General features: G+C 40.1%; 2 protein-coding genes across 2 annotated transcripts; one reads left to right on the top strand and one right to left on the bottom strand.

The window, feature by feature from the left end:
* The first annotated feature begins 7,499 nt into the window (after positions 1-7,499).
* On the top strand, positions 7,500-57,386 carry LOC115782887 (adenylate cyclase type 6). Its single transcript, XM_030733387.1, has 24 exons — positions 7,500-7,705; positions 12,039-12,289; positions 12,416-13,355; positions 37,188-37,337; positions 39,504-39,625; positions 40,265-40,376; positions 40,664-40,791; positions 40,912-41,070; positions 41,578-41,719; positions 48,030-48,158; positions 48,256-48,284; positions 48,370-48,517; positions 48,628-48,725; positions 49,829-49,916; positions 50,012-50,128; positions 50,233-50,391; positions 50,508-50,683; positions 51,081-51,107; positions 52,641-52,670; positions 52,837-52,969; positions 53,167-53,430; positions 53,517-53,721; positions 53,821-53,945; positions 55,970-57,386. Exons 2-24 carry the CDS (start codon positions 12,276-12,278, stop codon positions 56,096-56,098), a joined length of 3,624 nt encoding a protein of 1,207 aa, XP_030589247.1. The 5' UTR covers positions 7,500-7,705; positions 12,039-12,275; the 3' UTR covers positions 56,099-57,386.
* Positions 57,387-60,173: 2,787 nt separating this feature from the next.
* spmip11 (sperm microtubule inner protein 11) lies at positions 60,174-63,920 on the bottom strand. The gene is made up of 4 exons (XM_030734643.1): positions 63,758-63,920; positions 61,002-61,178; positions 60,784-60,907; positions 60,174-60,702 (listed from the first exon to the last, which is right to left on the bottom strand). Exons 1-4 carry the CDS (start codon positions 63,846-63,848, stop codon positions 60,654-60,656), a joined length of 441 nt encoding a protein of 146 aa, XP_030590503.1. The 5' UTR covers positions 63,849-63,920; the 3' UTR covers positions 60,174-60,653.
* Between the last annotated feature and the right edge of the window lie 271 nt (positions 63,921-64,191).

Here is a 64,191-nt window from a genome sequence, read left to right as displayed (position 1 = left end):
CTTTGTGGTGACTTGCAGCTTTTCACCTTTGGCATTCTTTGTCTTTAGCCCTTCATCCCCAGTAAGCCAACTCCTGTTAGTCTGCTTTGGTCTGAATACCTCCATGAATGTTGTAGTATGTAGTAGGGATGTGCTGACCCGATATTCAGTATCGGTATTGATCCAGTCCTGACCTAAATTGGGAAGGAATGAAAAATGCAATCTGATCCATTAAATATCACAAAAATGCTTGATGAAATTTGTAACATGCCATAAGCCAGTGCATCACCTTCTCACATACTGTAGGAGCACCAGGCAACAGGTGATAGATCAATCGTTGTGTGAGAGACTGTTGACTTATATAAAATGCATCCAGGCATTTAAAAACAATTGTTTTAAAAAAAGATCACATTTGTATTTGTATCAGGAGATATCCAAATGTAAACTATCAGTATCAGTATCAGACATAAAAAAGTGGTATGGTGCCATCCCTAGTATGTAGTAGACTCAACAAGTTCTGGGTTTGTGGTGACAGTGTTTGACATTAAACCATATTGTGTATGCTCTATAATATGCCACACTCACATGTACTGTAGCCACACACTTTTACATGACATTACTTGAAAGAGTTTCATGTGAGCATGCAAATTTTAGAAGCAACACCGATCGTCCATCTGGTGCTGTGTAACTGTGCCCATGTGAGAACACAACAGATAATTGTCCAGGGAATTCAGAGCAAGCAAGTGGACCTCTTGTCCTACCCAAAGACTGTAGATAAAGTTGTAGTCAGAAGTTTACATACAGTCATGTATGTGAGTTTTTCCACATTCGGTCAGTCTGCTGTCATTACAAAATCAAAACAAACGTTACTACAGTAACTCAAAGAAACTCCGTGACACGGCTTCTAGCTTTAACCACCTTACTTTGGGGTGGTATAAGAGGAAATGTGTAATGATTTTGTCAGTAAGACTGACATGATTCATGATTCAAACCTCCGGCTTGGATAAACAACCACTTTCATAACACAATCCATTCTTCATGACTTCCTTTCTATTCTTCACAGTGCTCCCTGGAGCAAATTCAGTGAAAAGTCCAAAAACCATGCACACGCTCCTTATCTGCACCAGAAAGCCATCCTGTGGGCTGGATTGGACCTTTTTGGTGGCTTGTTCTAGTCTGTGAGCTGAATGTTTGATACCCCTGGGTTAAAGTTTTTATTTCTCTAGAGTTAAAAGTGTGTTAATATTAACTAATCAGATGACCAGTGACATGACTCCAAAGGAAGATTGTGTTGCACCATGTGTTGTGTAAGTTATGCTTGCAATCGTCTGCCAATTTTTAAGGCCATAATATTTCAAGATTTGGGTAGTTTTGCTGTTATCCTTTCACCTTTTGGATATTAAAACACAAAGACTGTAAGCTGTAAACAGCCCATTACAGCTCTTTGGCTAGCTGATTTAGAAGTCTTTTTTTAACCTTTGGTAAAAGTTTAATAGTCAGAAATGCCATCACAGTTAACAGTGAAGGAAGTGACACACCCATGGTGTTTTTATTTTAGATCTAGTCACATTTTATTCAAATTATTTATCATCCTGTATCGGATTTGTCTTTTCCTGTTGGCTTTTTAAAATTTCTATGCTGGATCCAATTTGCCTTCCTGTTATTTACTGTGGACCTAAATATGAACAAGGCCTTTCTTATTCCAAGAAATGCCCCGTAGTTGTAGCAGAGGTAATCCATTTACCATGACCTACAGACACAGAGTTTATCCTGTAGGAGGTAAGATGTTTAGTTAGCCACACTTAGTAACATTCAGCTGTCTGTTTGTCCTGTGACATCACAGGATCCCTTGCTGAGAGTATTCATGCATACCCCCGGTACTTTCCAGCACCTTGACTGTTTGCTTCAGTTTCCACCCAAAACCTGTTCTCTGTTGACTCCAGTTGTCTGTTTTCCATCAGTGTGGTTGTGGTACCAGTGATGGTGCCCAGTCTAGAACTGGTCATTTCTGCCAAAACAAGACTGGTACCAGTGCCAAAAACTAACATGAGATGGGCTGCAGAAAAAATAAATATATCACCAATCACTGATTTTTAAAATGTTGTCAAATCTTTTGATTTCTACACCCAAACTCACTACAAGCATCCTGGCTGATTGATGGCCATCCTCACAGTGTACCAAATTATGATGGCATGTGTTTGATCTTGTCACACCTTAATCCTAACTATGCATTTTTCTTTTCTTTTTTTTTTTTTTAATAGAAGAAATAGCCACATGAAATCTGAACATCCTTAATAATTTGCAAGCCAGAGAGCTGTGCTAAGGCTTCACATTAGGCCCCCTGCAACTTCCCTTCCTCTGCTGGCTACCTCACTAAAACCTGTGGTATATTTATTTCTTAATATCCCTGTAATTATAAATAATGGGCAGTTTCATCAATGTGTTGTCAATTTTACCACACTAGGAATGAGCTACTTGTTTGTTAGCCAGGTGTGAAGAAGTGGAACAGGGCTCTATTAAGAATTCCAGATTCCACATTCAAGATAATATCATTAATTATTTATTATATTTAGTTTAGTTTTACCAGTTATTTAAAAAAAAAAAATCAGACAGCTGACAGCTTGAAAACCAAAGCCCCTGAAGCTAAATCTACACAATAAGAGGACTGTAATAACACCAAGCTCTGACTTAAATTATTAAACCTAGCTTTGAATGGCTTTTATTGGTCAGATTGAGATATTAGAGGCCAAGATGATTACTGCTTCCTCTATGCTGACATAACAACTCTGTGAGTATACTTGTGTCATTTTGGTTAAAACAGTGCAAATATGTTCCATGCAAGCACAATTTAAAGTGAAATATTAAGTATAATAAATTCTGACACTGACACTGGAAAGTAGATTGGGTCACATGATCAGTTGCTTATGCTGACCTACCTTGTTTATAATAGTGTAGTGCATCAAAGGCTCAAATAATGTTGTAAGTAATCAATTCCACAAAAGAAAACAGAAAACAACCAAAATGTATTGATCGTTGAGAATTTGGGGGATGTTGTTCCAAATTTGCTTTAGTTTTGTAATCCAGCGTATTTCATTTTATCCATTGTCTCATGAGTACAGCAGAATATTAGATCTACTATGAATATACATTTCTATTATATTATAGTTAATGGCATAAGTTACTTGCACATGACATAAAGTGCATCTATTTTTTGAATAATCACCTTCAAGTTTACAGCTTTAATACCACTTGTTAATTTAAGCTTGTCCACTGCAACCTGCTAATTTCTGTTTGTTTAATGCTCAGTTTTATGACCTGCCAGCCTTTGTAAACACTACTGTAGTGTTCTGTCTGGTTTAGTTTACGCACTGACGATAAATCATGAGGTACTGCTTAGAAACCAAACCCTGTTCATCTCCAAGAAGTGACTGTGATTATATAGTTTACTGGAGCTTTTGTTTTTAAAGTAAATCAGAAACAAGTGGAAAAAATATACAGAACAAACATGGCTCCAAAGAGTTTTTACTACTTCTTTTTGATTTTTACACTGAAAGCTGTGTGAGCACCAACAAGCAATTTACTTTCTTCCTTATTCTGAGCAAAAGGAAGGACTGCAGACTCTGAAATTTGTACCAAAAATCTGCCACAAAGGGGTTAGGTTAGTTGGTGATTCTAAATTGCCCATAGGTGTGAATGTGAGTGTGAATGGTTGTCTGGCTTTCTGTGTTAGCCCTACGACAGGCTGGCAAGCTATACAAGGTGTACCCTGCCTCTCGCCCTATGACAGCTGGGATAGGCTCCAGCCCCACGTCACCCCACCCCCACCCCCAACACCTGCAACCCTGAACAGGATGAGTGGAAGAGAATGGATGGATGGATGAATGGAAATCTGCCACAAAATCCTCTGCACATTTTTCACTTTAAGTATTAAAAGGTTTTTACCTTTATTTAACCTATATACTGTATATTTATCAGGGTGTATTCTCCAGAGAAGGTATTAACCCTTTGAGTTCTAACTTGTCCTCAGGGACCACCCCCTGACTTTTATGGTCTTAGGCCTAGATTTAGGATTACAGTTACCACCAATGGGAACTTAGACCTCAGAGGACCCAGAAAACATGGTGCACAAACACATCCACAGAAGCCAAAAACTTTACAAAAAAAAAAATCATACTTTATAAAAACAAGAATTTGATAAGACATAACATACATTACAAGAATTATAGCTTAAATGAACTAAAATATAGATAGATAGTGTTTATTTGTCACATGCACAGTTATACACAGTACAATGCACAGTGAAATGTATTTTGTACCTGCAACCATATATACACACACATATAAATAAGAAGAATAAAAATAAAAAAAAGTAATTCACACTATACACTATACTCTATATACTATACACTATACACACTTTTATAAATTATAATATTTACATTGTGCAATAATGGTCCAGTTAGGGCTCAGAGTTGAGCAGACGGATGGCTTGTGGGTAAAAACTCTTCTTCAACCTTTCAGTCTTAGTCCTCAGGCAGCGGTAACGCCGGCCTGATGGGAGCAGGGAGAAGAGAGAGTGTCCGGGGTGGCTGGGCTGTTTTAGGATCTTCATGGCCCTCAGCCTGCACTGCTTGGTGTAAATGTCCTGCAGGTTGGGGAGGGTGGTTCTGATGGTCCGTTCAGCTGAACGAACCACCCTTTTTAGGGCCATGAAGTCCTGCTTGGTGCAGTTTCCCATCCAGGTGGTGATGCTCATCATCCAGGTGGTGATGTTTGAACAACAACAAAAAAATTACAATATTAGGTAATTGTCTGAGTTACAACAGAAGTTATACCAAAAAAAAATCAATGCGCACCTGTAGTTATAGTCAGTCTTTTTTACATGATGTTCCAGAACAAAATGAAAAATTTTCCATGTTTATTTAAGGCTACATCAGTATAATAAGTAATAATCAGTACAACAAATGCAAGAGGAAAGTAATTATTTATCAAAACGTGTTTTGACACTTTTGGTTATTTATCAATGTGATGTGTCCGAACTGCCTTCCAGAATACTTTTTAAAATTTTTTTATAAAGGACTGATGATTTGAGTCCACATAGGCTCGACATCAAACTTCCACAGCTGATAAGGGATATCTGCTGTACGTCTGCTTTCATAAATCCAATGAAAGAATAAATAAAATGGTTATAAAACGTCTGTGTGCCAGATACCTTGAGACCCCCCCCCCCCATGGGTCCTGTTGGAGATCACAGCTGGAGGTGTTTGACCGTCCGGCCTCGCTGCAGACGCGACTTCACCTCTAGAGGGAGTGCCGAGTGAAAGTGGGAACGAGAGAGTGGTGTGAGCAGCAGCGGCGCGCCTGGGCTGAGCGGAGCTGCGTCAAAGCAGCCAAAGTTAGACAGCATAACCCCGGAAATTTGGAGGATTTCTATGTCAAAATAAAAGCCCAGTGAGTTTCACTGGGCTGACAGCACAAACAAGCAGTGCACAAGCTGACGCAGTCCTTGAGATAAAAAAAAAAGATCGACATGGAGACCAAACCTCCATACCCATTTTAGCCTTTAAAAAAAAAAAAATCAGGTATCAAGGCGTTTTTCTGAAAAACAATCATTTTACAGGGTAACAGCATTACTGTGTCACTACATTATTCATGTCTATGAACGCCCAGATAAGACACTGTGCACTAACTAGCTCTCTAGATAAATTTAGATGAAACAAAAAGATCCAAAGCCTTAAAAAAAAAAATAAACTCGGTGTATTTTATTCTAGCAGTTTTCATGTAAAAGTATCAGTCATTATAAAAAGAGGTGCTTGAAAAATATTGTTTAACTTGCTGCCATGATTGTTTTTTTTTGTTGTTGTTTTTTTTTAAAGAAGCCCTGTTGACCTCACCCAGTGTGAAATCCCTGCACAGAAGAAATTTAACACTAAATGGATGTGATCAGGTTCTACTTCTGAAACTACAGTGTCCATCCATTCATCCATCCATCCATCCATCCTAATTCAAACAGTAGAACTCTCCTCTTATTGATAAGTGGTAATCCATATCCATGCAACTCTTTATTTTTACATAAAAGAGTTTAAAAATCTTTTTGTCCATTCAAGATGCACAACAAACCAAGCACTTCATGATTTACAATAATCAGTTATTCAGACAGACTTCATGTTAGCTCCCAAACCTTTTCAGATGTTTTTTTTTTTTTTTTGCCTTTCCTTACTTTATTGACATCTTTTGACATTGCGTTTGTCTTATCCGATGCTTATTAATTTATGGCATGTTTTCTCTCAAAACAGTGCTATCAGTTTTTTCACATTTAAAAGATTCAAGTTTATTGTGAGTTATATTATAACGGTGTCCTTGTGAAGACAAACCAAATAGAAACAGCTTTAAAATAATCTTCTCAAATGTCACTCTGACCTCTTTCCAAAATGTTTTTATCTTTCTACAAACCCAAACACAGGGAAACTGTGTACCTTTACCCTTTATGCATTTAGTACATACAGTAAGTCTAGTGTGTTTGCATTATAATGATTTAACTTGGCAGGAGTCACATACAGTATGTTCACATTAACCAAATATAGCAGTGGGTTTCAAACATTTTCTAGCATGCCCCACTTTGGAAACCAAAAAAGGTTCAGGCACATACAAAACTCCCAATCAGTCATTATTAATAAAAAAATGGATGCAAGTGAATTTTTAGGTAAATAAAGGACTGATTTAAAGCATCAGCATCACTACTATTTGTTTATTAACCATTAAAGATCATATTCAAACAACTTCGACTGATCATCCAGGTCCACTCTCCAGCCTGCCCCACACATTGCTAACTACTGAATTATAATGTGTTTATCAGAGGCATGTACTCACCGTGTAAACATGAGTGATGACACAGGCTGATTTCCAATCCTCTTGTGTGATCATATATCATATTTTTACTTTTACTTCAGGGGTTTTTATTAATAATGATAACTTTTAAAAATTCAGCCATTAGCAGTTTTTTTGAAAATGACAACCACAAAAAAAAAAAAAAAAATGCCCATAAAAATAAATAATGGACAACAAACAACTGAATAATGGAAAGAACACAAAAATTATTGATCAAAAATGTGTGGATCATCACACCTACTCTTTTCACGTAGAGTTTATTCTAAATGGCAACATTTTTATAACAAGGTTTCACAACAAAAGACTGAAGAAAAGCAAAAATAAAGCTTTCTGAACAGTCTTAATTCCTCATAGCAAACCACTCCACAAGTTTACTCCCTTTTTGACAGATATAAACATTTGTCCTGACCCCTGTTTCTTTAAAACTTGTCTCTTTCTCTCTGAATTCAAGCAACCTGGGAATACAGCCAGCAGATTATTTTGTGCTACATTATCAGTTCATTATCGTTTGTCTCTTCCTAATAACAAGTGCACATAAAATTCTTCTGTAGCAGCAGTAATAATTTGAAAACCTTAAACGGAAGTGTGATGTTTGCATTAACCTTGACTTGACAGTGGTGCTGGGAGCCAAGAGGGTCAGGGGGAGGAGAGGCAAGGGAGTGGAGCGAGAAGACGACAGGAGGAGATCCACCACAGGGTGACCAATTTAACCGGACCATCCTTGGACCGCTAGGCTACAAATGGTCCTCCACCCTGGCCGCCCCCACCGACAACCATCGCGGCGAATCGGATTGTGTGCTGCGCTCCTGTCGGCGGATAGAAATAGAAGATGATTTCGGTGAGTCCGTCCTTTTTTTTTTTTTTTTTTAAACTGCTGCTGCTGCACACTGCAGGCCGACATATATAATATATGTTCTCCTGTCACACGAACGTCTCAGACGCTGTTGCGCTGCGCCGCAGACGCCTGTGCCACTTCTCCGTTAATACTCCATTTGTGCCGAAGTGAATGACATAGCTGGCGACAGTTGCTGTGAGGCCTCCGCTTCACATTGGTGGTGGTAGTGGTGGTGGCAGAGGATACGCGGCCAGTACATGTTTTCCACTGGCGGCCAATAACAACATATTTGTGTAGCGGGGGGAAAGGATGAGCTGCATCACTGTGCGCTTGTGTTTCTTAGCACAGCTGACAGTCCTGACGGGTGTTTACAGGTTGCAATCGCAGGCTTGCACCTTGCATTGGGCGCTCATAATGATTCGGATATTTTGAATGACATAACTTTAAACTCAAACGCCTCTTTTTATGCGCTAATTGCCCCTCAGATGCGACGGATTTTAAGCTATTGCTCGCCTCCCTTCCACTGACTGATGCTCAGGAATGTGCAGCAGCAATAATATAAATATTATGTTGTTAATCTGTTTATTTACCCAAGACTCGTGTTTGTCAATGCACTAATCCTGTGAGCTATTGCTTTGCTGCAGACTGAAGGACAGAGGAGGGGGGAAAAGAGAATAAATCGCTGACAGAGGCGTGTTGTGTCCTAACTTGAGCTACAGGACGCAGCGGAATGGTTTTATGGTCCCCGCTATGGTTGTCACATAGGCCATGGTGTTATGTAACAAGAAGCCTACGCTGTTTGAATGCGGGCCCTCACACACGGCCTGCCTGTGCATGGCATTTAGGCACAGGATCGCAAGCACATCATCCGCACATGAGCTAAACAGGGCCGCAGTAAATGCGTAAATTGCCCTTTGAAAAGGCGCAGTATACCTTTGATTTCCCCTCTAACTCCTTGATGTGGTTCTTTTTTTTTTTTTTTTTTTTTTGCATCTGTATCCTCTGGATGACAATTCAACCATGGGGAGAGAAGCCTGCATGCGCACCCTCGGACATGTCTAGCCCCATAATGAGTGACTTGAATGCTCGCTGTTTCTGGCCAGTTGTCAGGTTTAAAATGCCCCTTAGGAATAGTCGGTCACCTCTTCTCGCCCCCCCCAGCCCCAGCCCCCGCTTCCCCACCCCTCTCCTAACGCCAGTGTGGAGGAGGAAGGGGAGGCGGAGAGTACAGCCAGGCACCATGCAAACACAAGCGGCTGGCAGCTCCGCGGCGTTTGCAAATAGGCATGAGCTGGTCGACCTTGTGCAGGAGAGCGAGGAGGGACGCAGCCGGGGAGGTGGAGGTGGGAGGGAGGGAAGGGGGGGGTGTGAGGGAAGAGAAAGACAAAAAGAGACGGGTGGTGGTGGTGGAGGTGGTGGTGGTAGTGGAGGTTCTTGAATGTTGTCGATACGCTACCAGGGAGGAGGGATAGGCTACGGCTCGGACAGATACGTGCCAGAGAAGGCGCATGCCGGCAGCAGGATATAGAGAGGAAAATCTATTTTTGCTTTAACACCACATCGTGCCTCTCTCCGGTGAAAATACCGGCCGAGGAGGAGGCGGCGGCCGCGGCAGCAGCAACAGAAGCAGCTGCGTTGCCTGCGTTATGCGTTTAGCTCTGCACTATTGAGCTCAGGGTATCTGGCAGACAGACGTTTTATAATTCAATCAGGGACTTTAGCAGTACTTAGAGTGAATGATTAGAACACCAAACTGTTATTATACGTATTTTCCATGACAAAAGTGCTCTAGGGATCTTATAGTGATATCACAACAGATATAAACAAAATGTGACCTGGTCAGTATAAATTCGCAATTTAATATCACAGACATGCCCATTTAAAAAGGGCACTGTTCTGCGCACTTCCGGCTCAATATCCCTTTGCATGATTCAAATTTCAAAATAATCCTGGATCTTATACTGGGCTAGACAAGGCCCAGTATAAAACACAGGGCCACCTTTTGTTTAAGCTAACTTTCTTATATAAAATTTTGTATTTTTGTCGTTTTTTGGTGATATAAATGAGTTATTATCTTATATACAGTGTAGTAAAATTGATGTTTTTGCTACTTAATGCATTTGAATTTGAGATTAAAAAAAGAAAAACAGTAGACGAATTTGAACTTTTGTTCAATTTGAAAGGAAAGTTGGTGTGCCCATTTCAAGTGTCATAATATTACACCTGAACTCTGCTAGAGTTTGCATAATTCAAAACAGTTTGAAAATAATCCTCACTCGTCTCCTTGGCCTTTGTGCAGTGTCTCAGTTCATTCTCTGTTTGAAAGGAGTTGTTATAGCTCCTTTCTCCTGATTGGCTGGGCCTTCTGTACTTACAACTAAATCTGTGTTGTACCCGTTGGTCTGTATTAGGAATATTTGATTTTGTTGACATCATATAGAGCCAAGAATTGAAAAAGAAACTGTCTCAAGCTTGAGCTTTTGCCTCCCAGGGATTACTCATACAAATGCTGACCTCATTATTTGAAACTTGCACTGTCAGCCCATCTCGGGTTAAAGTAAGGATTAAGTTTTGGTTAAAGTCCATTATTTGCTCATAATAGCAGTAAATAATCATAGCAATAAAACAACTGAGGTCTTCAGTGACTTACAGTAAGTGGAGCTTATTGGGCCTTTTACCAAAATGTATTTTGGTCTTAGCTTACTTCACTGCTGATCGTAAATCATTAACAGCCCAGTGAGAGGAAAACAAAACCAAAAATGCACCTCTAATGTTTTCCCTGCAAGAGTATCATTTTGAACTTACCAAAGACTCATGAATCGCTCATCATTCAAGACCTCCCACAATATTTTTGTTGATGTTAAAATACTGACTGCTGATATTTCATTGCTGGCATGGAAAGTGTTAAAGACACCAAAACAATGACCCCGATTATTTGGAGATTTCACTTTAAAATTTCTCACTTCCAAACTTCCTGTTCCTGTTGTGAATTTTGATTGTTCAGAACAAATTTAAATACATTTCCAAAACAATTTACATTTAAAAATAATTTAGCACACTGGCTTCATTTTGTGGATTTGTGCGCCAGAGTTTTTTTTTTTTTTTAAGAAACCAGCTCTCAGGTGTGCTCGAACTGTTGACCAGTACTGTATATATGATAGAAAATATGGAAATATATAATAGGTTCCCTTTAAATCCACAGATACAATAAAGAGAGTGGCTGGATTGGAATCTTTCTCTTCTTATACCTCAACTTAAGTATCTGTCGTCTCTTCTTCATTTAAATGTTGTATCCTGTGCTCCGTGGAGCTGACTGGGGTCATTCTCGTGTAAGATTACATGAAGGCAGACATTAGAGTGCCATATGCTCTGCTGTCTGTTACCTACCAGATGCAATGGATGATAAAAAATATAACTAAATGTAATCTTATTAAATTTGAAGACAAAAAAACTTTCTGCACAGCATTAAGAGATAAGTAATAGTCGGGTCTCTGAAGCCACATACAGTAAACATGCATAGAACACTCTTTAAAGGTTTCACTTTAGAGGTCACAGATGATCCCTATTTTAATTACATGTATGCATGCACATACATACACATACTCCTTTACACATACTCCTTTAAGTGTGCATATGTGTTATGCACACTTAAAGGAGAAATGTTGGTGAACAACTTTTGATTTAATCCTGTCGTGCCCCAGATCCTGTCATGCTGTATATGTTACTGCTGTCTTGACAGTGTCCTGTTGTCCAGCTGCATTTATCTCCATTTTTCACTTGTCTGTTTATCGTTAATTGTGATTATCAGCAGAGCTTGAAGGAGCCTTTCTGTGTCTTCAAGCCCAGCTGACTCCAAATTGCTGTTGTGTTTATACCAGAGGGTGTTTTTTGTTTTTTTTGCATGGGGGTCAAACTGAGCAAGTTCTGGTTCACCTTAAAAAACCCAGACCTATTTTCTATTTTGGGTACCCCCCCTCCCCCCCAGCTCTGATCCTGTGAATCTGTTTTCAGCCTATCTCAAGTGCGTCTGGTTTTCCAGGAAATTAGATTTATGTGCATTTTGCTCACAGTATGATGGATTTTATTTCCTTTTGTTCATGGAGAAGCTTTTTTTTTTCTAACACGCTATTAAAAGAGCTAAATGTGTGTCAGAAGAGTTTATTATGACTATTAGCATTGATGACAGGTTGCAAATGGCAGCTCCATTACTGTCACTATCTCATGTCTCTCACATGATCAAACTGATACTGGTTAAAAAAGTTTGTTTTTTTTTGCCTCACCTGTTCCTGTTTGTCATCCTACAGTCTTCAGTATGTATGTTTGATTTTTCCTTTAGACCCAGCAGGAGCTGCGGAGATAGGCCTGGCAGCACAGACTGGTCATCTTATTAATCTTGGTCTCTGATCACTGGCTCTGGCACAAACATCTGGAGCTTTGTGCGCCATTTAACCCCCATCCATTCACTCCCACCCTGCGGCCCTGCAGTGTGGCTCCTAAAAACACTCCTCGCTCCTTCATAATTTTGTCCACGGGGATAAATGAGTGAACCGGCTGCAAAGGAAAGGGCTGGGACATGTACCAGAACAGGTAAATGAACAACTCCTACAAGTGGGCTGATGAATAAATAGTGTTTGGTCCCCTGAAATGATATCAGTGCTGTAGCTGTTATCTGACCTGTTCCTGTACTGAACGTCCTTCTCTCTCCTCACACAGAATGTCCTGGTTCAGTGGTTTCCTAGTTGCCAGAGTGGATGATCGCAAGACTGCGTGGGGGGAGCGCAATGGCAAGAAGTCCAAACGGAAGGGAGGCTCATCTCTCTGCAACCCGCGTTACATGAGCTGTCTGCGGGACCCTGATGCTATGGAGCCCCCTTCCGGAGCCCCCCTCCATCAGCACCACCGCGGAGGGGGGGCAGGGGCTATGGGAGGTGGGGGCAACTTTGGCGTCCGTTGCGGATGGCAGGAGGACCACTATGGCAAAAGGGTAGTGGCTCCTGGAGAAGGGGTGGGGCTGAAATCGGTCGACCTGGGCTTTGAGGACGGGGAGTTAAAAGGGAGGAAAGGTGGGTGTAATGGAGGAAGTGGCGACATGGGCGACGAAGGTCCCAACGGTGCAGCAGGAGTGGTAACGGCTGCAGACTGCTGGCTCAGGGTTGTGCGAGTATTCCAGTCGAAAAAATTCCAGTCCCGCAAACTGGAGCGCCTATACCAGCGTTACTTCTTTAGGCTGAACCAGAGCTCCTTAACCATGCTCATGGGGGTACTTGTGATTGTGTGTGGCATCATGCTGACCTTCCACTGTGTCCACGCCGCCCCTCACGTGGCCTATTCATCAGCCCTCTCAGTGGCGATGGCGCTGTTTATGGCTCTAATGGTCGTGTGCAACCGCAATGGCTTTCACCAGGACTATATGTGGATGGTCAGTTACCTGGTGATCGGAGTCTTGGTGTCTGTACAGGTTTTTGGGGTGCTCATGGTGGCACCTAGGAGTGCTTCGGAAGGCATCTGGTGGTCCGTGTTCTTCATCTACATCATCTACACTTTGCTGCCTGTGAGGATGAGGGCGGCAGTTCTGAGTGGAGCAGTTCTGTCCATCATACACGTGGTCACCACCTGGCAGATCAACCAGGAAGACAAGTTCCTTTGGAAACAGGTAAGAAAGGCTTGATATCTTATTGCTTTTTATCTGAAGTGACACAGATGGTGAACAGGGCAAAAACTATTTTGACATTGGTTTTCCCATTCTGTCATTGTGGCGCCATACGGATCTGTTTGGCAAGCGAAAGGTTGCTGGTTCAATTCCAGCCGGAAACACAGAACCCTATTGGGGCTGCAGCAGGAAGGACATCCGGTGAAAAAAATGTGCCAAGTCAAACATGCGGCACTACCTGCTGTGGTGATCCCTCGTGAAAGTAGCTTCTTCTTCTTTTTCTTTTCCCATTCTGTGGTTAAGAGAGTGTACTGATATGTTGTCCTGCTGTTTTTCAGATTAATTAAGTTCATGTTCAAATTCATGTTCAAGTCTTGTGTCATCTTAAAACACATAGACCCTGGGGTGGTTCAGTCATTATATATATATATATATATATATATATATATATATATATATATATATATAAATATATATATTAAAGGCCAGACCCATTTTAAGTAGAAACTCACTGTCAGTGATTTGGCTGATGTTAATAGCCAGTATTGGCATCTTACAGATATACAGTATGGGTTCTGTTGTCTTATATGCACATGTTGTCATAGATGCACTGATATGAAAACAGTTCTAAAGAACATATTGCAGAAAAAAGATGCTTGGAGTCATTTAGAAATGGTAACAAAGCGGCTCCCTCTCTGCTCTTTACGACGGTCAGCTCTGTCTGCAGAACATGCAGCACAGTACTCTGCTTGCAACTGAGCAGACGGGGATGCAGAATCCGGCGCTGTCTTCACATTCAGTTGTTGTACATACTGCTGTAAAGGTAACTAACAATGACACCATCCTTTCCCCCTTTCAGTATAACTCAAACAACCAGCATATTGATTTTGGACTCTGCATTTTAGGCCTCATCAACATGTTAGTTTTCTGATGCCAGAAGTTACCATCTTGGATGAGATGGTGGAGTGCTGGGCTATCAGCTATCAGCTTAGCAGGTTTGGTTAACAAGCTGCATAAGCTGTGCAAGTGAAATGCACCGACACCCACCTCTGCCACTAACATATCAGGTTAGCATTAAGTAACGAAATAATAAAATGTAACACAAACTTCTTTGATGGCACGCCATATTATTTTCAGATAATTCCATTAAAATGCTTCTAAAAGCACAAACACGATTGAGAGGTCCAGTTCAGTGACTTCAGTTATAGGAGGTGGGGCCCTAGTAGACAGCTGCTGGCTATAGATGCCTATGTCAGCACATCTCTCAGTCAAAGTGGCCACACCACTCCTGGATCCAGATAGTATTTTCTTACTTTTCTTATTCCTATTGACTCTAAGGGCACATTTTTAACTCACCATGTCCTGTATGCTACTTTCACTGTGAGAGTCCAGTAAACAAAGTGTTAATTCAAGCTTTTATCCAAGTGTTTGTTCTTCTTTAGTAAAAAGCAGAATAAATGTAAGGGGTTCATGAGGCGTAGCACTAAGGTTTCACCATTATGCAAGAGAAGAGTAAGAGCTGACAGATTGATTTAGGGGATATTTAGGTTAAAAGTACATTCTGGTAGAACATCTGTGCACGCTTTGAAGGTTCAAATGCTTTAATGTCCTAAATGTGATTCCTGTTTAAACATCCAGGAGACAAGAAGCAAATTTAAGAATTTATTTGGAGTGTCTTTTCTGATCATTTGATGATCTAGTTTTCACTTTCCTTTTAGTAATGTGGACAAAAATAGGATCCTTAATGTAAATATTCTGCATGAATTTCTGTTAAATCAGATCTAACAGGCAGGTTAAAAAAAAAAAGTTGTTTATTGTATTCTTGTTGAAGTGGCATAAAAAGAACAGAAATAATTTAGTCATTTAGTCAAATTTTACTGGCAACTTCTTTTGATAGTCACTCAGTTGTTTGATAATCACTCACTCACCCATAAGAGCCCACAACCATTTCTCTTTGAAGGAAAATTTATTCAGAATTTCAAAAATCTTTTTAATTAAAACTCGTTCAGAAAAAATTTCCAGAACACATGAAAATGTGACACCCGTGTCATAGTGGGTTCTCATCTTAAATAACATTCCTGAGTTTAAACTTGTCAATTATGAGGGTTTGTGGCTTTGTTAGACAAAACTAAACACATTTGAAGATGTTACGTTTGGCCTTAGTACACTGGGATAGGAATCATATATTTACTTGACACTTCGTTGACAAAATGATGAACATTAATGATGATGAACAACAATTACTTGCAGGTTCAAACTGTTTTGATTAAAAAAAAAAAAAAGGAAACACTGAGCTTTTGAATATATAAGGATATTTAGATTTGCAATGTAAAGTGTTGAGCTGTCAACTGTAGACTGCCTGAACTTGACTCAGTCATGTCCCTGGCTGCATTGAAAACACTGACATCACACAGTTGATGGGGTGGTTAGCGTGTGAACTGTAAAAGGCTCCGCTGGGCTTTGTCACCGTGTTGTATGTGCGTATTTACATGTACTTTGGGGCTTATGGGTCTTGCTGTACAGTGTGTTGTTTGTGCGTCATGCCAAGGACCTAGGGGCTCACTGAAGGTCAGTGGGCTGAATGGACCGCCCCAGCTGGACAGCTGTATGTGTGTGTGTGTGTGTGTGTGTGTGTGTGTGTGTGTGTGTGTGTGTGTGTGTGTGTGTGTGTGTGGTGTTGTATGACAGTGGGAGAATACCATGATATAAAGCAGTATCACTCATGTCTCTGTACTCTCACACAAGGGACGCTTTGTACTTTTCTTTAAGGGTGGGGTGATGGGGGTGAGGCCAAAAGGGGGTGGGGGGGCTGTTTGGCCTCTGTAGTGTTTTAGCTGTTTTACAACTGTCTTCTCCTCTGGGAAAAGTTATGCAAAACAAAATAGGAAGACCATTACTAAGAAACAATAGGGGGGTATTGGGCTTAATCATCACTGATTGTCACTGTAATGCATTTAATAAGACATCCTTTTAGCCGTTTTCCCAATTATATGAACTATATTCTCAGAAAATGACCCAAATTAGTCAATTACACACCAACTACTGTGTTATAATGTTGTGATTGTTTATTATAAATTAATTACTGTAGCACAGGAAGAGATTAGGGATTCGTGGGAACTTGGTAATTACAGTGTGCTGTGTCACATCAGACATGATATATCATAGTGTAATCCATCACATGTGCTAACATTGTTTGCCATTGTTACGTGAATGAAAGTCATGAGATCACTGCAGCCCAGCTATGCCGTTTATTCCTAAGGTCGCCTGTGTACTATGTGGCCAGCTAATTCAGTGTCATCAATCACTGCTTCACGCTTGCCTGCAAGTATTTCCTCTTTCTCCCATAACTCATTAACCAGGTTTCTGTTTGGGTGGATGAGTACAAGTGATTGGTGAAGGTGGAATCATGTAAATGCAGATACTCTTTTTTGGGGGGGGTCGAGAGTTTGTTAGACTCTGGATGTCTTATTTCACTTCCCTCACTTCTGTCAGAGTGAAGCTTATTAATCTGCATCCATGTGCAGCAGAGTGTCGGTTTTGTTTTATAATAGATGAGGGTTGCTGGATTATGGCAAAAATTATATTTATTTTAGTCAACATTGAGACCACCATTATTTAGCACAGTTACTTCAGACTTTGCAAGCATGGTTGATATGTTAAAATAAAAAGAGAAGAAACTTTTTTTTCAGTTGAGTGGATTTCCTTGAATTTTACTTATAGCTCAGCGGAAAAAAATAAAGAAATAAATCGGTGTGATCTGAAGTTATCCTGCCAAAGTCTGGTAGCTAAATTTCCTTATTATTCATGCACAGATTGGTATTTATAAAAATCAGCCCTCAGATATTTTACATGGTATCTCAGACAAGTGCATTTTTCTTTAAAAATGTTTACCTTTTACTGCATTTAAACCTAGCATCAACACTATTTTTGTCTTTTTGGAGCTCTGAGATAGAGACTGTTAGAACCACTGCTGACCCTGTTTTAGTTAGAAAACCTTTAGGGTTGTGTTTTAGTCTGGACAGGCAACCATTTATCCAGACTTGGAACCAGCGCTGGGAGCACAGGAGCTTGTGACCCCCTGAGGTTGGATTTGTGTCTCTTCCTTTTTCCCTAGCGACAGGTGGTTTTCAGGGTGTCACTGATTGGTCTGTAGACCTGTGTGACTTTAGCCATCATTTTCCCACTGACTGCCATCACCCACTTGCAACCAGTTGGGGAATGCACACTTTCCCCTCACGACAGGTGGTTGTCAGGTGATTGTGGACCAGTCTCTAAGTCTCTAAACTTGTGTGACTGAGGCCTTATTCACTTGATTCATATTGTCACCATGATTGTCACACAAAATGACAGACAAGTTACCGTCATCTGGTTTGTAGTAATGTGTCTGCAAAACCTCAATAGCAAGCATCTAACCAAAAACTCACAAAGAACAACCTGTGGACTTCAGGATGATTTAACCAGAAGTGCAAAAATGCTAAATAATTTTTGGGCTCATCTCTGCAGCAGCTTACTAGCTCAAAGACTCAATCGGTTAAATCCTATTCCATGAAGAGTGAAGTCACACACATTCATGATTGTACCACTATGATTACTTTTGTAAACTGACATTTTGACCGCTGTGTTTGAGGTGAAATTAAAATTACCTTGTCAGGCTTTTATAGTGTATATACAATTGTAACTCAGAGGATGTTTTGCTGAAAAAAACAAGACAGTCCTTTACTGCTTAAAAGATAGTATTATCATGACTTGTTAAGCAGAATATATCATCATCATCATCAGAAGAAGCTACTTTTGGCTGCTCCCTTATTCATAAGGGGTCACCACAGCGGGTAGTTCCGCATTTTTGATTTGGCAGCATTTTTACACTGGATGCCCTTCCTGACACAACCCCAAAGGGATCTGTGTCTCTGCTCAGAAACAAACTGGAGATCTTTTGCTTGTTAGGTGAATGTGTAATCCACTACACCGTGAAGCCACTAGAATATGTCATCATATAAGTACAGAAATTTAAAATAAAAGAAACTTTAAATAGGTTACAATATATTTCCACATGAAAATGAGTATTAGTGTTGCTTTTTTTGTACAGTTAACAGACGTGTTCAGACCAGCTGAGGCTCTTGGAGACATCTCGTAAGTGTCTGGTTGCTATATGTGGAGTACTTCTTGTTCAACCCATGAAATTTCTGGTCCTCAAACCTTTCAAAACACATGCGGACCATGCGGTCGTTCCCTATTGCTCTTGGCATCGATGGTAGGTGTGTTTTTACAGCTGTAGAATCGAGGATCAGTTCTTGATTCACTGCAAGTGTCTTTCTGCACAGCCTGACACTATAAACTACAATATGTAGCAGTTTGATTGGCTGTGTTGTATAAGGCTTATGAAACAAACACTAGCAGTTCAAACATGGTTTGTGTTCATCCTGTTACATGAGTTGCCTGAGCTTCACTCTGCTGTTTTCGTGTTCCGATGTCTGTGATCCTCAAACTTCCTCAGCTGAAATCAATTAGCCGCAACTGTACAGTATGTACACATGTCCCCCGTCCACAAACACATGGACACACACACACACACACACACACACACACACACACACACACACACACACACACACACACACACACACACACGCTTTGTTATGGTTTACGCCTTCCCTTCTCGTCTCTATTGAATGTTGTCAGAATTGCTGTTCTTTGTTTTTCTTTGGAAAATAACATCTCAAAACAATGGTCCTGCCTGCCTGCCTGTGTGGGTGTCCATTTCTGTGTCCATACCGACATATACTTTACCATCTTCATGCTTGGCATTAATTTAGAAACATCCAGCACGCACTTTATTTCGCACGCTGGATCTTCTTTTGTCACAGAATTTTCTCACGCTCGCACCTTTCACGCAGCAGTTATTCGCTTTACGGCCACTAACAATGGCCAACATTGTTGTGGGTATGTTGTTGACACAAGTGCCGTAAGAGGTCAAAGACTGGTTCCTAAAAATACCTGGCCTTTGACGTTTCTACTAACTGTTGCATCACATGGAACGGTCTTATCAGAGCCTGCGTCAGAGCTACGGGCAGGTCACTCTATCCCCCTTTTCTGTGGATACACATGGGCCTGCTCTTTCACGTGCCCTGAAACACACGCTCACAAAGGTAGAAAAGAAAAGAAGAAGAAAGAGCTTTATTTGTCACATACATATACATGCAGTGAAATTCATTCTCTGCATTTAACCCATCACACACATGGAGTATGTAGTACACACAGCACAGCATGGAGCAGGGGGCAGCCAAAGGGCGCCCGGGGACCAAAGGGCGCCCGGGGAGAGGCTGTTAACGCTATTTAGTCGCAGATAGTCTAACCATTCCTTTATCTTGTACTGTTGTGTGTAAATGAATGGGTATTTGAGCTTTAACCACAGAAGAAATGGTGGGTTAAGAACGAACACAGAGGTCAAATCAGGCCTCCTTGTGGAATACACGGACCCCAAGTCAGGGGACAGTGAGTATGTTAAACTGGTCTCCTTTTCTAGCTCTTATTTAATTAGTATTTTGTATTAGTTAGATAAGATTAGTATACGCAAACCCGCTGGAGGTTCACGTCAAACTTTCCAGATGGCTGTTTACTCAATTTTCAAGTTTCCAGGAGGCTGCACAAAGAATAGATGCATTTCTATCAGAGCAAACCTCACACAGACTGTATCAGCTGTTCACAGTTTCACAGCAGCTCCCGGTGCTGGAGTAACCCTGTGTGCATCACGGATCAGGACGGGGAGACTTGGATCTTAGTAGAGGAAGTTTCAGTTTGTGACAGCCACCTGTGCAAAGCCACAGCTATAGAATAAGGCAGAGCATATAAGGGAAGGAGGAAGGGAAGGAAGGGAGGAGAATCCGATATTCTTTGCACGTAGTCCTTCCACAGCTTCCTTGATAAATAATTTGTGTGTTTAACTCAGCAGCAGCATTTTAACAAGGATACGTGTCACATGTACACAATGCTCACGACTAGGATAGGACACACACACACACAAACACATAGAAAACACACAGTGAAAAGAATTTGGAGGGAAATTTTTTTGCGACTTGATCACAATGATCAAGTATTTACATAGTACAGCACAGTTAAGGCCATAATTTGTTGGACGAAGACACAGTGTTTGTAGTTTTGCCACTGTACACGACCACAGTGGATTTAAAATCAAATAATCAATATGTGATTGAAATGCAGGCTTTCAGCTTTAATTTAAAGGGTTTTATAAACGTTTTACATTAAATGTTTAGGAATTGCAACATTTTTTACACACAGTCCCACATTTTCAGATTCTCAAAAGTAATTGGACATTTGGCTGACAAGTAATCATGGTCAGGTGAGGGCTGACGGTGAAACATATTTCATTAGAAATGGAATATGAAAAATGTTAAATTTGCATTTTATGGCGTTTCACTGTAATTTTAAATATTAGGGCCAAAGAGATGTCAGTGCAAGTGAGAGAGGTAACTGTTAAGCTGGAAAACCAAAATACACCTATCAGAGAGACAGCAAAAAATTTTAGGATTGGCCAGATCAATAACCTGGTCCATTCTTAAAAAGAATGGTACAGCCATAGCTCATCTTGTTGCACCAGCGGACCCATATGCAGAAGCAGGGACCTGGGTTTGAGTGTTCCCCAGACCATTTCCTGCCTGTCATTTCCCACATTTTCACCCTGCTTTACAACAAGGTGCAAACCACTGGTTATACTCAAGAACAAGAAGACTAGATTAAATTTTGCCAAAAAACCCATCTAAGATCCTGCATAGTTCTGGAAAAAAAAGTCTTTGGATAGATGAACCCAAAATGAACTTGTACCAAAATGATGGGAATAGAAAAGCATAGAGAAGGAAAGGAAGATCTGATCTCTTGATCCGAAGCATATCACCATTCAAACATGGTGATGGTAATGTTATGGCATGGGCATGTATGGCTGCCAGTGGAAGCGGACCAGATATTGTTTACTGATCATGTGACTGCTGATAGAGGAAGTAGGATGGATCCTGAAGTATACAGGGCTATACTCTCTGCTCAGACTCAGCCAAATGATACAAAACTGATCAGATGGTGCTTCACAGTGCAAATGGATAATGACCCAGAAAATACTGTAAAAGCAACCCAAGAAATTGAAATTCGATATTCATCAATTGGCAAAGTCAGTCACCTGATCTCAACCCAATAGAGCATGCTTTTCAGTCACTGAAAATAAAACTGAAGACAGAGAGACTTCCAAACAGCCACAAACTGTTAGTTTGTCCAGTTAATTTTGAGCCTCTGATAATGGTAGTCTGTGTATAAAAATGTCTAATTCCTGAACAATTAATGCAAAATTTTTGTGAAGCCCCATGAATTAAAGATAAAAGTGTGCATTTAGATCACTTATACTCCCGTGGTGCACAGAGGCACAACTACAAAGATTGTATGTTTAGATGTAACTGCACCTAGTAGTAAATTTTTGTGGAAATTTTTTTCTAACACGCAAAATTTTTATAAGACCCAATTTTCACCCAGAGCACCTTGGCATCTAGTTATAAAAGTGCTATAAAAATAGTTTCTTTACTCTGTTTGTGGGGATAATATTTACACAATATTTCATTTAGCAGTACTCGACAACACTCTTCTAATAGGATTGATTGCATTTTTAAGATACAATAAATCCACTGTGGTCAAAGCTCAAAGATGGAAGCACATTTCATAGCTGCCTCTATTAACTTGCGTGATCATTACAAATACATATACATGCTCACACATGTAACACCACCAACACCACCCAGCCCGCCAATCTGTAGACCAATAAGAGTGCAGGGGAAGGAGTTAGCATCACTTCTGAGACTGATGGGGAATAAACAGCATTGCTAAGTGTCTCCCTCAGTGTTCGTGTTGAGTTGGTCCAGTGTTGCCATGGAAACAACTACGACTCAAGCAGCCGAGACCCAGTTTGGTAACCGTTGCCTCAAGTGAAGATAAAAAAAATACAGAAAAAAAAATGTTTAGAAATCAGGTCAAAATTGATTTCTGCCATTTACCTCTTCTTCTGAGAATCAAAAGGCTTGGGGCTGAGAGTTGGAGGGGGTCTGAGCTTTCTAGACACGATGCTGTTTGGCTGCTCGGATAGATTTGTGCTTTGTTTTCTTCCCCCCTGCTGTTGAATTCAGACAGTCCGTAATTAAACATGGCGATGACAGGGAAGAGGTCATATGAGCGGAGGTGGTGGGGAGTCGAGAGGGAGGGATACACAGGATGTTGTTTGCCAGTTGTCTGGTTCAGAAAAGCTTATCTCTGGTCAGCTTGCTATGACTGTGCATGTTTGCAGGCCCACTGCTGCGGAAATAGTCCAGAATGTGTTTTAGGCCTTAAAGACAAACAGCTTTTAAAGAAAGTTCACTTGCTGGAATAATTGACCTTGTACGGTTCTGTTATTTATATGATTCTTTTCCAGGCGCAGATAATTGGGTTTTTATTGCTAATTACGTCTTCTTTACATTCCTCTAATGTTAATGTAACTCCTCTAAGAGGCTTCTTGTTTTACCACAGCAGTTATCTCTCAGTCTGTCGGGCCGTGCGTCCTTGCAGGGGGTCCCACGTGTTCCAGAAAACTTGATAATAGTGTGAAACGGGTCTTGAGTTTCCTCAGATTTTGTTGCCATTTAAAAAGGAAAAAAAAAGTTTTTGCAGCTTCAGTGCCAGAACTTTTTTTTTTTTTAATAGTCACACTCTCTCCACAGAAGTCACACCTGCCTTGTTGCCAAAGGAAATGTGTGTGCTGCGTAGTTTTCAGTGTTAGGACCCCCAGCTTGTCTCTGTCCCTGCTTACAAAAACTGAGGGATGAGGAGTTTTAAAATGGTCAGTGTCATAAGAATAAGTGGCTTTATATTACATTTATGTGAGTATTATTTATGTAATGTGACCAGTATATTTAAATGTGCTGAAACCAACAGGTAGATTTATTAATTGGCATTTGAGTCAGTGAAATCTTTTACAATAGATGAAACACTTTTCATTGGTGGTGGTGACAGGGGAAAACAGTTGGTCTGGCAGTATATTCAAGCATCAAAAGCATATTTGTTGCAGTTAAATACACTGTGACAGGCTTTCCAAATAAGTTACACTGCTTCTCTTTGTTTTTTCTTCCATAACTTTTATTCAGACCCATATTTTTTTTTTTAGTAAAACTGAAAATGGATTCCATAGGAATAAAGAGTACACTTCATCCACAAGTTCCAACCCCAGCCATATAATGCAACCTGCAGTAACCTGCATCTATTAGATAGCTGAATTAGCTAATTGGGAAATAAATAGGTAATAAATATTTTATTATTCCCTGCTGGAAAAGTATCTGCATATATTATTTCTGAGTAAATGTGACGATATAATGTGAAGCACAGTTTCTTTGAGTCATATATCTTAAACTTGATAGAAGGACGCTGTTTTATATTAACAATCCCACAAAGCAACGTAAATCTAAAAAAATGTACTCCTAACTAAAAAGAAAGTTATTGTTTTATTGAAGATAGTTAACCAGATCTATTTTCACCTTTTGTTTCTGGACCAGAAACAGACAGAAAGTGTCAACTGGAAGTTTTTTGTTTTTTTGTTTGTTTGTTTGTTTTATCATCCACGTATTTGTAATATTTATACAAATCAACATCACTTGCAGCACTTTTTGAAAATCTTCTTTTACTTCTTTCATTCTGCACACATGAAGAGTGTGCAGCATGTTCACATTGTTAAAGTCAATCATACTTTTCCTTCAAACAACAGTAAGGGAAACAACTGATAACTGCAATACAAAACTTTGGATTTGGATTGTCAGCAAATTGAAACATAGTTACATGATAAAGTGCTGTTTTTGTTTAAATTATGTGGATTTTTTTTTTTAAAAAAGCTCACTTTTAGACAGACTAGATGACAGAATTTGGAAACTGTAGCTAAAGTGTTTAAAACAGTTTGATTGAAGCTGTCCCGGAAAACGATTTCCGGAGAAACTCTGCTCTGCTGTTCATCACAGCTTTATTGAATAAGACAAGTTATAGACATGACAGAACTGGTTGCAGGTGACCGCTCTCAGACGGTTTTAGCTGTCTCAGTGGTTGACGCTCCGTACACAGACCACCCGGCCGAGTGAGGGAGCAGAATGAGCAGGCGGGGCTTTACTATTTATCTGCTGATGTGTTTCTGGTCATTTCAGATAAGGGCAGTGTGAGCTGTGTGTAGACATGAGGCTCAGGCTGAGTACACAAACCCAGCAGCTGCCTGGCACCAAACACATACAGACTCTTTCACATAGGCTGAAAGTGACAGTGAGCGCGAGTCAGAGCAGGAGGAGGCGGGAAAAAAAAATGAAATGAAAGAATATGGAAATAAAGAACCTGCCCACTCAAAGAAAGACAAGAGCCAACCTACAGGAGAGACTCTTTGGTTTTGTCACGAGTAAACTGTTGTCATTGTGTTTGGGGTGCAAGAGTGTGTTTTACAGAGCCTAATCTAATACAGATGTTCTAAGGAGTTCCAGATGCTCCTCAAAGCTGATAGGCTCTGACTTGCACTCTTGCTGGCCCCGTTTCAACAACAATATCCCATCTGTCACTGCTCCCTCTGGGAAAAGGTCTTATAAATTCAGTGTCTTGTTCGCCACACAGTTTTCTGTCCAGCTAAATCATTTTTTCCATGTCAACTTGAAATATTCTCAGTGTATTCAGCGACCTCTAAAGTCTTCGACAGTTCCAAGCTCTTTGAGGTGAAGCGGTGCTGAAAGGTTTTGTCAATTAATTGACAATTTATGAAGCCACTCTCATGAACAGATGCTTAGGCTCAGTGATTTCTGTACATGTTGAAACTGTGTCTGCTGAGCTGTAGTACGAGCAGTTTTCTTTATAATACAAAATACAAATAAGCTCATACAGTAAGTGAACCTAATAGATCGATCAGTGTGTTCGTTCACTAGATTGTCCGATTACAAGCTGGCTCAGTGATCCAGTGTTATTTCTATGGTTAAGAGTTTGCACATCATTAAATAGATTACTTAAATCAGTTGAATATCATTTACCCTGTGCCAGGCATATCAAACTTATTTAACCCCTAATTTTGTTTTAGCCTGATAATCAATGATAATCAGTTGTGAAAAAAACTGCTTTTCCATTATTTAATGTAATGCTGTCAGTAAATGCCTTTTCTATTACTTACTTTGGTAAGTAATAGAAAAAGCATGGGTGATGTCTGTCAGTAAGAAGGCAAAAAACCGACAATGATACAGATACACTATGTGTGTGTATGTTCCACTCTCAATGACAGAATATAGAGAAAAATCCCAAATTTATGTCTCCCTTCCTTGTAATATCACCATTTTTTAAAGCCATCTGGTTGGCTGGATTGGACCCTTTGCCAGGCCTGTTATGGCCCCTGGGCAATATGTTTGACATCCCTGCCCTGTGCTCTGTGTGCCAGCAGGAGGTTTTAAGAAAATAGTTCTAGTGTTTGTGCTCCATGGAGTAGTGGTTGACTGTTCTGGTGAGTCTCATTAATAACCTCTCTGTGATGTTTATGGATCAGTGTTCAAACTTTGTCTTCATGCAGAAAAAAATCAGTTTAAACCATTTTCCTTAAGGAGGGCCTCTGCAGTTGCCCCCTGTTTGGTGTGAGATTGGTTTGGAGAAAGTGTGTGTCGCATACTGAAAGCGTGAGAGTTACTGACCGTGGTAAACTGTATGATTGAAAAATTATGATACCTGGATTAACCCTTTTGAGATATAACATTTCATTTTTAAGGAGGTCCAAACAGACATTTACACAACAAATTATAATTGAACAAAGTATAATATAAACTCACCAGCACCGCCATACATGTAGCCATGTAGACATTGTCAAGATGACCTGCTGAAGTTCAAACTGAGCATCGGAATGGGGAAGAAACGTGATCTTTGAGTGTCTTTGAACGTTTTGTTGTTAACTATGTCCATCCCCTCGTGACCACAGTGTACCAATCTTCTGATGGCATGCATTCACCAGGATAATGCACCATGTTACAAAGCTTAAATCATCTAAAAACTAGGTTCTTGAACATGACAATGAGTTCACTGTACTCAAATGGCCTCCACAGTCACCAGATTTCAGTCCAATGAGCACCTTTGGGAAGTGGTGTGAAAGGAGATTCCCATCGTAAATGTATCGTTAATCAATCTGCAGCAACTGTGTGACGCTATCATGTCAGTATGGACCTAAATCTCTGAGGAATGTTTCCAGCAGCTTGTTGAATCTATGTGGTGGCTGTGGCTGTGGCCATGGCTGCGGAGGTAGAGCGGGTTGTCTTCTAATTGGAAGGTCGGTGGTTTGATCTCTTTGATCCCTGGCTACTCCAACCTGTATGTTAAAGTATTCTTGGGCAAGATATATAATGTTAAGTTAAAAGTATGAATGGATGAATGATGCTTGAAGTAAGAAAGTACTTTGAGTGCTCAAATTGAGTAGAAAATCTCTATATAAGCACCCGTCCATTTACCATGACATGAAGAATTAAGGCAGCCCTGAAGGCAAAGGAGGGTATATCCTGGTCCTAACAAGGTGTACTTAATAAAGTGGCTGGTGAGTATATAACGCAGCAGATATGAAACAAATAACAATAAAGTGTCAAAACAAATGAAATCGCAACCTTATACAAAACAAATGCAGTAGATGATTCAATTAGGGAAGAACAAAAGTACAATAATCCAAAAAGAAGAATAGTGATAGACTTATTTAACTTTTTACCAGCTTTAAGACAAGCTTCTTAATGCATGACCTGAGGTAAAAGAAGCAAAAATAGTTTTTCTTTGTTCTGTGCAAAGCCAAATGATCTGAATGTTGTGGCCAGTGGAGTATTGATTGAACTGATTCATCTTGAGCCTTTTAATGTCTAAGTGACCTTTTCACAACTTGACAAGTTACATAAAAAGGGTGTATTGATGAAGACTTGCTCATAGGAGGGAAATCAGAGCCAGAGCATCCTGAGAATGCAGTATGTTCCTCTGACTTTGGTATGTTGACAAAAACATCAGCCAAGCCCTGCACACATTACAACCCCCCCCCTCCTTGGCTGGTCCCCCATTCTGCACCCTCCCTGAATCTGGGTGGGGGACTGCAGGTCTTTGGAGTTAGGCTGAGGAATGTGGGTGATAGTTGCTAAGTGAAGGCTGCGCTGCCATCTCTGATAATTCACAGCCTCCGTGGGTGTAAGTTTCGGGCCAGCACTAAGCAGAACCTTTCACAAGACTGAGAGAAAAGCTCACGCAGAGGAGGAGAGAGAGAGAGAGAGAGAGGGAAGGAGAGGATGCTTGAACAGCATTGAGATGCATGTAAAATCATCACATCTCTGTCTTCCATGCGCTAGAGGCCAATAATGAGCTCTTTTTTTAAATGAATGTTAGGTCAGGAGAGTGAACATAATACCTGTATGGACGTCACAGCAAAGCTTGTTTCTAATCTGACTGTCTAGGTTACAGAGTAGAAACACGTCATATTTTCTTGCTTACAGCCAGTCTAAAGGGATTTGAAGTGCAAGATTCACATCCTGAGCAAGAGAGAGAGAGAGCCTTTGGTTCTCGGTTTCATTTCACTGCCTTTTGTCAACTGACTTGTCACTTAAAGAGGTCTGGATAAATAAAGTGGTGTAGTAGTAATATCACGTGTCAGTGGGAAATTTAGTTAAGGTCATCCGTGATCTGATAGTTTTGTACACTCATACACACAAATGCCTTGTTGTGCACTGGGTTGGGTGTTGGCTGAGTATTGTTAAGAAGGATGGGGGGGAGGATGGGGCATTAAAGGAGGGGCGGCGGGTCACCTACTGCTGTGCCATGTGAACATACTGAGAAGAAAAGAAAGACACGCTTGGACTTTGCACTGTAACCTTAGTTGCTTTGAGGTGGGGGTGTGGTTTGTAAAGAAAGTGGCTTGTGAGTGCCAAATATCAGTCACGCTGTACTGTCTGTGTGGGAGAGGAGCATTAAGTAATTTAATTGTTTCTTCTTTTGGTTGCTTTTCCTTTGTTTTGGCCTCAAACCTGTTAACTGCTTCATGTTTTCTTATATATTCGGCATTTAAGTCCACTCGGTTGCCAAATCATTGAATCCAATCACTTCCATGGTCACAGGTGTATAAAATCGAGCACCCAGGCATGCAGACTGCTTCTACAAACATTTGTGAAAGAATGGGTCGCTCTCAGGAGTTCAGTGAATCCCAGCGTGGTACCATGATAGGATGCCACCTGTGCAACAAGTCCAGTTGTGAAATTTCCTCGCTACTAAATATTCCACAGTCAGCTTTTAGTGGTGTTATAGCAAAGTGGAAGCGATTGGGAAGACAGCAATTCGATGAAGTGGTAGGCCACGTAAAATGACAGGGTGGGGTCAGCGGATGCTGAGGCACATAGTGCACAGAGGTCGGCAACTTTCTGCAGAGCCAAACTTCATGTGGCCTCCAGATTAGCTCAAGAACAGTATGTAGAGAGCTTCATGGAATGAGTTTCTATGTCTGACTGCATTGTGCTACAGTAAGTGTGAAATGTGGTGGAGGGGGGATTATGATGTGGGGTTGTTTTTCAGGAGTTGGGCTCGGCTCCTTAGTTCCAGTGAAAGGAACTCTCAATGCTTCAGCATACCAAGACATTTTGAACAATTTCATGTTCCCAACTTTGTATGAAGAGTCTGGGGATGGCCCCTTCCTGTTCCAACAAGACAGCACAACAGTCCATAAAGACATGGATGAGTGAGGTTGGTGTGGAAGAACTTGACTGGCCTGCCCAGAGTCCTGACCTCAACCTGACAGAACACCTTTGGGATGAATTAGAGCGGAGACTGTTATCCAGGCTTTCTCGTCCAACATCAGTGTCTGACCTCACAAATCCACTTCTGGTCAAAAAAAAATTCCCATAAACACTCCTAAACCTTGTGGCAAGCCTTCCCAGAAGAGTTGAAGCTGTCAGAGCTGCAAAGGCTGGGCCTAGATTGTATTAAACACTTTGGATTTCTGAAGATGAATGGCATCACGTGTTTGGAGAACATACTGCTGGAAGAACATAATTAGATTCTTTATTACACTAAAAATGAATAGCAAGTATGCGTCTGTATCACAGCCATGTTGAAGGAGATGTGGAAGTACGAATGTAGATCACTCTCATATTTTTTTGGCTTTGTCCTAAACTCTCAAAATTCTGGGGTGATGTCCGACTAACCTTTGCAAGAATTCTGGGCTATGAAATTTCTAAATCTTGTAAATTGTTGTATTTTGGTCATATTGCAGGAAATGAGGTGTTAAAAGAAGATAGGTATATATTCAAAATTTTGTTAGTGGCCTGCAAGAAAGCAATCACAAGAAAGTGGCATAAAGTTGATCCACCAACACAAGATTACTGGCTGAAAACTGTGAAGGAATTATACACCATGAAGCAGCTGACTCACAGGACAAGGACTCAAGAAGAACAATTCCAAGAAAAATGGGAGAAATGGACTGTATACGCATCAACAACAGGAGAAAGACTCAACTGTAGAGAAGGCAATCTGACACGTTCTCCTGTTAATTATTATTTTATTTACTTATTTTTGTTTGTTCCAGAGTTTTTTTAATTGATTGCATAAACAGAAAAGCAAAAAAACAAAAAAAAAAAAAGAGAAAGTATCAAAAACAAAAACACTATGGATTCAAACTGGGATGGCACTTGAGTTCATATACATGTGAAGGCAGATGAGCAAATACTTTTGGCAATATAGTGCATGTATGGTGGGAATGGGGTGCAACCGCTTTCCTTAAAATCTGATTGGCCCTTTGCCTAGAGTACTAGAGGAAGGCTAATGTTAGATCAGAGCATGGTGGAAGTAATGTAGTACATTTGCTTAAATACTTTACTGAAGTACATTTTTAATGAACTTTTAAGTATTGCAATGCTATGTGACTTTCTGCTTCTACTCCACTAAATCTGGATACAAATAATGTACTTTGTACTATAAAATTTCTTTTTAAAGCTTTAGTTATGTCTTTTTTTAAATTCAGTTCATTTCCATTCAGTTTTATTTATAAAGTGCCAATTCATCGCAAAAGTTGCCTCAAGACGCTCTCTATTGTACTGTAAAGACCCTACAATATTAGAGCAAACAGATGACCCCCTATGAGCAGCACTTGGTGACAGTGGGAAGGAAGAACACCCTTATAACAGAAAGAAAAGGGGGTAAGGGGAAAGAGAAGAGAGCATAGAGAGACAAGGACAAAACACAAACTACAAGAAAGAGAAGACAAAACCTAATGCATGTAGAAACATGGGGAGTTAAAGAGGGGAGTGGAGAAGAAATTTTAAGTGCCTGGGTAAGGTTCAGTGTCACCTGACCTAGCCCTATAAGCCTTAACAAAAAGAAAGATTTAAGCCTAATTTTAAAACTAAAGAGGGTGTGTCTCCTGAATCCAAACTGGGAGTTGGTTCCACCAGAGACGGGCCTGATAGCTGAAGGTTCTGCCTCCTGTTCTGTTTTTGGAAACTCTATGAACCACAAGTAAGCCTGGACTCTGAGAGTGAAGTGCTCTATAGGGATGATATATCCCAATGGAGTGCCCCCCCCCCCGCCTTTTTCTGGGTGTCCCCTGTATAACCCCATTTTTTAAAAAAAATCTGGGATCTTGCATGACAAGGAGGGGATGCTCTGCTGTACGTTTTGTTCGTACACAGTTCATTTCTCTCTCTTTTTTAAAGTATTTTTTAATAGACAAATGCATTTGAATTGTAACAGTCGCACCACTAAAGGCTAGAAAACAAGCAACTATAAACCAGCATAAAAATAACTGTTGCCAACATAAACCACTGTCCTTTAAAACAACACATAACAAACACTAACTAAATGTGTTTGACAGATGCATTTTTCCTGTGCGGCCCTCAAACATGTGATTTCCTAAACTGGCATTCAGTCACTGAAAGTTTGAGAACCCCTGCTCAGTTTTCTTTTGCTTTTCTTTGCCACCTCCTGAGGAAATTTGTCTGGCTTTTAACTGGCAACTGCTCCACTATATTCATGAGATAGTCATTAACTTTCTACTTTTTGGTTTAGAGCACTTTTTATTTAAAAAAAAAAAAAAACTGCTTCCTACTTTAGTGAAATGAACCAAAGTTGAAGGCAGAAAACAAAACAAAACATTAAGCTAAAAAAAGACCATTTGAATATTCCATAGAGATGACTGTGCAGCTGAGCAGCTACAAGAGACCCCTTTGAGTAACAGTGTGATCAATTGTTAATGTAAAAATATTTCTGTTTTAAATAATGGCATTATGATGCACTATATTTGTTTTATTGGTCACTTTCACTGTCCATACTCTCCCGTACTCTTTCCCAGTCTGAAAGGGAGCCCGATGGCCTTAAAAGTCAATGTTTATAGACTCACTTTCAGGACCACAGACTTCCTGTTAAAGTAAATGGCTGCTGTGGTGAACCCATCATAAAAGGATGAGAAAAATTATAAATACATTTTGTGAATATTCCATTAGCCCCCTTCTTCAGCTCAGAGACGGCGGCTTGGGAGCACTTTTATTGGATGTGGAGCGGCGATGAGTGTCTGGATGTGGAGAAAAGGTGGAGTGTTGATGTTAACGGCATTACCAGAGATGAGAAATGCCTCCACATACAGCACAAGTGAAAACACAAATGTAGCACTTAATTTGTTTATGCTATTTAATGCGTGTGTGTTTAATTTTAGCCTTGCTGGCTGTGTGGCTCTGGGGATGGAAATGTGAGCAGCTTTTGAATGGATTTCCATGACATTTTGTACAAACATTCGCGTTCCCCAGAGGATGAGTCCTACTGACTTTAATCCCTTGCTGAGAGACTGGAGTTGAAGTGCATGCCATTGTGATTTAGTGCAACTTATTTTAGTCATAAAATTATGACCCATCTTACTAGTGACAACAGTTATTTTTGTTATTAATGCAGCTATGTAACAGTATTAATTGAAAACTTTTTCTCTTTAATTTTCAACATTTAAAGAATGTTAAATCACACTATCTTTTCTTTTTATCAGCTACACCTCCAGCTCTTCGTTGAAGCTATATGATGTTTACAGTGAGTGAAATATTCAAACTTAAGACCATTATTTTTTAATAGGTGCATTGTCATCAGTTGATCTGTAATATGGTTTTCCCCAAATTCATAACCATAGTTGTTTTTTATTTAAGTAAGGGCCATTCAATTGTGACAAAAATATAGTAAATATTATTTTAAATCATGATTAATGAATAGTGGGTTTATTAAACTTTTTAAAGTAAAAAATTTCTCATGACTGATTGAGTTTGGTAGCTTTAGGTTATTGTTGATAAATAATTATTCAGTCTTTTTTACCTATTGATTATTGTGGTGTTTCATGAGAGCACTGCCTTACTTGTTTTTGTGCAGAGGTGGTTATTGATTCAGCAATGCATCAATACAGTCATGCTGATCATTTATTGATTATACCCTTGTATTCTCTCTAAGCTGCTGGGGGGCTTTCTGTGACTAAGTACATTTTAATCTGTGCTACAGAATAACCCGTATTACTGTTGTTTTGCCTTTCCTGTGTAGATCTGAGCAGCTCTTACATAATGCCATTTTGATATCCAGGGATTAGATCGAGGTCCTCTCCACAGACTGGCTGGCTATCTGGCTGCTTCCATTATGTCACCCACGGGAAAATGATAACTGCTTTTATGGCAAAAACAAAACTATGTGATGTTCCATTGACGTGATTCATTTTCGTCTTCACAAACCGAACATAACACTTTTAGCAGGCTATAGCCACACTGTTAACTCAGTTGTGAATCTCACCTGCTGATGTGTAGTGGTGAGATTATAATGGCGCTGGATTAAACTGGGAAAAGCGACTCCCTTAGATAAATGAGCGTGTTGTTGAACTTAGAGGACATGAGCAGGTGTGGTGGCCTTTAACAGGTAGCAGGTAAATGCTGCCAAGCAGAGCTCCTAAAGAGGTGGAGTGCTGTTGCGTAAACACAGGACTTTACTGTGTACTCTGTAAACCCACTAGCCTGTGCCCTCTTGAGAAAAGCAAGCAATTAGTTTGAGGCTGTAAGCTAAGACGCTTGGAGTGTGATGTGGACCTTAAATGAATCTCAACAGATAAATACTGCAGCTTATTAAATATGGAAAGAAGACCCACGCGCATGTAGAGAAGTCTGGACTGTATGCACATTCAGACTGACGGGACGCTCTCACCTGCAGACACACATCGTGCTGCATGTTTCACTTTCGTCTCATGTCTGTTTTTGCTTGAACAGTGAGAGTAATGTAAACAGAGCTGAGCGCTCTGAGCCATCTGCCTAATGTCACTGTGGCCCATATCTGTCCCTCCCTCCCTCCCTCTCTCACTCGGACTCTTCTTATTCCTGTCATCCACACATTGTCTTTTTCCTTCCTCATGGCGCTTCTGTTTTTACCACCAATTTCCTTCCTCCCCTCGACATCTGTCATTCTTCAATTTTATCTGCATTGTCCATTATATGCTTTGTTTCTTTTTTCTTTTTTTAACCCTGCCCAGTGTTTACTTTCTTTTTAAACTCCTGTTCCCATTACCCATCTGTTTCTATTCTCATCTCTGCGATGCTCTATAAACTGTCACCTTGGCTTACCTTAATCCTCTACTGCTATTCTTAGAATTAATTTCCAGCTGTTGTATATATAGATATATATATATATATATATTTAGCAAGTACTCTCAATTTGTCATCAGCTCCCCTTATGTGCTTCTTGTTTTTACAGAAGTGGAGGCTGTACTTATCAACCACAGCTTTACCACTGCCCAGGAACCTGAATTCTGTACCATTTATGTTAGAGCTGGCTAATGTCAGTACCAACAACTATACTGTACACAGTGGTATTCATGAATTTCAGTTTAAGACAGCATGGTGGCGGATTTTAGAATCACACTGCAGCATTGGCTGCTTCTGGCTTCTAACCCTTTTCTACTTTTATATTACTTTATTAACATATTTCTTATATTTTGGGTTTTAACAGTTTGCATCATTTACAAAAGTCTTTTGCCCATAATATTAAAATGCCTCCATAATCCATCCATCCATCCATCCATCCATCCATCCATCCATCCATCCATCCATCCATCCATCCATCCATCCATCCATCCATCCATCCATCCATCCATCCATCCATCCATCCATCCATCCATCCATCTTTAATTCAGAGTCATGAGGCACAGCTGCCATTGGGGAAAGGCAGGGTTCACCCTGGACGGGCCACTAGTCTGTTGCAGGGCAAATAACTAACACTGAGACATGAAACACTAAACTTGAAGAATGAGACAGGACAACAGAGAAGGCAGGAGAAAATAGAAACACAAAGAAACAACAAACCGGACAGTTAAAACAGGGACCATGGCAACATGTGTCTCAACACCACCTAAATTCTTCAACTTCTCTGCCAATTTTCCTGAAAATATCTAACAGTGCAAAAAGGTTTGCTGACTTATATTAAATATTAGAGTCAATTAGGGTCATAATAAGTGTAAAGATGAAATGATTACATACTTAAAGAAAAGTGCTGTTCTTGCTCTTGTGCTATCTTGTTTTGTCCGGTTTTTTTTTCGTTTTTTTTTTCTAAGGTATATTTAAACTGTTACCTAAAGCACCAAGTACCTCTGTGTATTTCCATTTCCACCCAGAAGATGTCAGTCTGTGATGCACTGTGTGACAGTAAGAAACCAAGCATACTGAGTCGAAAGCAGATTTCCTTGTTAAAAAAAAAATGGGTAAATAGACAAAATATTTTGCGTTGAAGCTTCCACTTTACAGGCCTGAAACCTGTTTCTTTGTGCCTGTTGATGTTTGATGCAGGATATATCATCCCTGGGTTTCCTTCTGGTGCGCAGTCAGCCTTTGTTACTGTCCAAGTGTATCCTTCAGCGTGAGGAGCGTCACGTTTAAGCTGTAAACAAGAGCACATCGCTTATGGAAGTGGTCTTATGTGGGGTCAGCAGCAATTCCCACGATGCATTTGGGGACTTTTTTTTTAGATATTAGGGGTTATCCCATTGCAGCAGCACATTAAACCACGAACACTTCTGAACAAGACAGCAGCACACAGGCAAGCTGCAAAAATTATTAAGTGGGCTGTGGGGGGCAGAGGGGACAACAGATCCCACAATCAGGACCATTTCCTGTTGGAGGAAATGCGTGTGTGTGTGTGTGTGTGTGTGTGTGTGTGTGTGTGTGTGTGAGAAAGGCATTTGAGAGTGGACACAAACACAGACTGCAAGTAAATTGTGTTGTTTTGATTGTTGAATATTGTCCAGAACATTTTTATGACAAGGAAAAAGTGCACTGATATATTGAAAAGTTCACCAGTGTTTTAGAGAATTGCACAATTAATTTCTCTGCTTTTAATTTCAGTGACTGATTTACGATTGAATACTGTCAAAATATTCAGAAAATGCAGTCTTCTAATCTGTTTACAAGTTTAGATGCCAGTTTGTATTTGGCTTGCAGAATGCCTTTTTGTTAAGACGATGACATCTGAACAGTGTTGGAGATTGGATTAAAAACTGAATGGTGAAAATCTCTCTCTTTTCCAAACTCGTCAGATGACCGCAGCAACCTATACCTACAGTAGACCCTTCCTGCTGTGAGGTTACAGCCACTGCACCATTGTGGGATCACTGTGGGATTAAATTTTGACTGTCCAAAGGCTCATACAAATAGGCTGACCATGCTCACGATAAACATACTGTACATAGCATATGGTAATACTAGTTTGCTTAAGCTGCTGGTCACAACTATTTCACAGCTAAATAAAATATCAATCAAATGTCACATTAAAGAAAAGACATGTTTACAGTGGCTGGATATGATGTAGAGATCTGTTAAACTCTAGCTACAGGATGGCAATTTATCTGCAAAATGACATAAGCGCTCAGGATTCTTGCCATTAAATAGGAATATAACCAAAATGCAACCAGCTGCAATGTGCAGACTGACTCAGATTGTGTGTGATTGTGTTGTCAGTCTGTTTTTCATAAATTAGCAAGCGATTATTTGAAAACCTTCACCAAACTGAGATAATTACAGTAAGTCTGATTCAGACTGCAGCTGTTTAGAGACAGATTGCATCCTGCCAGGTAAGCCGTGTAACCACCTTGCAATCAAGAGTGGTCGCCCAGAGGGCAACCAGTTGGTCGCTACTTGCAACTGATTGCCGACAGCAAAAAAAGAAAAAAATCAATGCAGTAATTGTATAGTACTTTAATTTGTTGTTTTGCCATTTCTTTGAGACTGCATAGCTGACAGATACCAGCTAACATTTTATCAAATCAGCATTGGCTCTAACAGGATGTGAGTGTTTCTGTTACTTCCTGAAGCCTGCTGGAAACCATCTGTCTTGACTTGATTTTGGTCGGCAAAGCTTCAAATCAGCCGTCTGTGATTTAGGACTCTTATTTTGGACTGACGATGGAATATGTTACCAAGTTTCTCTCACACACAACCCACTGTGTAAAGGCGCCTTAATGCACAAACAGTCTTGAGTCTCTTGAGACAAACAGTGAACAGAATTCTCAGAATGACAAAAGAGGTAAACAGTAGAATGAAAGTCACACCACTTTTCACCATTTTCACCTTTACAATAAGCGTAATACAAACCCTGTCACCAGTTACTGTTTCATGTTGTTTTATTCAAGGATTACAGTAAAGTCTGTGTCACTGCCACTAGGCTTGTTTCTAAGCTGTGTTGGTAGTGAGTGTTGGATTACTCTCCTTCTGTCCTCTTTTCTAATGCTTTACAGTCTCTTTCTCCCTCCTCTCCTCTGTCCAGGTGAGTGCTAACGTTCTGATCTTCCTGTGCACCAACATCATTGGCATCTGTACCCACTACCCTGCTGAGGTTTCCCAGAGACAAGCCTTCCAGGAGACCAGAGGATACATCCAGGCCCGGCTTCATCTGCAGAGGGAGAATCAGCAACAGGTAAACCTGCACGCAAAGCCACACTGTTTTCCAGCACTCATTTGTAACAGCACAAAATGGGCTTTCTACAGTGTCGGTGTGTAATGACTAGAAATGAACATAAATCTCACATTTGTGTAGATTTCTCTACATGTTTTCATGTGTGGGTAATACTTCATCCTCCTTATCAGTCACATGAAAACATAATCTTTTTACAAGTATTTAGAAATATTTTTCTGTCTGTTTGATCTTCACATTGTGACATTTAGTGACACCTCCAATTCATGGTGGTTGATTTCTCCAAGACATCGGAAACATCTCTGACTCATTTTCATTCGTCAGGAGTTTATATTGCTGTCACTGCAGCAAAACACCCTGCATTAAACCAAGTCAAATTTTATTTATTCCACCCAATATCACAAATTTGCCACAGGGGATCTACAATCTACATAACACCCTCCTTCTTATTTCTTAGTATCAGTTTCATCAGCACATCCTCCAGCCAAAAGAAGAGATGTTGGTACAGGAAAAAAAATGTTGCAATATAATATCATTACCTGATGAAATCTTCAGAACAAGTAACTCCTTATGTTTGTGTCCATGTCGCACACATTCTCTACAGATACCAAACTCAGAGTACCTGCAGTACCTGCAGTACTGCTATGCTGAGAGTGTTTCTTTTTCTTTTTTGTGTTTCTCACATTTTAAAGCAGCATGCCTTGCTTAAGTCTTTGAAGAAGCAAGTCTTGCCACACAGTAGCCATCTTGTAATGACTCTGGGCAATTATTTTGTAGCTCCCTGTCTAAATGATTGAGTAGTCAGCCATGAATAATTTCAGTGAATTGCATGCATAGAAAGGGAAATCTTTTACAAACTTTATGTTTTGGGTCTTTTTTAAAGATACTTTTTTAAGTAGCCATGCATAAAACACACATTACAAACAAATGCCATGCTAATTCACGTTATAGACCAAGGCATGCCTTTATCAACAATTTAGCACATGTGCGCAGTTAGCAATTAAGCCCATGCACTACCCACTGCCACTGTATGACCAGTGAGGGCTGAAGAGAGGCATAACAAGCTATATACTGTACTTGCATAACAGCGGTACATTCTAGTGGCCTGTTTTTTAATTCTATAAAACAAGAAATGACACCTTACAGCGCAGTGTCCATGAAATGAAGCAATACGCTTACGCATATGTGCACGCTTAGACAATGTTCTTAAAGGATGTGGCTGATTATATGTGCGATTTTTGCTACTTACTGCATTAACAGACCAAAAACCCAGAAAATAGGATAGAAACAAATACTCGTCCTGAGTGTTCACACAGGCCAGTGAGCACATCCACAAAAGGAGTAAATTCCATCAGAGTCTATTATTCAGTGCCTTCTGACAGCCATATCCTCTGTGGTGTTCAGACAGAACCCTGAAGAAATCTGTATGTATCTAAGGCGGAACATTTTCTTCATCCTGATCCAGATTAGTTTGTGATAATTCCTTATTTCATTGACTATATGACACCAAATGTCTAATTTTTCCCTGTCTTGCCATTTCTGGTTTTAGGTCTGGATCTAGATGTTGGGACAAATTTTACCATCAAAATTTAACCCAAATTGTCCATTAAGCTTTGTGTTCTCCTGCTAACAAACAGACAGACTAATAAAATAACCTCCCTAGCAGAGGTAAAAAAGTAATTTCCTCAAACATCTGGGAAGTTTAATTTTTAGCTCATGTTACTGAAGCCTGAGGAAAAAAGCATATTTTTGTTTCTCAGATGGATTTACTAAGTATTTTCAGTAGCTTAAAGGATGTGGCTCCAGGAATGATGGGGAAAAAAACCCCCAACATGCTCATTATAATGAAGCCAGTGCAGAAATGTCTTTATATCTTTATATTTTTGATTTTAAGATAGTTTTAAGATAGCTTCTGTGGCACAGAGAAGTGCAGCATATCAGGCTCTGGATGCACTTCCAATGCTTGTTAGACAAATCAGAAAAAATACATGCAGTCTACCTAAATCTGACCAAAGGCCACAACACAAACACACAGAACTAGTCGCTCTAAGAAATGAGTGCTGGTGACATAAAGAACACACACACACACACACACACATATATATGTAACCACAAAAATGTAAATGACACAATCTGCATTTTGTTTCTTTTTTTTTTTGTGTTTTCCAGGAACGTCTGTTGCTTTCAGTGTTGCCAAGGCACGTTGCCATGGAAATGAAGGCTGACATCAATGCCAAGAAGGAAGACATGATGTTTCATAAGATCTATATCCAGAAACACGACAATGTCAGGTCAGCCGGGGCGTCTGGCCTCAACACCTCACGTCACTTTTCACCCAGATTTTCGCCACTAAAATGATTGTTTTCCATAATCATTTTTGTAAGATATCCTCAGAGAACATGCCGTGGTATGCTGAGGAGCATGTGACATTTTAAGGCATAAAAATGCCTGATAAGATTTCCCTTATAATGAAAGAAAAAAAAACAAAAGTACCATAAATTCATCCTAAGAATGGCTAACGCTCATTGGTGCACACATAAACACTGACACACGCATTTGAGCGTGCTCACAGAGTCAGAAGACGGTAGAGTGGTTTGGCAGAGTGGAGGCTAATTAACACTAGTGAGGGAATACTTAATCACCAGCAGCCAAGATAAGATAATCCCCAAAGATGGAAAGCTTCAGCACACATTCAATTACAGCACTGAGCAAACATGGTGCACTCAGTCCCTCACATACACACACACACACACACACACTAGCTTTGGCACAGATCTTCTTCCAGATGCTTTAAGGTCAAACATCTTGCCTCTCTCAAGGTCATCTGGCCTGATAGTAGCATAATGCAGTATTATAACTACTCACGATTGGGGATTTATTGTTTTATTTTTGCTTCTCTCCATCTCTCCACCTCTTCATCTCGTCTCCAGTATTCTGTTTGCAGACATTGAGGGTTTTACCAGCCTGGCATCTCAGTGCACAGCTCAGGAGCTGGTCATGACACTAAACGAGCTCTTTGCTCGTTTTGACAAACTGGCGTCGGTAAGCAGGCTCCCATCTCTCATGTCTGTTTCTTAAAGGGCTAGTTTGACAGTTTGGGGGGTAATTTAGGTAATTTGTGCTGATAGGTGAATTTTTTTATCCTTTAGTCAGAGACAGGCTTGCTGTGTCTTCTTTTTCTTTAAGCTAGGTCAGTGGTTCTGTACAGGCATAGAAAAGCAAGTAAAAAGTGCACGCTCAACAGATGGGAAAGTGTTTTCCTTAAAAATGTTCTCTATCAGCTTATAAACATTTGCAAATCTCGGCTTTTTTCCCCCCTTCTCCCTCAGGAGAACCACTGTCTCCGTATTAAAATTTTGGGTGATTGTTACTACTGCGTGTCTGGGCTCCCTGAACCCCGGGCTGACCACGCCCACTGCTGTGTGGAGATGGGTGTTGACATGATAGAGGCCATCTCGTGAGTACAAACAGTGTTTACACATCCCCTGCGTGTGGTGTTTGTTTTGGTGTTAGTTTGTTTGCAGTGTTTTGCAAAGTCCTCCCGCTGCAGACCCTGATGTGTGCTTTTGTCTGCCAGGTTGGTGCGTGAGGTGACGGGGGTCAACGTTAACATGCGCGTCGGCATTCACAGTGGACGCGTTCACTGCGGCGTGCTGGGACTCAGGAAGTGGCAGTTTGACGTGTGGTCAAATGATGTCACGCTGGCCAATCACATGGAGGCAGGAGGCAAAGCAGGGTGAGACTGAGAGACGCATTTACAGTTTGCTTGTAAAAAACTATCACAGTGTTTAATAGCTGTAAATCCAAGATCATTTTCAGGTTGCAAGAAAACAAAATCCTTTATTTTAATTTAGCGAATGCACTCTTAAACAGAGCAAGATGTTTTTCAGACTGCTGCTACTTCAAAAATAATTTGTTGCTGTAGTGAATTGTTTGTACTGATGACAGAGGTTGCTAAAGGCTCTTCTGTTATGGAAATATCACATTTGAGCATCAAGAAGAACAAGCGATGAGCTCATTTTGAAACTTGATGAGAAAAGCTTTCTGTGCTCTTGCACAATGTTGTTTTGTGAAGATTTTTTTTTATTGTAATACTTTCATTCCTATTGTGTCCATGACTTATGTTAGGAAGCGTATCTGGAGGTATTTATGTATATTTGCTATCCCTGTGCCTTTAATGTGAAAAAACAAAACAAAAAAAACCTCACACAGAGCCATTTTCTGGTCTTTTCATCTTTGCCAGGCGGATCCACATCACAAAGGCCACTCTGCAGTATCTGAATGGGGACTATGAGGTGGAGCCAGGTTTTGGAGGTGAGAGGAATGCGTATCTGAAGGAGAACAGCATTGAGACATTCCTGGTCCTTGGCTGCAGCCAGAAACGGGTCAGTACACAAATATACACACAAACACAAGAGGTTTAGGTGAGGAAATATTCACTGAAGTGAGATATTGGTCTGAGTTTTCCAGCCAAACCTGAAAAAAGCCCCACCTCAAAAAGAGTCCGCCAGACACTAAAATATACCTAAAGTGCTAATTACAGTGCCGCTGCCACAACAGTATTACCATTAAAAAAACATAATTATAAACATAACCAAAATTAAAACCGCAAGCGGTGATATCGGGCCCTCGCACTCCCTGCGCGTCGACCCGTGGCGCTCGTCGACCCGTGCCGGACTCGGAGGTCTTGTGATCGTGATGGTGTACAGAAGGTCTGTAGAAAGTTGAATTCTTTTATAGGAAAAGATATCTTTTGCTCTCGGCATAGACGCAATGGAATATTTGGGGGTGGGGTCACGGCTCCAGCATGCAAAATAGGGCATGGGTCTGATAGACTGTTTTGATCAGGATGATGTCAAGAATGTTGAAACACATTTTCATACATGTCCGAGAAACTAAGTTTGTGGATGCTATACAAAATTTCATTTGCTTCTGTAGGGGGCGCTCTTGCAGCTACGTATAGCCTTGAATCCATAGTTATGGGTTCAGAGTGGCTGTGTACATGAGTGATTACATTTTCAGGCAGATCGGGCAAAGCGTGTACGAACACGTGCCCAAACAATTTTGGTCGCCATTGAGAAAAATGAAAGCCAACTTCAATGGCCTGGTGTGACAACACCGTTTAATATTTTGTCAAGATTTCCACAATATTTGATGGGCTGTTTGTCTAGATGATGTGGAGCCAATTTGGTCTCACTGGCTGAAATGCCCTAGGAGGAGTTCATTCAAATAGCAGGCCTGAAAATGGCAAAAATTGACAGTTTCAATTGAAGATGCTGGACTTCCTGTAGGGTTTCCAGTATGGCTCCAAGAGACTTTTTTGTATGTCTTAGGATGTTACATGAGTGTGCAAAATTTCAGAGCTGTAGATAAAATGTAACTCAGGGGCTAGCTAAAAAACATGGTATATTATGATATTTAAAGCTGCCAGTAGGGGGCACTCTAACGTTTATGGACTTTATGCATATCAATGTGTTCAGGGCAGGAGGCTTATCAAAGAGATGAGGATTTTGTAAGGAATGGTGAAAGATATTTCATGTATTTCAGAGCAAAACTAATTCTGTGGACGGTCATACAAATTTTCATTTGCTTCTGTAGGGGGCGCTATTGCGCCTACAGTCTTGAATCTGTAGTTATGGATTCAGCCTGGGTGTGTACATGAGTGATTAAATTTTCAGCCTGATCAGACAAAGCATGTGCGAACAAGTGCACAAACAATTTTGGTGGTGAGGGAGAAAAACAAAGGCCAAATTTAATGGCCTGGTGTGACAAGGCCGTTTAATATTTTTTAAAGATTTCCACAATATTTGATGGGCTACTTGTGTAGATGATCTGGAGCCAATTTGGTGTCAGTGGGTGAAATGCCCTAGGACGAGTTCGTTCAAATAGCAGGCGTGGAAATCGCAAAAATTGACACCTTCAATTGAAGATGGCCGACTTCCTGTAGGGTTTGGGGTATGGGTCCAAGAGACTTTTTTGTACGTCTTAGTATGTTACATGAGCCTGTACATTTTCATACATGTAGATAAAACGTAGCTCCGGGGCTACTCAAAAAACATGCTATTTTAAGATATTCCGAGCTGCCACTAGGCGGCGCTCTAACGTTTATGGACTTTATGCATATGAATGTGTTCAGGGCAGCATGCTTATCACACCACTGAAGTTTGAGCCAGATTGGGCAAGTTGGCTTTGAGTTACAGCCATTTTTGTGTTCATGGCGAATCATCGAACTTTGCCGTCCCATAAGGGTCACGCCCTTTTGTCAAAAACTCACAGTTTTGAAAACACAGTAAGTCCAACTTCTTAAGGCTTTCCAGGTGAAATTTGAGATGGTTCTGCTAAACCACCTTGGAGCTGGACCTCCAAGTGTAAAATATGACATTTCCTGTTCCCACTAGGTGGCGCTGCGACTGATATTAAATATTGTCATATGTATGTGTTCAGGGGGGCACCCTCATCCTACTGGAGAAGTTTGATGCACATTGGATCATGTAGGTATGAATGAGAGGCAATCAAAATTTCATGGCGAATGATCAAAGTTCAAAGGGGCATAAGGACCCCTCCCCCTTGGCAAAAACTCACCATTTTCGAGATTTAGATTCCCCTGGGGGTGTAGGTTAGACAAACCAAATATGAAGATGATAACGTCTAAAACCTCTGAGTTATTAGAAAAAGCGTGAGGGCTGCAAATCGCCAAATTTGCATAATTAATTCAAAATGGCGGACTTCCTGTTGGGTTTAGGGCATGGCTCCAAGAGGATTTTTTGTGCGCCTGGACATGATATACATGTGTATGAAGTTTCATTCATGTACGTGAAACACAGCGGTGGGGCTCCAGTTTAGGGGGCGCTAGCGAGCCATTTGGGCGCGCCCTTGCCCGAGCCCATTAAAATACTTAAATTTTCACCAGGTGTGACGCATGTGCAAAGTTTCATGAGTTTTTGAATATGATAAAGCCCCCAAAAAGCCAATTCATTTGCCTGAATAATAATAATAAAAATAAAAAAAATAATAATAATAATAATAAAAAAAAAAAAAAAAAAAAAAAAAAAAAATAATAAACGAAGCAATTACAATAGGGCCTTCGCACAGTTCGTGCTCGGGCCCTAATAAAACAAAATTCCACATTGTATTGGGCCATGAGAAACATAGAGGTCACTGCTTATGAGAGGTAATATGGTATTGTTGAAAAGGCCTCCATCTCCTGTTTCTGTAAATCTACCATGAGTATCTGGTTCACACATATGTAATTCTTCCATTTGTATAACAATCAACATCTCAAAGGTAGGTGGAGAGGTAGACTTCCAAATTAAAAGAGTAATTTTCTTGGCAACCACCATTCCTAGATGCAGAGTATGTCTGGATGTCAGGAGCTTGAGGGTTTCTATGAAGCCTACAAAAATCTCCAAGTTACAGTTAGACTCATTGTCTTTGGAAAAGATTGCTGAAAGCCACTGAAAAATATCTGTCCCATACCAACACAAGGTCGGTGAGGACCAAAAGAGATGTACGGGGATCCCCTCAGCCAAGCAACATCTGTCGCACTGAGAGGATGTTGATGAAAGATGCGGTTCAATTTGGTTTTGGAACAAGACAACCCGTGTGTCACCTTGTACCAAATCAAACTCTAGTGTGTGCTGATAAAACACTTGAGGGACATTTTTTCATACCAAAACTCAGCTGACAGTTCTGTGTGTCCTCGGCCCAGACTTCCTGCATAAAAGCTGAAGACACAGGAGTGTAAAAGCAATCAAAAATTAAATATTAGGTGTTTGGAGCCTGAAGAGAGCATGAAGAGCCCATAGAAAGGTTGGTTAACTGAAACAGTCTAATTCGACGGTAACAAAAAAAAAAAAAATGCAAATTTGGAAGATTGTTTTTAGTACAAAACTGTGAAAATGATGAAAATTGTCAGTGTGTATACAGATCTGCCAGTCAGAATACCTTTCCCTCTCCAGGCTGTATATAGCTGCATCTAACACTCATCTAGTTGACCAGGCTTTAAAGAATAGTTATGCCGTACTGGGGCATATAAGGAGACACCGGGAGCCCTGTGGGCTACTTTTGTCTGAGTTGCATTTGTGGGGAACATAAAATTTAGTTAATTTGTCTTTGACTGCACAACTGGAGAACAAAAGAGGAAAGAGAAACATTTTTAACAGCTGAGGCCTCAAGGAGTACCCACAGGGGGATATATTCAGTACTTGCGTCAGTGGAGTCTATGCACTTCTAATAAACAAGGGTTCTCGCATTGGCTGTCCAGTAGTACTGCCCCAGGACCGTGAGACCAAGGCCGCTCTCCTCAGTGGACTTGTACACACGGGCCTTAGATGTTCAGTGTGACTTGTATGAAGGGCATTATGGTGGAATTTACCTTTCTAAAGGGTAAGGGTAAGCTTTGGAAAACATGAAGAAATCTAGGTAAAATCACCATTTTTATAGTGTTCAGCCTACCAATCGCTGTTAAAGGCTGTACCCTCCAACGTTCAGTATTGGCTCTGAATTTTTTGATTAATTCCATGCAAATAAACTTGGTAAGACATCTGGGATCTTTGGTCAGTTTGAGTCCAAGATAAGTAAAATAACCATTCACTACTCTAAATGGCAACATTTTCAGAAGGGCCCTGTTGATAGTTTGCATGTTAGATGCATACCATTCCACTGAGTAACTGTTTTTCTTTTTTTTTTTCGCTTTAGTAAATGTTCAGACCAAAAAACATGCCTGTGTTTAAAAAAATAAACCTGTTGATGGGAGCATGTTGATTCAGGTGTTGGTGAAATATGAAATATGATCCAGTCCATCAGCTGGAAAAAGTCTAAGGCTGTAACTGCAACCCCCTTCAAAAGGAAAAATCCGGGTGCCTGGGTGGCTTGGTGGTGAGGCCGGCGGCCACATGCATGTGCCGCGTTGCGGTGCGGGCGGCACAGGTGACGCTGGTTTGCGTCCCGGCCCGTTGCCAGTTTGCCCGTGTGTCTTCCCCTGTGTCTTTCCCCCATTTCCTGTCTCTCTCCACTGTCAGTGAAGGCCGCTGTGGCCAAAAATGCAAAAAAAAAAAAAAAAAGGAAAAATCCTCCTCTTAAGCCAAGAGGAACATTTCAGATAAGATACGATAAAAATATAGTTTATTAATCCCAAAAGTTGGGAAATTGTGGCTAAACCATTACACAGCTTATTAAGAAAAAAAAAAAAAAGCTTATAAAAAAGCAGCTCAAATGAAGTAAAATACAATATGAAAAGACAAAATAGTTCAATAAGATAAAAAGTAGAAAATTAAAAAAGTGAAAGTAAACTAAGAATTCTTTATATAAATATAAATAAATATAGATGTTGTGGTATGAGGTGGTTAAAGAGTGGCAGCAGAGTTGAAACATCTCTTTATCTCAATATTATTCACATCCGTTCATCTCGGCCACAGTCATTTGGATGCCTGTTATTTAAAATTTTAGAATAAAAAAAGCCAAATAAACGCCTTCCTCCACTATACCTGTATTTAGCCTAAACCAGCTGTCATAGGGGGAGAGGCAGGATATAACATGCACGTCTTTGGACTGTGGGAGGAAGACGGAGTGCTTACAGAGAACCCACGCAGGCACAGGGAGAACATGCAAACTCCACACAGAAAACCCAGGGCCTTCTTGCTTTGAGGGGACAGTGCTAACCGCCATGCTGCCATACATGTTATAATGCAATTATTATAAAAGAAATCAGCAGATAAGTGTCAGCGCTCACATTTGATTTGGGGAAACATCTGTGTAAGATCACTGGGAGTGGATTTTCTCTACAATGATGTAAAGTTTTAATTATTTTCCCCTGTTGAGTAGAATATTAGTCAAAAATCTCTATGGTCTTTAAGGAATGTCCAACTATACTTCTTACTACAATTATGCCAATCACAGAAAGTCCTGATATTCTCAGTGATTTATATTTATTATGATTTTAGCATTTCTTATTCCTGGTTCTTACTTAGCCATTTTGCTTTTGAATTGATATGGTGAATAAAGTCACTAAGGCTCATATGCATCCCCTAAAGATTCTGCTGCCAGGAGGCTGAGGAGTATCACTGGCGGTCACCAGTATTTTTTTTAAAAAAAAAGAGTTTATATCTCTGAGCTGATTTAAAGTCCAAAAATTATTAAAGTACATTGGTGTGTCAGTTTCACAGGGTAAAAGCCCCTTATTATGATAAACCTGGAGACTAATTTGTTTGAGTTAATGTTAGCACTGTGGTGGTACAAATAGCACATCAAATACACAGTTCATTTTCTATAAAGCCAAACTGTTTTAGAAATGATTTTGGCTTTTTTAAAGAGTCAGGACATAAGGGCCTGAGGTTGAGTAGAGACAGTTTAGTCCTTTTGGGGTTTATTTGTAAAGAATAAAACCTTAAAATATCACTGGAATTTTCTTTTATTTGGTGATACTTGGATGGCAAGTAGAAAAGGCTAAATGATTTGAGAATATGTAAGTTTAGATAGTAAAGATGTAATAATTTTTGAAGGAAGCAGAGCTGGAAAAACCATAATTTGATTTGTGAATGAAGTCCTCTTAAAGATCCTGAGCTGCCTGTGCGATTCCCTCATGGACACACTGAAAGCCATAATTAAAGCGAACCTTTAGTCACACATTTTGTCATTCACTGTGTTGTGTTGCATGAGAACAGTTGGTCAAGCCTTCGTGTTGTTCTCTCTGAGCAGAAGGAGGAGAAGGCGATGATGGCGAAGATGCAACGGACAAGAGCCAACTCTAATGAGGGGCTGATGCCACGCTGGGTCCCCGACAGAACCTTCACCAGGACCAAAGACTCCAAAGTCTTCAGACAAATGGTGAGACTCGACATCAACACACTGATTCACAGTGACAGAGCCACGCTGCAGCTTTTCTGTGAGAATCATAGTTTTGTCTGCTCTCTTTCTTCTCCAGGGGATTGATGAAACCTCCAGTAAGGACAAGTAAGTACGGACTCTGATGCACCACTTTGCTGGATTTGGTTACTCCCGTTACCTCCTGCTCAGTCTGTGTCTCTTTGTTTTGCAGCCGTGGTGTTCAGGAGGCCATGAACCCAGAGGATGAGGTGGATGAGTTTCTGGGGCGGGCCATTGACGCTCGCAGCATCGACCAGTTAAGAAAAGACCATGTTAAGAAGTTCCTACTCACCTTCCAGACCTCGAGCCTGGAGAAAAAGGTTGAACCTGAAATGCTAGATTATTATCTGTGGTTCTTTACCTTAAATATCAATCATAGGCCAAAAAATCTACTTCTTTTATTTCTGATTTCTTCTTTATTATTGTGCAGTATTCCAAGAAGGTGGACGATCGTTTTGGAGGCTATGTTGCCTGTACTCTCCTTGTATTCTGCTTCATATCCTTCATACAGATTGTTATCTTTCCACAGTGAGTATTTCACACGTTTTCATAATGCCCTACTATAAATCTGTCTGTGTTTAACCCCTTAAAAGGCAATCTAAGCTCATTTGTAGCTATTCTTGCACTCTGCGAGAGTAGCTTTGCATGATTCACAATTGAAAATATTTCTCTACCTTTTACTGGGCCTTGGTGCAGCACCCCAGATTATCCACTGTCTGAAACAAGCTGTTTTAGCCCTCTCTTTTTAAGCCAGCTTTGTTCTGATTGGCTGGCCCTCACAAACAAAAGGTTTGAAAAGGAGTCTGAAGCCTGAGCCAAGAATGTTAAGGGGTTAATGGAGTAAAAAAAAATGTAACAGCTAATGTGGAAATCCTCAGGTTTTATCTCAAACAAATTTTTACTAATTTTATCTTAATTTCTGAAAACTCAAGTTTTTCTGAAGCATGAGCTTCAGCTAACACTGGAGAAGAGGCCAGAGTTAGAGCTGTAGCATGTTCAGCACTCATGGCTGAGTGCATCTAAACTGAATCCACATGTCGAAAGTAAATTGTTTTTAATCTGCAGATGTGTTTTCAGGTGTACAGAGTGCAGTAAGAAGAATGTTTTCTGCTGAAACTCCCTTTAAATCTGAGTTGTCTCACCTTTGAGCACCCTGTTGTCAGCTGATTAACTGGTTGCCCTGCATTTTAAATATGCCAGGTTATTTATACAAGTCACTGCTGATCTGTAATTCTGAATGCTGATCTGCCCTTTAGTGACTAATAAGAACCGATAAGAAACTCACTGATTGGCCACTTTTGGTCATCCTGCTGCCTTAGATTTAAGTGGTCCAATAGAGGGAAAATTACAAATGAAATTACACAGACTGGCAACAAGTCATGCTGCTGCACTTTTTCCCAGTTTTCACAAATAAAATAGTTGATTAAGTGCATTATTAGTTTGCAACTAAAATAATGAACAGATAGAAAGGAGATGAAATGTTGTTAAAGAGCTTTACACACCATACATTCATGTTAGGTCATGACAAATCAAACTGACTTAAATAATACTACTGATAATAATGATGATGATTAAACAAAACCCTAAATGTGTCTTTTTTTTAATCAGTGTTTCTGTATTCTTTCCTGCAGCACCCCAGTCATGCTGGGAATCTACATCAGTATCTTCATCATACTCGCCAACATCCTCTTCGTCTGTGCCATATACTCTTGCATCAAGGTAGTGCAGCTCGCCTGGACACGATAACAAATTTTTTGCCCATATTTTTTTCGCGTTCACCATATATTTAATATATTCATTATTTATGCTTGTAGATTTTTCCAGCTGCGATGCAGACTGTCTCGAAGAAGATTGTCCAGTCTCGCACCAACAGCACGCTGGTTGGAGTGTTCTCCATTATCCTCGTCTTTATCTCTGCCTTTGTTAACATGGTAAAATCAAAGTTATCGCTGAACCAAACAAAGGCACAGTCATTAACTCGGTGTAACACTGTTTAAAGTCATTCTCTGTGCTCCTCTCCTTGGCTTTAATGCAGTTTGCCTGCGACACCACGGGTTTGGCGGAATGCGTTGCTGAGAAGCTGAACACCTCTGCAGCCCTGGTGACGCCCTGTCTGATCCGCAGTTTGAATGTGTCTGTCGAGGGGGGTCTAGAGATCTGTCCCAGCCAAGGCCCCTCCTGCCCCTTTCCTGAGGTGAGCAGACACTTGAACCACTCCAAAAGCAAAGTGTCATATTCGCATTTGTGTTTTCCTGACATTTATCATCAGTGATGTACGCTTGTGACGCGGCTGCCTCCTGTTTGTGCCAGTATTTCAGCTACAGCGTGCTGCTGACGCTGCTGGCCTGCTCCGTGTTCCTGCAGATCAGCAGCATAGGGAAGCTGGCCCTCATGCTGCTCATCCAGCTCACGTTCCTGCTGCTGGTGGAGTGGCCACAAGTAGCACTATTTGACAATGCGGACCTCTTTGTCACCTCCAATGCCATGTAAGTGAAACAGCACATGATGTCTAGAGGGTTTACTCCATTTGTACTGATAATTTAAGAGATTGGAGATCTTTATTGTCAGAAGTTCCTTAATAAATAAAAAGTAATTTAATCATTAAGGATGCATAATAAACAATACTTTGTGAAATTTGTTAATAGATCCAGTTACCATGTGTTTACAGTTTTAACAGTTGGTATTAAATTCTTTATTCTTACCTTTATTTACTTATTCTTTGATAGCACTTGGTCTAAATGAAATTTTAGTTTATTTAGTTAACCAATACACAGCCTTTCACTGATTTTGTTTCTGTTTACTCGTGAATTTGAGCGTGCAAAACTGTCAAAACTTAGTTTGTATATTTTATTAATTTATTAAAATTTTTTTCCCCCATTTTAGTGATTTAAATGAAACTATTCCTCAGTGGTAAGTTTTATTACTGATGTTTTTGTATTTAAACCATTTAAACAAACAAAAGTAGAGCCAGGATTTAGCTTTTGTGTCATGTTCTTTATGTGCAAATGCCCTACAAGTATATACATCTATACATACACTATATTGCCAAAAGTATTCGCTTCACACACATATGAACTTGAATGACATCCCACTGTTAATCAATAGGGTTTAATATGATGTCGGCCCACCCTTTGCAGCTATAACAGCTTCAACTCATCTCGGAAGGCTTTCCACAAGGTTTAGGAGTATTTATGGGAATTTTTGACCATTCTTCCAGAAGTGCATTTGTGAGGTCAAACACTGATGTTGGCCAGCTCACAGTCTCCACTCTAATACATCCTTACTTTGTGCTCTGGTGTGCAGTCATGCTGGAACTGGAAAGGGCCATCCCAAAGTTGGGAGCATGAAATTGTCCAAAATGTCTTGGTATCCTGAAGCATGAAGGGTTCCTTTCACTGGAATTTAGGGACTGAGCCCAACTCCTGAAAAATAACCCCAAGCCATAATCCCCCCTCCATTAAACTTTACACTTGGCACAATGCAGTCAGACAAGTACTGCTCTCCTGGCAACCACCAAACTCGAACTCGTACATTGAATTGGCAGATGGAGAAGCGTGATTCATCATTCCAGAAAACACGTCTCCACTGCTCTAGAGTCCCGTAGTGGCGTGCTTTACACCACTGCATCCAACGCTTTGCGTTGCGCTAAGTGATGTAAGGCCTGGATGCAGTTACTCGGCCATGGAAACTCATTCCATGAAGCTGTCTACACACTGTTCTTGTGCTAATCTGAAGGCCACATGAAGTTCTGAGGTCTGCAGCAACTGACTCTGCCAAAAGTTGGTGACCTCTGTGCACTATCCACCACAGCATCCACTGACCCTGCTTTGTGATTTTACGTGGTCTATCACTTTGTGGCTGATTTGCGGCCTTTCTCAGTCACTTTGAATTTACCATAATACCACTAACAGTTGACCGTGGAATATTTAGTAGTGAAAAAAAATTCACAACTGGACTTGTTGCACAGGTGGCATCCTATCACAGTACCATACTGTAAATCACTGAGCTCCTGAGAGTGACCCATTCTTTCACAAATGTTTGTAGGAACAGTCTGCATGCCTGGGTGCTTGATTTTATACACCTGTGACCATGGAAGTGATTGGAACACCTGATTTTAATTATTTAAATGGATAAGTGAATACTTTTGGCAATATAGTGTACATATAACAGTAGATTCAGACTACACACTTTTTAACTGAAATACTTTTGAATATATCTAGAAAATGTGTAAACATTTATACTCCAGCTGCAAATAGGTAGCATGAAATGAAATCTGAAGTCAGTCTTTGCTTTTGCCTCACTGACATGTTTTTGATCTTAGATTCAAATGCTTAAAGTATTGGTGAAAATTTCTGTTGCATCCTTACTTTAAATTATCATAACTATTGATTATAAACATTATTTGAACTGACTTAAAATATTTGTTTATGTTTACACTTTTAGGCCCAGTTTCAATGAAACTACAAACCAGTGGTAAGGCTAGATTCAGTGTTACTTTAATAGTTTTTGCATCCTGTTCTGTCACTATTGTAATTTTTTCCCAATTTCAAACATCTGCTTTCTTCTAATTTATTTTTTGATTATCTTTAGTCTATCCTTAGTCTTTCTTTAATCTGATTACTTGTCAATCTCTTTGCAGCCCTTTTGTTGTGACCAAAGTGTCCCTGAGAGTCATGACTCCAGTGATCCTCACAGTCTTTGTCCTGGCACTGTACCTGCATGCCCAGCAGGTTGAATCTACTGCACGCCTCGACTTCCTGTGGAAATTACAGGTATGGAGATCAGAGTCCACTAGAGGGCACTGGCTGACAACATTATCCTAAAACATAGCTTATGTTCACAGCTCAGAGATGTCTGTGAGTCAAACAGGCTGATAGAGTTGTCTCTCAGTTATATGGCTCATGTGTCACACATTGTATTAAGAGTCTATAAGAAATGATTAGACATAATAAATTACCTTAATTTCCAGGCCACAGAGGAGAAGGAGGAGATGGAGGAGCTGCAAGCCTACAATCGTCGCCTCCTTCATAACATCCTGCCGAAGGACGTAGCTGCTCACTTCCTGGCTCGTGAACGGCGTAACGACGAGCTGTACTACCAGTCTTGTGAGTGTGTAGCTGTGATGTTCGCCTCCATCAGCAACTTCTCCGAGTTCTACGTGGAGCTGGAGGCCAACAACGAGGGAGTGGAGTGCCTCCGGCTGCTCAACGAGATCATCGCAGACTTTGATGAGGTAAACTCGGTGTCTTACAAAAGTGGTCGTCATCCTGCATTTGTTTCTTGGACGCAGTCACTATCTGTGCTGTCTTCACTTCTCAGATCATCAGTGAGGAGAAGTACAGGCAGCTAGAGAAGATCAAGACCATTGGTTCCACCTACATGGCGGCCTCAGGTCTCAATGACTCTACCTATGACAAAGAAGGCCGTACCCATATTACTGCACTAGCTGACTATGCCATGAGACTGAGAGAGCAGATGAAGTACATCAACGAGCATTCCTTCAACAACTTCCAGATGAAGATAGGTAAGAGGAAGTTATTGCGTTCTCTCCAAGAAAACATGATGGACATATATGGCCACCTTTGTTGGCACAGTTTAACATTTTTCTGTCTTGAACTGACAGGTCTGAACATTGGGCCAGTGGTAGCGGGGGTTATTGGAGCACGGAAGCCTCAGTATGATATCTGGGGCAACACAGTAAATGTGGCCAGTCGTATGGATAGCACAGGTGTACCTGACCGCATACAGGTAGGTTTCATGTAACTATTAAAATCAACCCAAATAGGTTTAGGGACCATCAGAATATCAGTGGGTGGATTCAATGGTAATATTTTTTATCTATACATTTATAGATTGCTGCAGAAATGTGATATGAAAACACTGTAGAAATAAGATGGCAGGGTGTGCAGAGTTCACAAGTTAGGACCTAAATGCAGGAGGCTGAATGACTTGAAAATCTATATATCCAATATAAACAAAGATGAAAACAGAACTCCAAAAATAAAAACCATGAAGCAATGAAAAACAGAGGGCTTCACATGAGGAGCAAACTAAGGACATATAACGAGATGCTGTGATAAAAGACTAAGAGCAGGACAGGACTATTTATACATGAAGGACAAACAGGAAGCAAAAGGAAACTAACCTTCAAAGTAAAACAAGAAATAATCAAAGAAGACCAATATAGATATGAATACAAGCACTTAGCAGGATACAAGAGACAAGGAAACAAAGAAAACAAAGCATATGTAAGCACAGAAATGAGACAGAGGGAGGTACAAATAGAAAACACAGGGAGGATGACCGCTATAACTACTACTATAAATAATAGACAAGGCACAAACCACAACACAAAATATCACAAAATTCAACCTATCACTAGAAACTGTCACATAAAAACAGCAATATCACAAAACCAAAGATCATTGTAAGAACGATATTAATGATAACCAGGAACCAAAGTCTCAGAATCACAAGACCTAAGACGGACAGTGTACTAGAACAATTAAGAAGTCAAAAAACTCACAAAACTAACAATGGTCAAATCAGTAATCAAACTGAAAAACTTAAGACCAAAACAAGGGACCATGATAAAAAGATTAGTTTTAACATGTCACTTCTTCTGTTTTTTCTCTTAGAGGTAGGATAGATACATCAGGAAGGGGGAATGATTGAATGGGGAATGACTTTGTGAATACATGGTTAATCTTCTAAAGCCAAAGCTACTAATATTATCACTATCAGTTTCAAAGCAATTAACTAGCTACTTTCTGCTGCTCAATTATTTACAAGAGGTCAGCACAGCAGATAGCTCTGCATATTTAATTAACTAGAAATCTTTTCCTTGTTAGGCGAATGTGTAAATCACTACACTGTGAAGTTGCATTTCAACGCAGTTGACTGATAATGATAATTTACTACTTGTGGTTCACTGCATAATGCTGAGGTAGTTTTGGAGTCAGGCTGTCGGCTCGCTCCTCAAACAGTGTGAAGAGGAGCAAATATGTATAGTTTTCTGGGAAGAATTGGACAAAAAGAGGCTAAAATTAATTGGATACAAGTCTTTTAAATCCTAGAAGCCCAAACCACTTATCTATAAATTTGTTTTTGTGTGTATTTTGCTTTTTATTTGTACATTGCTTACTAATAATTTTAACTATTTACATTATTTCTGAGAGACTTTCAGCAGGAAACTGGCATTCATTGACCAGATATTGAATTTTTAGCTGCTAAATGCTTCAATAAATTCACCAGCCTGTTGTTAACTGTGTTTGCCACCAGTTTTATGCTGAGGAGTTTGTGGACAGCCTTTTTTTTTTTTTTTTTTTTACAAAAAACTGGTGCTACTTACTGCTAGAAATAGAAAGTTTTGGGACTCATATTTATTTTCAAAAGAAAAAAAATACAAGGCATGCCTCAACTTTCTCAGTTTCAGCATTTCACATGTGGTCTTTGTAATATTTTCTGAGATTTTAGGGTTTAAATGGTATGACCATTAATGTTATCCATTATTTACATTTTAAACAGCATCAAAACTAGTATTCAAATACTGCTTAATTCAGTTTTAAATAGAAAGATTCCTTATCTTTATTTTGTCAGCTCTTTCAATAAATGTTTCACCCTAAAACAGAAGCTGAGTTTAAAGTGAAGTTGAGGTTGCTAAACTTAAAACATTTTGCAGTAAACGTCCTCCATTACACTATATTCCTGTTTTGTGCTCTCTAATGTTACCGGTTAAATATTTCTCTGGCATCGTGTAAATCTGTTCACAGGTGACCACAGACCTCTACCAGGTGCTTGTAAAGAAAGAGTACGTGTTGGAGTGTCGTGGGGTTGTAAAGGTCAAAGGTAAAGGTGAAATGACAACCTACTTCCTGAATGATGGACCGCCCAACAGTTAGCAGCCAAGACAGCAGCATATGCTGGGATGACCACCCCCTCCTCCCCCCCACTGCAAGGACACGGCACCACTGAGCGAGGACTCACAGTGTGAGCGAGCGGCTAAGAACTAGAGACGCCACCACTTGAATCCCAAGCAAAGAGGAAAAAAAAAAAAAAAAACAAAACAAAAAAAAAACCAGAAAAGAAACTTTGAAGACTTCAAATGGAAAGTGTTCTAGATGAGAGGAAAATGTTCTTGTTTGGCGGCCATTTTGGCCCACATACATGTTGAAGGACACGTGTTTTTCTCACGTCTAGCCTCTCTCTCAGGCTTCTTGAAAGATGCAAAGTCTGTTTATTTAAAACGCCTTTTAGCCTGTGTCAAAAGAAGATTAACGCTGTACATACGGCTACTTTTTATTTTACTTTGGGTCTTTTTGTTTGTTTTTTTTTTTTTTCTGTAATTTTTTAATTTCACATGAATTATGAAGAGGTACTCATGTTTTGTTTCTGCATTAATTATTTATTTCGATCTTGATGTTTTGTGCAAAAAGGTCCTTTATGAAAACGTGTGGAAACATACGGGCACAAATATCCAGTTTATTACACGTTTTTTTTAAGTGTGTATGTACATGCATATTTGTGTGTGTATGAATATATGTATAAACTGAGGAGGAATATATTGACCAAAGACTAAAGTATTTACTAAAAGCAAGGCAAGATGTGTGGATATGTTCTTGCTAAAGTCAGCAATGATCACCGCCTCTGTTATTTAAGCAGAGGGCCTGAACCCTCCGTCTTTCTGCCCAACTGCTGGCCGCAATGGCTGCTCCATCTCTTGTCTAGAATATGTACAATAAATTTATTTAGCCTGTCATTCAGGCAGCAAAAAGCAGCTCATGAACTCTAAATTAAAACGCTGACCTCAATCATCAAATTAGATTAACTTAAAACAGACTAAAGACAACTAAGGATGTTATTAGAAGGTTGTACCTGAGCAGTTAAAATAGAGCCAGCCAGGATTAGGCCCCTCTTCATCCTCACTTCATGTCTGATTGGTTCCTTAGAGCTTGAGCGACCAGTGAACAGCTTGTTTTTTTAGCCATGGCAGTGCACCGTCACTGACTGCTCCTTCCCTTTCAGAGAGGTATTGTTTCGGTACAGATGGAAATGGAAGAACTTAGATCAGCGACCTGTTCCAGAGCCTTCGGGGGGGGAAACCTTGGATTTCAATGCATTGGTATCGCACAGCCTGATTCTTCTATGAAGAAGAAATAGATGAAGGAAATAAATATATATTAATTTTAACTGAATACTGTGCTTTGTAATCCTGAAGGGGCATAACTATTTTCACTGTGAGGTTTTTATGATACAATGAAACTGCTTTCTTGCCAAACATAACTGCTTTGAAGCATGTCTGATTGTGGTATCTTGTTTTCTTTTTTTTTTTTTTTTTTTTGTTCGTTTCAGCGTAGGGTATTTTGTATCACTTCTGTATCCATCATTTGTATATTCTTAATGTTGTTATTATTACGATGATGATTCTGGTTAATTATTATGCTTAATATGATGACTCCATTCCGATGAAGAGGATCAAAGACCAGCACGCTTTCTTGTAAAATGCCAGTCATAAAGCTCAAGCTCACTGGTACCAACTGATCAACTGCAGCCAACGAGTTTTGCTGTTCAGTCCTGATGTACAGTACAGTATTTTTAAGCTGATGATAGGTGTGATCATGTATAGTAAGTAATAACCATTAGCTGCCTTTGCAGCAGAGCCCAAGTGGTGTATGCTCACATAAGCATAGCAGTAAACACACACATACACAGATAAATCACTGTGCTTTTCTTTTTTTTTTTTTTTTTTTAAATTCATGCCACTAATGCAGTATTGTAAATCTCAGCCAGGCTTTACAGTGACCTCCACACGTTAAACTTCTCAGTGGTAACAAATGACATCCCTGGTGTTACACTGTTTTAAGAGGACAAGGCAGAATTTGTAGGTCTACACACATTTTCTCTCTAATAAGAGAGAAAACACCCTCCTCAGCGGAAAATGAAAGCACTGACAGCTCAGTCTGATTGCCTTAAGTTGACATGAAACAAATCATAGAGTAACGCTAAATAGGAAGCGTGCTTGCTTGCCCTGCCTGGACTGCTAATGTTCAGGCAGAGAGAAAGGGACAAGGGCTTGTCAATATGAATTTTTACGTTAACGTTCTCATCGTTGCAACAATCTTGGTTACCCCGGCGCAGCGTTTTGTTCATTTTGAGAATCAGCCTTGACCTTGCTCTTCCCTCACACTTGACAGTGGCAACCAACAGTTGATCACGTTTGTACCAAAGCCAGCTCACGCAGCCTTGTGCTTTTGGTCCCTCCTGTGCAATGATACTTGGGCTCGGCCGTGGCGGGAGCACCAGAGGATAGTAATGTAACGGAGATCACCAACTATTACGTGAACTGTGACCAATGAAGAGTGATTCGTATAAAGCAGAGTTTATAGAATGCACTTGAGTTTATTATAAAGATGTTCATTGTATGTATTCTATTTCTATTGGCTGTCCATAGACTTGTGTTGATTGTTAACTCTTGGGATGCTTTTTTGGGGGTGGGGGGGGTGGGGCAGGAGAGGAAGGTTTGTCCCCATACTACTGAAACAGTGTTTTTGCTCAGGCCTGATGAACCCTTCTGTATTTGTTTTTGTTTTATTTGTATTTTCCCTGAGTTGGAAGAGTTGAAAAGGGGAGTGGGTTTTTTTTTTTTTTTTTTTTTTTTTGCAAAGTTTTGAAGGACGAGAAGAGTTGAGGACTATGACAAAGAGAAAAATAACATTTCCCCTTGAAGAAAAAAATAAAAAAAAATCAATGGCTGTTTTGTGTGACTATATTTTTACTCCTGATGTTGAATGTAACTCAGTTATTACTTTTTCCTTATAGAAACAGAGGACTCACTTTATCATAATTTTATGTGAGCCGATCTTAATACCATCATTTTAACGAAATAAGCTTTCAAACAGAGGTATTCTCAGAGGAAAAAACAACAACCATAGAAAACATGAAAAGTGACTCCTTATAGTGATTCACTGGTGGGCTGATATTATCGGTATAAATTAGCTCTTTGCTGACCTACTGGTATCTGTTAGGGCCCTGAGCCTTCGTGTGGGATTCTCTGTATGTGTGTATTTTGTGTTGCAGGAGTTTCCTGGGTGGAGATGCAGAAGATGGCAGGAAATGCAGAACACCTGGCCCTGTGCTGCGCTCCACTCCACTGATGTCTGGGCCATCGCCACACCACAGCACCCCCTTTTGGTTCTTTTTTTTTTTTTTTACTTAATCATCATGATTATTATTACATTTATTAAACCTTTGATAATCCTTATCCAGTGTGTGGGATGACTCCATTCTTCATTGCTACCTACAAATGTAAGTATTTGATGGTTATTTCAAACTTCATCAACCAACCTTGATTCCCATCAGCAGTACTCTAATAGCCCACCAGGGGGTGGTGGGCCACCCTTTTAGGAATCACTGCTCTAATCTAGGATGCAGTTGAACCGCCTCTTCGTAATCATCTTTATCTTGACTTCAATGGACATGAGGTCACGGAAAGGTTTGTGAGAATATCTGAGGAAAAGAAATGCGTGATCCTCTGAGAATCTCACTGCACTTACACAAGGCTCCTTAACAAAGTGATGATGGATGTTGTTGTGGTTCTACTGTGGTGAAACCCAAAAATGACATCTGCAATTTCTTTTCTCCCTGTGTTCTTACTGGGTTGTTTTCATGCCATGTAAACAAGACCCACTAGTGAAAAGAAAATATATAACTTCATTATCAAGGTTGTAGTTTATAAGAAAAAAGAATAAACAGCCTATAAAGTGAAATTAGAAATTAGCTGGTCATCCTGTCCACTCACGTCTTCTTTTCCTACTGGAAAAGTGATCCAGAGTAACTCCAGCCTTTATTAAGAGGCTTTTATTGAGGCTTTCTGCGACTGAATTAATGGTTGCAATATAGCAATGAACACAACTAATGCATGAATTATGGTAAAACTTTAATTCAGGTTAATCATTTTAAAATCGCTCATTATCTTTAATTATGGAGCTTTTTTTCACACGAGGCAACAACTTCATAAGAAACTCACCTGTGAGTTTAATGTAACCTGTTGTTGAAGGTTCAAAACATAAAAGCAAGCTTTGGCATGAAATAAAAAATGAACTTAATTTGTATTATCTCCTTTCCATTCATAAAGCATGCTCCAGTGTATCCTCTGTTTAAGAAGGTAATAAAGGAAGCACCGAAACACCTTTCCTTTCTATTTAGAGAATTTGACCAGTTCTTATTACTGCTGCCATGCAGATCAATGACTGAAATGTAAAAAAAAACAGCAAAACACCCCCCAAAAAGAGCTCATTACAAAAGTAGACTTAACATCATTGCACGAGGCAACAAATCTCTTTAAAAGTGTGCCTGCTATCAGTTTAATTTCACATACACACACATCAAATTTGCTGCTGTTCTCATGTGTGAGGGAATGTGCGTCCGACTAGGGAAGAGGAAAAATGTCTAAAGCTTTCAGATTAGGCTGAAGTCCCGGTCTGTCTTGAACATTTCTTTAACAAACCTGTGAAAGCAACAAACAGAGTTCACTTACATGTTATGGTAAATAAAGCAAATAAATATTAGCTTTGAAAATGTTACCTACTTGGTCATCTCACTGTTCTTTCGTGGAAACCGCCTGATTTGCGTCCACGGCTCAGGCTTCTCGGACACCATCCACCCATACTGCTGGCTCTCTGTCAGAGGCATCATGTAGAGCTGGTTAGGAGCTGGAGAAGAGAGGAAACCAAGACTTATTTGTTACAGCTGATTGGTTGTAATACGTTTTACTAATCAACATTCACATCTGCCATATCTACTCACATCTGGGCGTTTGAAGCCGCTTGACCATCCCTTTGTATCTCTCATGGCTCCCATGGTGGATGTCAGAGCTGTAAGGAAGAGGCTGGTGGGAAACTTGGCAATCCTGTATACATCTGAGAGGTCCTGGTTGTTCTTGAAGAGAAGGAGGTATTCCTGCTTTGATATTACTGTTGCCACCTGTAGAGAAATGTTACCACTACTGTTACACCTAAAAATGGTATAATAAAGCTTGTCAAGGGCCCTAAAGGACAATATTAAGTTGCCTGCTATTGCAACTCCTCTACCCTCCCAAACAACTAGGTAGCTTCCCAACTCGAAAGAGTTCCCGATATATGGTATAGCCGAAACTGGATAACCAATAGTCATAAAACCAAAAATCCCCACAATCCCACTGTCACAGTCCTGGGCCGGTAAGCCAGGGCTTTGTGTTTGTGTTATTGAAGTGTTTAACTTCCCTAGTTGTGTTTCCTAGTTTGCTTTTGCCCTAGTCTTATGATGGGTTGCAGTCTACATTTTTAGGTCTTTAGTTATTTGAGATATGTCCTTGATTATTGTTTAGTTATGTTTTGATTCCCAGTTCTCCTGTGCTTCCTATGTCCTCCTGTTCTATCATTGTTCCTGTGTCTGTTTTGTTCTCATGTCTTAGTGCCTTGTCTCATGTCTCATGTTTTGTGTTTAGCTTGACTTCCTGGTGTTTCTCTGTGTGTTGTGTTTAGGTTTCTGTTTGGTCATGTTTTGGTGTCCTCCATTATGTCAAGTCCACGTTTGCATCATGTTTGGTTATTTCCTGTTTTATTTTGACAGTCCTTGTCCTGTGTGCTTTATGTCGGGTTTTACTTCTGGTGTCTCATTAGTATTATGATGTTCACCTGCGTTTCTCAGATGTGTCCACTTCCCTCATCAGCCCTCATTTATTTAACTCCTGAGTTTCCCCTGTTTGTTGTTGTGTCCTTGTCCTGTCATTGTAGTGTTTGTTGACTTGCTTGCTGTGTGCACCTTATGTTTATAGTTCATTGTCCATGTTTTGTATGGTGTACTGCTGTCACCTGACCAGCCCTGCTTTACGTTCAAACACTTGTCAATAAAAGCTTAAGCTTAAATACAGCTCATGTCTCTGAGTCCTGCATTCAGGTCCTCTGCCTTGCCTGCCACAGCAAACATACCCACATTGTCACTGCTTAAGAAAATTTAAAATAATCTTATTTTAGCTTAGAAAGCCATTTGTCACCAGTTATACTTTAAGTGTACAATATATTTAAAGTATTTTCACCTCACGATCAGCTGTCAAGACGACCCCCACTTGACGAGGACCTGAAACTGCCCTTAAAATCGAGCACCAGAATGGGGAAGAAAGGTGATTTAAGTGACTTTGAACTTGGCATGGTTGTTGGTGTGAGACAGGCTGGTCTCAGTATTTCATAAACTGCTAATCTGGTCATGGTCCTGGGTCTAGGACCCAGTGTTTTCTAGGTTTGGACTTTTGAATTCTGATTTTGTTTATGTGCTGAGTCTGGGATTATAGTTCTCGGGTTTTTCTGTTTAGTATTTTGACTCTTGGGCCTTCTTAATTTTGATTATCTACATGCTGTTCTGGGTCATTGTTAATTTCTATTTAATCCCTTGCTTCAGTTATTATGCTTCCCCTGTGTTACTGTATTTCTTTAGTGTGCCTGCCTCCCTGGGTTCTGTGTCAAGTCAGCATTTCTGTTTGTCATGTTTAGCCATTTCTGGTTTTGTTTTGACAGTTCCTACTCTCCTGTTCAGTGTGTATTGTGGTTAGTTTAGCTTGTTTTATTGTTTCCTTCCCAACTGTTTCCACTTGTCACTAATTACCTTGGAGTGGGCGCGCTATTGACCACGACACAACAAAGAGCAGAGAAAAACGTGTGTATATATTGTCTGTTTTTCTCTGCTCTTTGTTGTGTCGTGGTCAATAGCGCGCCCACTCCATGTTTGCCTGTAGCTTCTTGGTATTTTGGATTACGTACCTTTTTGGAGAATTTTCTGTATTTTGCTTAAGAACTAAATATTAAAGTTGAGTCAAGTTAATGTATGCTTTGTGAGTCCTGCATTAGGGTCCACATTCTGCCTGCCACATGACAGATCTACTGGGAATTTTTCCACACAACCATCTCCAGGGTTTACAGATAATGATCTTTGTTGATGTTAGAGGTCTGAGGAATGCCCTGCTTTGAGCAGACTGGAGGGTAACAGTAACTCAAATAACCATCTGTTACAACCAATGTATGGAGAAGACCATGTCTGTGGGCACAACTGCTAGACAGCATAAGTAGATGGGCTACAGCAGCAGAAGACAGGTGTGGGGGATAATTTCCTGGCGCATGTTGGTGGCCTTAGCACCAACTAAACAAACAGCCCACCTTTGTATTGTTGCTGACCATGTCCAACCCTTTATCAACACAGTGTCCCATCTTCTGATGTCTGCATCAAGCAGGATAACGTGTCACAAAGATTTGTTTGGAGGATTTCTTTTCTTTCTTTTTTTTCGTGATATCTGGCCCATCTGGCGTAGGATCCTCCAGAAATAACTTGCAAATAGCAACAAAGTAAATGTCTTTACCATCTACTCCAAATGTGGAATGCTATCTTTTAACGCTTTACGAAATTGTCCTTTTTTGGCCTTAAGCTAACGACTGCTTCAGCCACGTGGAAAATAGGGAACTTAAGGCCTAAAGACAACCGAGCACCGCTCTCAGAACCATTGCTCGCATAAGCGAAAGCAAAGCTGCCCTTACCGTTCGGATAAGACGGTCCCCGGGGATTCAGTATCATTCTGTCGCCTATTGGGTTCTGATAACCCAGATATGTCAAACCGAAGAAGGCCATAATGTAGCAGAGAGACTTCAGAGAGCTAAAAAGCCTCTAAATGAAAACCTTCAGTTTACACATAACCATGGCAACATGCCCCGCCTACCCGCAGCGTCTCATGAAGGAGCCTTGAAAATTCAAACTAACTGAACGATTATCATTTATTTAAAAATCTTATGCATTTTTACATTTATTCATTCCACTTATCCAATTCAGGGACTATTTTTTTTTTTTTTTGGTAAAGTTTGTTGTTTGAAGATTTTGTCTGAGAACGTATGACTAAATTAAATATTATATAAATAACACACACATCTTAAACACTTATAAAATAACACGACTCTTGATGATGACCAAATAATCT

Source organism: Archocentrus centrarchus, chromosome 7 (genome assembly GCF_007364275.1).
Source record: "Archocentrus centrarchus isolate MPI-CPG fArcCen1 chromosome 7, fArcCen1, whole genome shotgun sequence".
Taxonomy (NCBI): Eukaryota; Metazoa; Chordata; class Actinopteri; order Cichliformes; family Cichlidae; genus Archocentrus; species Archocentrus centrarchus.
The sequence above is the reverse complement of the archived record's forward strand: the minus strand, read 5'-3'. Positions and strand labels throughout refer to the sequence as shown.

Coding starts and splice junctions, on each gene's coding strand:
- LOC115782887 (XM_030733387.1), top strand. Junction 39,626..40,264: donor CAGAAACACGACAATGTCAG/GTCAGCCGGGGC, acceptor TCTCGTCTCCAG/TATTCTGTTTGCAGACATTG. Junction 48,159..48,255: donor CCAAAGTCTTCAGACAAATG/GTGAGACTCGAC, acceptor TTTCTTCTCCAG/GGGATTGATGAAACCTCCAG.
- spmip11 (XM_030734643.1), bottom strand. CDS start 63,848: ATGGCCTTCTTCGGTTTGACATATCTGGGTTATCAGAACCCAATAGGC. Junction 60,908..61,001: donor GCGGCTTCAAACGCCCAGAT/GTGAGTAGATAT, acceptor TCTCTTCTCCAG/CTCCTAACCAGCTCTACATG. Junction 60,703..60,783: donor AAGAACAGTGAGATGACCAA/GTAGGTAACATT, acceptor TTGCTTTCACAG/GTTTGTTAAAGAAATGTTCA.